This window comes from Passer montanus, unplaced genomic scaffold (assembly GCF_014805655.1).
Source record: "Passer montanus isolate IOZ18808 unplaced genomic scaffold, ASM1480565v1 scaffold32, whole genome shotgun sequence".
Lineage (NCBI taxonomy): Eukaryota > Metazoa > Chordata > Aves > Passeriformes > Passeridae > Passer > Passer montanus.
In genome coordinates this window covers 5,868,176-5,940,264 of record NW_024367930.1, presented here as the reverse complement: position 1 = coordinate 5,940,264, position 72,089 = coordinate 5,868,176, and the positions used below count along the sequence as shown (strand labels likewise).

The window sequence follows — 72,089 nt, the reverse complement described above, 5'->3', positions numbered from 1 at the left end:
CAACATATCCGAGATTCACTCTGCAAAGCAAAGATGGGGAAATCTCAGGATGTGCAGCAGCAAAATGTTGGGTCTGTCATCAAGGTAAAATGAGACATTTTCCAATTTATGGAAACTGGCTAGGTGTCCACAAGTTTCATTTACCAGTATTGCTGATCTTGTACCTGCCCCTTTTACCCTTGCAACTCTACTCCAGTCCAAATTCTGCTGCACCTCTCTGTTTGCCTGGGAAAGGCTTTGCACTCACTCAAAGCTTCAGCCTCGTGGTACTTTGGCTATATGGTAGCTGCCAGGCTGAAGCTCCTTTCACCACTTGCCAACAAGTGAGAAAAGTGACAGCCCCTTGGAAAGGAAAACTCATGCAGAAATTTCTGTGTGCACCATGCCCCAAAGGTGACTATAACTGAACTTCAGCCTGATATAAAAGTCACTTTTCATGAGTCTCAACAAACTTACTTCATGAGGCAGGACCATAGTCACAACACTCAGCATGGCAGTTTTCCTCATTGGGCCTTGCTTCTTCCCTTACTTGTTGTTCTGGTTTGGTATTTTATAACACTGTAAGTTCAATATGTCTCCTTTAAAGGGCAGTGATTTGAAACAACTTGTGTGATGTCCTGCTCATTGGTGCTCTTTAAGTAACACACTGTGCACAGTGAGCTTAATTATGAGGCAGTGCTGAGAAATTAAAATTTTCAAAGAAGCACTATATCTTAAAAATTAAAATGGTATGTTTAACTGGCAAATTGAATTTGAAAAATGTGAGTTATTAACTGAAGAAGTCATGCACCCTATAATGGTCTCAAGGATAATGGCTCTATTATTTTTTTAATCCATATGTTGTTAGCCTTGCATCAGCTAATAAATTAAAATAAACAGCAAGATTATCATAACCATTATTAGCTTTTCATAACAAGGAAAAGGCATCTGCAAAAATAAAATGCACAAACAAGGAAGATGAACATTAGCGTAACAGAGTACACACTTGGAGCAGACAGCTACTGCTACAAAGAAACTGACCTGTATGAGCATCGATGACATTCCAGCCTCAAAAAAGTTAGCCAGGCTTCAAGAGAAAAACAGACCATATAATAAGATGTGATGGGGACCCAAACAGCATACCAGGATGAGAGATCCTCATGGACAGAACAGAGGTGACTCTGTGGGCCACTCACAGAGGACAAAGATCTTCTGGTTCTGAAAAAGAATTTTGTCTGGTTTAGGCTTTTCTTCAGGAAAAATGACTGGGTAGTCTTTGTTTTCAGAGCTGAACATCTTGACTTCCCTGAGCTCCACAGGAAAAGAATCATTTATTACAGAATGTCCTTACAGGGAGAGTCACAAACTCATTACAGGAAGAAATGCCTTCATCACATCATTGTCTGTAGACTAATGGTACAAGGTGCTACTCATGTTATGGGGAGAAAAAAAATAAAGTCAAACCAAGAAAACACTGAAATACCTTTAAAAAAATACAACAAAAACCCCAAAATCCAGTCAGGCCTCCATGAAATAGAAATCCCTGAAGGTCCAATAAGACATTAAAAGTCTGTAATGAAAACAGTTGTGCTCAGAAGTGTGACAAAATCTCTGAATTGCCTTGCCCAAAGAGTTCATTGAGAGATGGACAAAACAACAGTTTGGCTCATATCAAGACAGCACACTATACAGAACAGAGATAAAAATTCAAGTACATAATCTATATTTGTCTACTGATATCAATCAGAATCCCAAAAAGGAAATGTACTTGGTTAAAGTACATTAACTTCAACTTTTATGAAAATAAAGAGAAGCAAAACTGTTCCTATAACACTATAGAATAGCATTATTTGTAAGCTCTTCAAATAGTAATAACACATTTCAAGGAAATAGGACTTTTACTGCATTCCCCTCTCATAAAACCAATACAGATCTTATTGCTTACTTTGTTCTTAATAAAGTAAAGCTGGTAAACATATCAGAATCGTTAAATACATTAGGGACATTAAATTCTGTCCAAGTTTACCTTAAATTTCTCAGAGAAAAACATGGAAAGTATCTACACCAATACTTCCAGTGCCAGATTTCAATAAACTGCTTCCCCTCTGTGTGTGCTCACATTTTATTAAAACACATATGGAAAATAGTGAAAATATTCAGAGTAACAAAATTTCCTTTGTTGATTAATCATTGCAAGCAAAACCAAATCTGTTATTAGCCATCAGACTCTCAATGGTGTGATGAATGCTTGGAATTTATATGGCACTTTGCATCTTCAGAACACTGTAATTAATTATTTGTATGCTGTGTGGCACAGTTTTCATACAAGGCTCTTTTAATGTCCAACTAGACATTAATTCTAATGGCTGCTTTCCCAAGCTGGCATAATATGGTGAAACTCCAAGCATATCAAACATCCATGAAGAAAAGATTGATATTGAATGCTGCAGCAACAGAAAAATGCCTTTATGTTTTCTGTTTGCTTGATGGTTTTGATTAAAACGTTTAAAAATGCTTTAATGTTTGGGGTTTTTTAATAAGATAAAGCTCCAGAGGGAGCCCATGCACCAAAGAATATATACATAAAGTATCTTCCAGACTAATAGTAAAACTGCATGAAGAAATTTCCTAAAACTGATGTTTCAAGCCTATCATTACTAGGGATTTGTAAATTTCAACTGTATGGAATAATCCTCCAAAGAATTTTTACACAGCAAGGCCTGTTTTAATTTCTTTAGTATACATATGCCAACAAATACAAAGCCTCTTCAATGGAAACAATCTCCATTTGATATCAGAAATAATATAATTTTGCCTAAAATTCAGAAGAGTTCAAGTTAGTCCATGGTTAATTATTCATAGAACACAAGAGACAGCTGAAGGAAACAGTATAATTACAGTAAGATCATGGAATAATTTAGGTTGGAGAAGACATTTTAGATCACCAAGTCAAACCATAAATCACACATTGCCAAAGCTGCCACTAAACCATGTCCCACAGTGCCACATCCACATGTCTTTTAAATACCTCCAGGGATCATGACTCAACCACTTCCCTGGGCAGCCTGTCCCAATACTTGGGAACACTTTCCATGAAGACATATTTTCCTCATATCCAATCTAAACTTCCCCTGGTGCAACATGAGGCTATTTCCTCTTGTCCTTGTTACATGGGAAGACAGGTCAACCCCTACCTGACAACCATCTCCTTTCAGGGAGTCGTACAGAACAATCAGACTTCCTGAGCCCCCTTTTCTCCAGGGTGAGACCCAGCCCCTTGTCATTGTGCTCCAGACCCTTCCCCAGCTCCATCACCCTTCTCTGGAGATGCTCCAGCTCCTCAATGTCTCTCTTGTAGAGAGGGGCCCAAAATTAAACCCAGGATTCGAGATGTGGCCTCACCAGTGCGAGTACAAGAGGACAATCACTGCCCTGGTCCTGCTGGCCACACTATTGCTGATACAGGCCAGGATGTCATTGGCCTTTTTGGCCACCTGGGCACACACTGGCTCATGTTCAGACAGTTGCTGACCAGCACCACCAGGTTCTTTTCCACATGGCAACTTTCCAGCCACTCTTCTCCCCAGCCTGTAGCACTGCATTGGATTGTTGTGACCCCTGTGCAGAACCTGGCACTTGGCCATGTTGATCCTCCTACAACGGGCCTTGTCCCATTGATCCAGCCTGTCCAGATTCCTCCGCAGGAAGGAATCTGCCTTCCAGCAGATCAGCACTCCTGCCTCATTTGATCTTGCCTGTGAACTTGCTGAGGGTACAGCAATCCTTGTCCAGATTGTGGATAAGGATATTAAACAGAACTGGCCCCAAAACTGAGCACTAGTAAACATCTCTTGTCACAGACTGTTAGCTGGATTTTTTGGTCAAGCAGGATTTAGCTTTTAAAAACCCATTTTCTGTCTGACCCAGAGCCCCCGGCCCTGGTCCTGAGCCTCCAGCACACACCTTGCAATGCCACTCAAGATGACTCGCTCCATAACCTTCCCCAGAACTGAGATTGGACCGTCAAGTCTGTAGATCCCTGAGTTCTCCTTCCAGCCCTTCTTCTGGTAGGCATCACATTTGCTAACTTCCATTCAATTGTGACCTCCCTGGTTAGCCAGGACTGCTGATAAATAAAGGAAAATGTCTCAGTAAGCACTTCTGACAATTCCCTCAGTACCTGTCATTGGAGGCATCCTGCCCCACAGATTTGTGTGTGCCTAGGGCCTGTAGCAGGTTACTGACCATTGCCCTTTGAATTATGGGGACTTCATTGTGTTCCCTGTCCCTGTCTGCCAACTCCAGGGACTGGATGTCCAAAAAACAATTGGTCCAGATATTAAAGACTGTGGCAAAGAAGGCATAAAGTACCTCAGCTTTTTCCTAAGCCTTGGCATCTATGTGTCCCTTACATCCAAAATAAGGAATGATGATTCTCCCTAGCCCTTTTGCTGCTAATCTAATTACAGATATTAAAGACTGTGGCAAAGAAGGCATTAAGTACCTCAGCTTTTTCCTAAGCCTTTGCTGCTATGTGTCCCTTACATCCAATAAGGAATGATTCTCCCTAGCCCTTTTGTTGCTAATCTAATTATAGAAACTTTTCTTATTGTCTTCTACATCAGCAGCTGGATTAAATTCTAGTTTGGCTTTGGTCCCTTTGATTTTCTCCCTATATAATTTCACAATATCCTTAGTTCTCCTGAGTGGCCTGCCCCTTCTTCCAGAGGTCATAAACTCTCTTATATTTTTTTTCCCCAAGCTCCAGACAAATCTCTCTGTTCAACCAGGGTGGCCTTGCTCCCCACTGGCTTGTCTTTTGGCACATAGGGGCTCCCTGCTCCTGCCATTTTAAAATTTCCTACCTGGACTCCTTTGCCCTTCAGTCCCAAGGGACTTTGTCAGCCAGTTTTCTAAGCAGGCCAAAGTCTGCCCTCTGGAAGTCAAAGGCTGCAGTTCTGCTTATCCCTCTTCTTACTTCTCCAAGAATTAAAAATTCTGTCATTTCTTGACCACTGTGCCCAATAGGGCCTTCTACTATCACCACATCACCCACAAGTCCTTCTCTGCTCACACACAGGTCCAGCGGGGCACCTTCTCTAGCTGCTCCCTCACCAGCTGTGCCAGGAACCTCCTAGACGGTTTCCTCTCTGTTGTTACATGTCCAGCAGACAGTTGGAAAGTTCAAGTACCCCATAAGAACAAGGACCAATGATTGTGAGATTTGTCCCAGCTGCTTATAGAATATTTCCTCTGTCCATCCTGGAAGGGCTGTCTGTAACAGTCTCTCATTGTTGCCTAACCCCAACCCAGGATATCCTGCAGCCTTCCTCCTGATTCTTACCCATGAACACTCAACCTGCTTTCTTTCTCTTTTTTCTCTTCTCCTGAGAGTGAGAATATTTGCAAAGACTAAGAGGATGATTATGGTAATGCAAATTGGTGGGGAGTTGTTCAAGGGGTTATTTTGGTAGAGTTTTTTTGGCTTGGTTTTGTGGGGGAAGAGAGGTTTGGTTTTTCATTTCTCCCAGATTCCGAATTAAGATAAAGCAGGTTTATCTCATTGCGTGTTTTCTGAAAAGTGAATTATGTAACAGTTTGTAGTAGGAAAAAAGAAAGAGAAAGAAGAGAGAAAAAAGCTGGAGACAGTGAAAACTTGCCCCAGACTAAAACATACATCAGGGAGATAATCAGGAAGAGAAATAGAGTTACTGCCTGCAGACCCCAACCTGAGCATTGCCAATTCTACTGAGATTTCTGGCTCCTCTGCTTAAAATTACCCACTATTATTTTGATTTGGCTATAAACTGCAAACCCTTTCTGCATCTGGACTTAAAATCTACAATCCTATACAATCAGATTCTCTTCCCACTATTAAATGTTCTTCCAGCCTTAAACACTCCTGTGGACTTCAGTTTTATAGGCATTGCAGGATATCAGCCAGCTGGGGTAATAATAATATTTCCCCAAAACAGCATGGATTTTTAAATGTTGTGCTTTTGGTGAGGAGCAGAAACACAAAAACATACTGACAAATGGAAATAATTCTATTGCTCTGGTTTGTTTCCCAGAGCCACTGAGAAAAAGAAAATGCTACCTGAGTGAAGAATGGAAATATTTGCTGTTTGACAGAGGAAGCGTGATTAAAATGCACTGAAGCTGAAATAACAGCTAAACTCTATCAAGAATAATTCTCATCAACCCATATCACAAGTGCTGCATTTATAATGCAGGTAAAGAGTTTATAAAATCCATTTCATTTCAAGGCACATCTTATAACGTGTGGCCATTACCATTAAAAAGATATCCCCCAGAACATCTCACAAGATGAGAGGAGGCAGAATAGCATATCAATGTATCTCCAGTAACCAGAAGGTATTTAGTCCTGCCAGCAGTGCTCCAACATAACCATCATTTCTCTGCTCACTTGCACAGAAACTCTCGCAACATCTGCTCAGAATTTTTTTCCAACAAAATAGTTTTTCATGGGAAGTTACTGGCTAAAAAAAAGTGAGCTGTTCATGGAACTGTGGCACTTGCAGATAATTCCAGGCAAATTTCTTCTTGGCCTCCAGCACAACAGCAGTGAGGGTTACTTAGGTTCCCTGAATTTTTTTGGCCGAACAGCAGAGGGGCTGCTCTAAAGTCAGAGTCAGATCTGTAGGTTTGTATGAAAACATGGTCTGTCAGGGGACTGTCTCAGAGGCAGTCCTGGGATTCCAGTTCCCCAGGTGCCCCAGAGATAGTGAGAAAACAACTCTATGTTCCAAAGGATAAAACATCATCACACATCTGAATTGAGGGACACGTCAACCAGGAAAGATTTTTCCATTACTGCAAAATATCAGTCATCAGGAAAAAGAAAAGTGGTTAGCAGGGAAAGATAGGTAACTAAGATGCAAAATGTTTTCCAAAATTAGATTAAATTCTTTAAAATAATGTCAAACTTTAAACATTTCTTTTTGAAGCATTTAGGGTTTTTTCCCCCCAGAACTTCTCATTTCAAAAGACTTTTTTACATCTCAATGGTTTACTTTGATTTATAATGGAATGCTACATTTTACTGGAGAACTTCCCACTGGATGACTATTCATCCAGTTAAATTTGTCAGAATCCTAAAATGCCAGCCTACCTCCGAACTCGCTGCATTGTTTTAAAAATTAACATGGCAATGGTAATTAGCACTGGTAATTGCAAAGTGGCAGTAGTAATTAAACCACCAAAAGAGTAGGCTGCATATCAGGAAATATTTTTCAAAAAGCAAGTCTATTATATTTTGAAACATGTCTCCCATGACAAGTAACAAAAGCCCCACCACTTGGATCAATTAAGTGAGACAAAACACTTGAAAATACACTGTGGGGAATAATCCCCTGCCAGCCAAGCTGATGTACAAAATGATCTTTTAAGTTCTTTAAATCTCCAAAATCTGGGGAACAAACCAGCACTGCCATGGGGAGCAGGGATGCCAACAGGCACACCTTGCCTTCCAGAACTCCTGTTAACCTCAAGAGGAATCTTGAGCAGGAGCTGGACTGGGGCTCTTGAAGATGTCCAGGGTACTTCTGAACCATCTTGCTTGCTTGGGAATGGATAACAAAGTCTGGGAAGGTACAACCCAAACCAAGCTGCAAAACTCTCCCCAAAACTGGGAAAGGCTCCTCCAACAACTCTGCTGTTCCTAAGGACCAAAGCAGCTCCTTCAGTAGTTGCCTGGCTCTGTCCATAGAGGCTGTAGAGGAACTATTTGGTGAAGAGCTTTGCAGCCAGAGGGTCAGCACGTGCTGGGTCTCCCCTCGTGCCTATCCAACAGGAGATGAGATCATCTCCCCAATATTTTAAGCTTGAAGGGGTACAAAAAAGCAGACTTCAAAGCTACAGCCTTCAAGGCTGTCATCCCTGCAGCAAGCAATACAGGAGGCAAGTTCAAACCTCTTGGGATGATTTCAGCTTTCTGTATTTCAGTGCAGCAACTACCACATCATCTGCACACCTCTACAGGTGCTGTGGGAACATCAAAAAACTTTTTATGAAACTTTCAGTCTAGAATCGCTTAATCTCACAGCAACAGATTGTATTCATGAGTTTGCATAAAGGAGAGGAAATGCTCTGCAATTTGATATTCCCCAAATCTATGTCATTTACATGTCTTTATTCACAGTCTACTTCTTCTCCTCATTTTATTTTTTTTATGGCCTACACTAGTACCAATAAAACCCCTGGCCTTCATTTATCTTTCTTCCATTCTTCCAAACGCCAGAGGAAATTTCTTAGTAAAAAAATAACCTGTTTCTTGCCTTTTTTTTTAATTTCTCATGATTTCTGAACACCTGCTCTTTATGTCATACTGCTAAACACTAGGCAATTAAAAACTTACAGAACCAGGGAAAAAACAAAGCTTGTCGGCGTACAGGGAATTATACATTAGACAGTAATAGCTCCACTTGCAGCCATGAGTAAATTGTTAATTTATGTGTATATTCAGTGCTAAACTACAAAAGCCAAAAATTTCTGGGATTTTTATGTTTAGACTTTAAACTCTAAAGTGAAAAAAAAATCAAAAGCTAAGTACCCATGGCAACCTTAATTTTATTCATCTTGCCCTGTGATGCAGCTCTTGTTTGGTGATTTCACATTCCTGAGAAAACCTACATCTCTCAGATGATGTAAAGCAAGGTTAAAGAATTCTAAAAATTAATAAAGTCCTTCAGCATACTTGTAAGTGTGCTGGAGGCATTTGAATGCACATTTTGAAGAAAAAAAATAATTGCATTAAATTTTTGAAAGGAAATAAATGCAAACTGCTATCAAAGTATTTTCAACTCATGTCTTATACTTTTACCCTCAGTATATCCTTTCTCACATTTTTCTCAGTCTCTCAGCATGAGAAATAAGCAACACATTATTCATTTTACCTTTACTGTTTAGTCTCTGCTTCTTTTCTTATGGTCCAATGAGAGATGAAAAATTACATTTACCATGATTGTTGGGGGGGGGGCTTTCCTTATTTTTCCTCACTGGAATATTTTTATAATTATTTTAATAAACAAGTGTAATTTCATATGATGATCTTTAAGTATAGTCATGATATATGTGATGATCTATAAGTAGAGTCATCCTGTAAAATTTCCAGGCAGTTTAGCACGTGTTTTTAGCATAAGACTCTAATAATAGGATGTTTATACCCTCATGCTCTCTGTCCAGTAAATGTGTAAATTAGCAGGTCCTCCCTCATCTTCAGAGCTCAATGTCTAATTTCATCCAAGTGTAAAAGACAAGGACATAAGCCTCCAATATAATTTAGTTCCTACAAGTTTAATGGAAAAATGAGCAGGCTAGAAGAAGACAGACATGAATTAATGTGGCCGGTGACATCCCAGAAGGGGGGCAAGCGGAGCTGAGCCATCCCCCATTCCATCACAGCAACCGGGAGGCATTAACACGCTGGATATGCAAAGCTGCAGGTTAGCGAGGGGGCTATTGCAGCAGTGGGAAAAGGAATTACAAATCATTGTCTATTTTCTCAATGGGATTGTACTTTAATGCTCCTGACAAGGTTTACCAGCTAGATCTCAGCATCATTTTCTCCCAAAAATGCGCTGCTTCTGAGAAATGAATGCTGTGGCCTGCAAACTTCCCACCTAAAGGGTGTTGTACAGATTAGAAGGATTCAAGTAGTCTTGCAATTAAGGGCAGAAGTAATTAGACTTTTAAAAGTAGCCAGTTAATGAACTTTGAAAGGGGGCTGCAGGGGGCCAGGTTGAGGAGCTGATGCAGAATTCAGCCTGGCTGACACTGCTGTCAGTGGGAGAACAACTGCTGAGAGCTGCACTTTTTGCACACACTGAACAAAGTGTTACCCAGAGGAACTGTAATACCTTTAGCAGAGACTCATTTCTCTATACTGTGAAGGTGATGGAGCTGCCTCTCATAAATACAGTGGAGTCCACAATGGATTTTGATGAGCCACACAGTGCACTGGAAAGTCTCTTGGCTCTGTGCACGTTGTTCCAAGCCAGAAGGTACCAGAGCTCCAAACCTCAGAGAGTCCCGGTCATCTCTTACAGGCAGCCCAGTTCCAGCACCCTTCAGATATTCCCTTGACACTTAATGCTGTCACAGCAAAAAACCTAGTAGTTTCTGAATCAAGAAAAAGCATCTATTTTGCTTCAAGCTCATGGGGAAAAAAAAATAAATTAGAAGACCCTGCTCAAAATCACTCCCAGAATTTCTAGAATCACAGCATACTTCCTCTGGCTGCTCTGCACAGGCAACACACAAACATTAATACAAGATCCTTACCTAAAGTCATGGAGAGCCCTAATCAAATGCCATTCACTCTCTTGCCCTTTCTCAAAAGCAAACAAAAAAAAACCTCCACAAAGACAACGACAAAGAGTACTACTTTATCCTTTGTATTGGAAGTTAACAGGATGTTATTTTCTTTCCTCTTACTGAAATGTAAAATAATACATTAACTTTGGCAACAGTAAAATATAATAATGTTAAATAAAGTACTACTCATCACAAGTTTGGCTACAATCCAGGAATTGCAGCTGAATAGGATTCCTTGGCTACCTGATGCTCCACAAAACTCAATCCCAGTTTGGGGTCTATAGCAGCATTGCTGCTCAAGGAGCAATTAGATGGGCTCTTTCCTTCAGACAAAAACATCTGATACTGAAATGTTTCTGGATGAGATCTTGTGCAAGTAAAGAAATTTCAGGTTTTCACAATGTATAGACAGATGTCAGCCGAGTTTATATTCTGCCACTTCTGCACTCTACAGTTTAAGCTGAAAGTTCTATTGGCGCTGCAGGACACTGTAATAATAAACCTAGAATAGAATAAACCTAATATATGAGACAGTGAATGAGACCATGGAGTACACAAAGAGAAACCCATTCCCCTTACCTCAGAGCCATTTAGTGATTTTGACTGTGTTTAGCCATGCTATCTTCTAAGACATTTACCAGTAGAAAGCTATACAAAGTAAACTCTGTGTACTCAGCCACATTTCTTTCTCTCTCTTGCTGACAACTACATGAGGCCAGGAATGCTTTCCCCATCCCTCACAGAGCTCTAGCTGATGTGTAAGGAATAGCTGTTTGCTCACTTCAAACATTACAGATTGACTCCAGTGGCTCGACATAAAGGTGAAAAAGAGGCTCAGAGCTGTAAGGCTTCCATGGAGGTCCCATGGGATGTGTCACTAGAGAAATCAGAGTGTGTGGGGACATGGTGCTGGATAGCAAAGCAAGAAGCACAGGAACCCTGCTAAATGTGTGAAGGGAAGCATCTGCCCAAATTCTTTCAGCTGAGTGGTTTGCTGAGAGAGTGTAAGGCAGAGTGTGAAGGGAAGCAGCAAGGAGAAATGCAAACAGTCAAAACCAGGATTGGAAGCAGAGTGTTAAGCTGAACAGCATTTCAGAGTGAAACCCTCACTTCCCCATGCTTTCCTCAGCCATGCTCAGAGATTTTCCATCAACTATGGATTGTCTCTGGAAGGGGAAAGTGAGACCTCTCTGGACATTCAATAAAACAAGATTATCCCACAAAAGACAGAGCCTGTGATTCTCCAGCAAACATCTTCTCGGTTCTGACTATTAGGAGGTTTATCAGATTCACCTCTTACAGGAACAGCACCATTCCCATAAGCAGCAGTCACAATTTTGAGCTGTTTTTCTTCCCATTTGGAGGAACGGGCCATGTCCTGTGCGCTCTCCCAAAGCCGCCTGAGAGAGGGAAGCTCACACATCTTCTCCAGCAGCCATCCACATGTCCCACAGCGCACAGCCTCAGCAGTGAGCGTGGCTGTGGCCCAGAGCTGTGACAAGAGAAGAACTGCGAGCACACAGCCATGTCCTGCAGACGAGGCAGCACTGAAGGGGGCCGCCGTGATTACACCGTGCTGCTCTGCTCACCAGCCCTCTGTGCACGCTCTTGGTTATGGCTGTTAGAGCTGCAGCAGGGTGACATGAATTGCCTTTTATCTAATTGGAAAACACCCACAGAGTTTAGAAGTACTCATTTAGACAGGCAAATCAATAAAGGAAATGGTAAGCATGAGAATACAGTGCAACTATAGAGCCTGTGTGGGTCCTGTATGCTTTTGCTTAATAAAGATTAACTCTTGCCAGTTTGCTGCAATACCCAGACCCTGATAATAACACAACTGGTGGATTCTACCCTATAATGGCAAGGAGTAGCTTGCCCTTATGCATACGCATCAAGGAAAGAGAATAAGCCTTTTACTAATGAGGCTAGAAAATCAGAAGATGTTGCAGAGAAGGCAGAAGAGAGGGAAAACCTCCCTTAATTGTAACAGTTATGAAGCTAGCAATCAGATTTCCATTAATAGGGGTAAAAAAGCAAAACCTGGTTTGCAGAACAACAAAAGCAGCAGCTATATTTCTATAGAGGTCTGCTGCTATAAGGCACATTGCAGTGAAGGAAACTAGTAGAAAAATGAGCCTAGCTTCTGAACTTTCAACTTTTCCTGTCCTTTTACTTCCACACTCATCAGTGACTGTGCAAATCCCCACACATAGAGTCACTAAAAAAACAAAAATCAGGACTATTAAGAACAATTATTTAGTTGCTAAAAAAAAACCCTACATGTTTCAAGAAAAAAAAAGAAAGAAAAAAAACAGCAAAAGCCCCACAATTCTTTCAGTTGCTTAGTTCAGGATTAGTTTTGTTTTTCTTATTTCTCTTTGACATTCCTTCCTCTAAATCTCCAATCACTTTCACAACAGGCTTACACTGAGTAGCTTCAGGCAGCTGAGAAAATAAAAATCCTGTTTAGCAATGTAAGTATCTCTCTTCTTACTGTTGCTAATAGGAGTTCTGTGCATAAATCACAGCATGCACCAAAGGCAGAACAGTTCTTGAAGCCCACGACTATCTTCACCCACTGCTTGATTCTCTTCTAATTTACACTAACATATTGGCCTCAGGGGGAGCTCTTCTGACATGTCTCAGTGTAAGTCTGAGGAAAAGCAGACCCCTGGGATAACAATAGAGAATTTGGCATCTTAGCCTCCTGGCAAAGGTCAGAAGGAACATTCAGAGTAATACAGGTTGACTCATAATGGCTCCACAGAAACCAAAGGCATGGGATAGGTTAGGACTCATGTTCCAAATCCAGCAAAATCCTTCCCTTACCAACCCCTGCTGTCCCTTCCACATGTATTTTGCAGAAGTAAAGATAACCCAGTATTTCTTTGGTGGAGAGACAACTGTTTAGGAAAAGGTATTGGAAGAAGTTGACAGGGGTGACAATCACCCCGTGTGAACCACTCACTGCATGACTGAAGGTGAGTCTGACAAGCAACTTCTAATGGCCATTGCTACTGGGATTAGAAAGTTCTCCTCTGTTTCAAGAAAAAAATATTGCCAGCAGGATTTTGGGTAAGTTCTTTTATATATAGCATCTGCAGTTCTTCAGTTCACGTTTCCTTTCAAGCTAACATTATATTGATCAACACAAATGAGTAAAAACCAAACAGATCCTTTTAAAAATTACTGTCATTTGCACTTATGTTCAGTTAGAAAAGGAAATGCATAATAAAATTAATGGATTTTTTATTAGTTCCTTTTCCTCTTATTGACAAAGTGTATTTTAATAAGGATTTTATCTCCTCTTGCTTGATCCCACACTAAAGTCATGATCCCATACTTTGGACATCAGTCTGTTGCCATGGAAATCATCATAATATCACAAAAATGCAGTATTATGGCTTCACTGCAGGATCAAGGACAGAGAAAAAGGCTGTATGGGATCAAGTCCTTAAGCTGCAATAGTCTTAGTTATTAACATAAAGAAAGAGAACAATTTTGAAAAATATAGTTTTCAAAGGCAAATTCACATATGTTTTGCAAAGTTCAAAGAATATTTTCCCTAGAAGACAAATGCCTTTTTGAAGGAGTAATTTCAAAGAGATCCTAAGTGCCTAGTTTCCGTCTTTCCAATCTGTAATCCCACTCACCATTTGAAACACGCCCTTTCTGGGAATAAATTCTGGTTGTTTTTCATTCCATCCCTTCCCAATGCCTATTCAGGACCTCCTTGCCAAGTTTGCAGTCCCATTTCTGTAGTGAAAGAGCTGATACTTAATTCAAATATACGTCTTCAATTGAACACAGTCATGCAGTTCAGGTGGTCTGGGTGGTGGGATGCAGTGCCAAATCCAACCCCAAAATGGAATTTACATGTGGTTAGCATAACATGCAGACCTGGTAAGCTCTCTCCAAGCCTATAAATACATACTTTCAGACACTCAGTACGCCCCAAGACTGTATTTTGCCTCTGAAGAGGTGAAATGAACTCTCCTGTTCATTTTCAACCTCTGCTTTAGCACTTCCCTGTGCTGGTTAAGAACAAGACAGGCTCTAATGACCCAGCAATTGAAGGCTTTCTTAAGAGATGGCCAGGCCAGTTTCAACAGTCACACACAAATTCAAAGGTGCAAATTTTGAGCCCTTCACCTGTACAAAACAGTTAAACCTGAAGGTTTATCCATGACTCTCCATATCCCAGTAGGGCTGTGTGAATGAATTAAAACTTGGAGGAAAGGAAACACCATAAATATTTGGAAAACTTAAATAGCTCAATGGGTCCCACATGATGGTGGATGCTACCACATCCTGTTGATGGAATTTCTGACAGCAGCAACAACCTTACAAGAATAATAGCAACAGACACGCTTTAAGACACTCCAGGAGACAAGTGTAACCTTAATAATTTCCTTTCAAAACATATTTGTTTCCATGAGCTTTGTTGCAGTGATCATTTTAGGAGGTTGTCTAAAGCTGAAGAAGAAGAGAACTGGTGCTGCTGCAGAATTCAACTTTAGACTTTGAGCTTTAACGAGCATGACCTTCTCCCAAAACCTGCCAGGCTTGGCAGCTCTCTGAGAGCTCCTTTCCACACACACCAACATCAAACAGTTTCTCCCTGCAACTCTGTCTCAGGAAGAAAATAGGATTTGCAATAGTCACAGACAGTACAAAAGGTGCTGGAAGAAATATTAGAGAGAGAGAGAAAAGAAAGCTGTAGTTGAGATAACACTGTTCCCTTCATGGGTTCTCTCATTTTCTGTTGGATGAAAAACTTATCTTCCTTCTGAACACCAACATGCACACACCATAAACTTGTGACTGCTTATGAATTTACATGTATACAACTTGGGTTTCTCAACATTGCTAAATCTTCACAGTGAGAAAGCCTAAAGCATCTGCACTACATACCAAAAGACTATTCATTCCCATTAAGAATTCACTGGTTTTTTGCCTCCAGATGTGTTTTAAGCTGCTGTGAAGCCTCAGAATTCAGCAGATTAATGTGCTCCAAATGTCATTTGATAAAGGGCACTGCTGCCAATGGTTCATTCACACTGCACATATTTAATTACCTAAATGAAGTACACTCCAAGAAAAGCACATTTCTTTTGGTTAGGAGTTTTTTCTGCAATTGCATTTTTAGGTCAATTTTTTTAAAAAAACAAAGCTCCATTTCAGTTTATATTTTTCCTTTCTAATTGAAATTAATCTCCCTAGCTGTTTTATTTTAGAAAACACCTGGAACAGGACTATTATTTCAAAGAGGCAATTATGAAATTGGAAATATAACTATGATAATTATTTCTTTAATTACAGATATAAATAGGAACTATAATGCAGAAATTGCTTACAGTCATCTTCCTGAATTGTGTTGGAAGAAAATTGCAGAATCTGCTGCTCATCTAATTCCAAGGAGACTCAAACGAAGATAAAATAAAGAGGCAGCTACATCTACTATTGAGATCTGCCTGAAACTTTGGCCTGACCTTTCCCTGTCATAGCCCTGCTAGTGCAACCAGAGCAAAAATGGTGAGGGTTTTAGCAAATTATTGAAATCAAACAACAATATTGCAGTTCTGACTGCAGAAAGCAGGACTTCTCTGATCCTGGAGTAAGCAAAGCAGGATTAAGTCACAATAACAGCCCGTATCCTTTGCCAGAAGTCTTAGTCATTTGCCTTTTTGAGCTGGGAATGTTAATCCTATGTTGAAATGTCTACAGATAAAGCAGAGGCAGCACCAGTTGACAGAGAGAAGTTAGTGAATTGAAGAAAATTGACAGTGGAGATTTTTAAGAGAAGGGAAGATGAGACCATCTCAGGAATAAAATGGTTACATGGGACTCTCGTGTCTCTCAGGGCTTCTCCTGACCCTGTGGCATTCATAAAGCCTGTTCTTTAGAGCACCCATGGCAACATTGCCCAGTGCAAGGCAGAGAGATGGCAGCAACAGCAACAACCAGAACAAAATGCAGTTATTCACCATCCCTGTTCAGAGCCCTTCATTATTTTAGCTGGCCATGGTGACAGCTATAATTAGACACTCAGCACAGCATGTTATCTTTCAGAAATCAAGGCACTCCCCCACACTCCCCACCCCCCCTGAGAGCCATGTCAAGGGGCAACTTCCACAACTGCTGCCTGCTGACCCCTCTCTGACATGGCTTGATCATTCTCTGTTATTGATCTCAGCTCTTTTTTCCATCCGTGACTCCCAAGCCACCTGCCAGGTAATAAAAATCTGCATCAAAATGCACAGCACACAGGGTGCTGCGAGACAGAAGCAGCATTTGTCTTACAGACCTGGAAACCTGACAGTGTCGATAGGGGCCAGTTATCACAGTGCTGTTTGATCTTTCTGCTGAGGTTGTAAATAACTTCCATGGGTAGCCAAATGGGGATAAAAATGGAGAATCTGCCATGGTAGCTATAAAAACAAGGTGCTGCTGTGTCAGAGGCAGCAGACATAGTTAAGCAAGATAAGCAGCCCCTGCTGCCTACAGACCTCTAAAGACTCCCTGAGTTTCAAAGGGAAAGTACAGGATGATAGGTTTTTCTTGCACCACCATTAATTATATCTTTTCCTTTTACTGCATTGCTGTCCATCAAGCACTGTGCTCTGAGGCAAGCCCAACACAAACATCTCTAAATGGCTCAATGAAGCCTTGTAAGGATTTGTGACATTTCAATACCAGTCTCACGCTGGAAAATTTTGTGTCCCTTTGCTCTCCAAAGCACCTCCAAACCCATCTGCCAGAGGAAACAAATGTACCCACTGAGTGAGGTTAGCAGTATTTTTGTTTTGAGATTTGCCTCTTTTCTTACTCCCTTCCTCCACCACAATGTTAAACTCCAAAATGTGCCTTGTGTGGCTATATAATATATATCTGAATTACACATTGCTTCCTAAAAGCCTATTGTGCCAGGTTTACACTGAGAAGTCAGTGTGGCAACCCAGCACACTATTAAAATAAAAGCAACAAATACTTACAGCTAATACCACATGCTATGCCAAAGAGATGAAGGTTACAGACCTGATTCCATCTCAAAGCTTTTCCATTCCTGTTCCAGCTCTCCAGCCCTGAATGAGCACTTAAAACAACTCACAAGAGCAATAAAACTGGAGACAAGTTAGGCAACTAAAGGAAGGGGGGCAAAAGGAATAAAGGCACACTGACAACAGGTGTTCTTCAGTGTTCTCAGATTTAAGCAGGTCTCAAGTATGGAAATTCAAATAAAAATCAACAGCAACAATGAAATGAACCATATTTCAAAAATAAACTTATTCTCTTAGGTCCAACAGGACCATTCAGTCTCTGAGCAAAATCAGAACTCCAAATACATTATGTTTATCCTCAATCCATTAAAAATCTTTCCTGTAATTGTGCCTGCCTCATCACTGGGTGTTCATTAAACATTGTTCAGTGTTCAGTGAGAGAACAATGCTTTTTGAATTTCCTGAAGTTTTCTAAATTACAAAAAGGACCAACACATTGCTGCTGTTATCACAGACTAGAAGATATCTCAGGATATCTTTGGTTCCATTTTCCTACCTTGGAAGGCTCTAGCACCTTTCAACGATGAGCTTTAACTTTTCAGATAGAACAATTTTCTTACAGTTTCCTTCTTTTCAACAAGACACATTGAAATTAAACCTAGAATATTATCATATTGTTATGGCAAATATATTGGCTGGCAAAGGGAAAATGCACATGCAAGGCTTTCATTTCACCTCAAAAGGACAGGTATTGACAGAGATAGAAGCCTATCTTAGTGAATGAGGCTTTTGAAGGCACACAGGAAATTAATCAGGGCTTTCAATCTATTTTTTTGCATAATGGCAGTCTCTTTCCAATAACACCAAACTGAGATATGGGTGCAAGATGGGGGTTGGGAACCAAACTCTTATTTCGTCTCCAAGGTGAACTATACCCCAACAATTACCTTTAAAGTGCCAACAATATTGCTGCAGCCAGGGAATCTATGGGTTTTTTCCTCATTAAATAATTCAAACCTACAGCAGATTTTTCCCCCTGCTGCCACAATCAAGCTCCTTTTATAAACATTAAACATATCTAACATATTTAAGAGTTAACATATAAATATTATACACTAAAAACCTCTTCTTAAAAAATGTTTCCATCCAGTTGTTCAAGACTTTATATCAGGAGATTTTTTTATTCATTTTCTTCTCTCAGATGTGTATATGGTGCATATGTAAATAGATGATAATATATTTTTAATAGACAGGACAAAACTTAGAGCTTTTGATTTAAAAAGAAACAGAAAAAGATGGAAGCAGACATACAGAAAAAATCTAACTTACTATTTTACTAGCTCACATAATAATCTGACACAGGCTGAATTTTTTAGAACTACTCATCTATGCCATTCTTGAATCTTAATGAGGTACAAAGATAACCTTCCAAATTTGTTCCCCCATTATTTAACCATTTCTAAGTTTTTCTCCTTCTCTCTAAATTATTACTGTGCAGATATAAATGGATTTGCAACAGTAGAGCTAAGGAGCCAGTTTTTTATACGAAGTAAAACGAGGAATAACTCCAATGAGAACACCTCTAAAATTGAGTAAATTGTACCAAACACATTCCTAGTCTCGAGGCAACACTTTTCTCTTGAAAAACAATAAACCCCCAAACTTATCTAACAATTTCAAATGGATAGTTTATGAGATCTGGCACTTTGGGGGCTGGAGGAAATATTATTTTAATGAATTGAATTTATGGAAGCACTTAGGTTGGATCATTACTCTCAGACCTATAATGCTTAACTTGAAACAGTGATTTAAAGCTAGATTTGCTCCTAAAAAGCAGAATTTTTCTCCCAAATGTAGGTGCCTCCTTTCGAAGTTATAACCCAAGAGATTTCAGTCAATTGCAGCCTTTCTCTGGAAGCAGTTAAACTCCTTTAGCACTTCCTTTTTTAAGTGAAAGCTGTCACATGCCTTAACTTGTATTTCCAAGCCTGCCCAGGACACCAGTGGCAAGCAGTTCTGGCCTGATGGAAACCCAGACTGGAGCAAGAGCAGCTACAAGAGTCTGCTCGCCTGTGGCTCTTCTTTCTTGGGTCCCTCTTTAGAGAAGGCATTCACAACCATTTTTCCAAAAGGAGCACTCCAGCCACCCTTTTTGAGGGAAGGCATGCACTGGTTTGTCTCATGAAGCTGCAATGCCATGCAGGAACGGGTTTGAGCAGGAGGAAGAAGAGCGGCAAGTGCAGCACAGTTCTGAAACTGGAGAGGACAATCTCTCAGTCAAGGGCGCCAGGATTCAAGTCTCTGCCCTGTCTTTCCACAGAAGCAACTACAAGATACATTTTTCTCAACATTCTGTGGTAGTTGCACCCAAATCTGCTTGTGCTCACGAGTGTCCCTCCACCTGATAATAGTTACAAGCATCGGTGGAAGGCTCTCCATGCAGTATCAAGGGTCAGCAGACATAAAGGACCACCTCTTCTCATCCAGATTTGTTGTTTATGTGCAGCAGAGGAGCTTTTTCCAGTTCACACTCTTGTGCAGCACTCCATGTTACAAGAAGCTTTTAAATCAATAAAACCCCAGGGATTAGGGAGGATTCCAGAACACAGACTAAAATGCCATGGAAATGAACTAAAGCAATTTGTGATTTTAATTCCTTTTTTTTCCCCCTCTCACAATCTGCCCCCTACAGATTATCATGATCTTCTTACATAAGTTAAACAAAGTAGCATAGGCCGCTGCAGTATCATCCAAGACCTCTAGCTTGTCTATTGTCTACAAATTCTTCAAATGTAGATGATTTCAGTAACTGTACCTTCAAGCAAATACCAGACACATACTACACCCCATCACATTACTGTTTTACCAGAAGTCCTTTGATAAGATAACCTCTACTATTCATTTTGTTAGAAACTGTTCCCTGGCATTATTAGTGCCAAAGAGAAGAGACTTTCCAGTTTTCCTTACCTTTTCCTTCTGAGCTGTTTTATGGCTCATACTACCAATGTTGATTACCAACACAGAAACAGTATGCTGACACCTGCATTCAAAGTGGACCCCTAAAGAATACAAAGGTATTACTTCACATACAACTACAGTCTAGGACAGCTCCCATACTGCAGTCACTCCAGTAATAAATAGTGTATTATACCCAGCTGAGATTCACAGCCAAGCCAATATTAGCAGAAGGTTTACTCAGTCACCTACTTGTGCAAGGACACACACACACAAAGTTCTTTCAACTTTTTTAATAGCGACTTCTCCATTTCAGGCATTTTGCAAAACCATTAAGCTTTTTTTCTTTAAAGTGATATTTCTGACACCAGCTGACAAGATGGAAGAAAAAGTTAAAGCTGCTGTTCTATCCTTCATCTGATGCATTGTGGTTAGGATGAGGCACCAGATAACTGCATCTGTAGGTTTGCCATGTGTCTTGCAGCTTTAGGCAGAAAGCAGTGAACCCTAGGTACAAGGGCTTATCATGAAACCGATGTGTGGGAATGTATAAGTTATTATCCTTCTGTCATCTATTTCATAGAATTCATTTCTGTTATGTGTATAGTTGGAAGGAGGTCCAAAAGGTAAAGCTGTGTATTGCCAGCAGTGCTGTGCATCATTACTAGACTCCCAGACTGATGGCATTAGTGCAGCCTCTGAAACTTCTTCATTTGTGACAAACCTTCAAGTCAATTACACAAACATCTTTTTTTTAATCTTTGTTAATTTTTCAAAGCCTATCCTAATAGTGTTTCATAATGAAAACCAAGGGGACTAAGTTTTCTGTCTTTTGTATAATTTGGTCCCCTTAAATTTGCTAATTCTGCTGAATTCTTCCAGTAACTGCCTCACTATTTACCACGCAGCGGAGGTCTGATACCTTCCCTACAGAGACAAGTAGCTTTGCCTTCTCCTTCGGGCTCTTCTTGCTCCTCCAAATTATTCTGATTGATATAGACCTCAATCCATGCTAATTATGCAGGGCTTCTCTTATAAAGTACAGTTGCCATGGCAACAGCATCGGGCAAACAGGTGCGTGGAAAGCTGTGATATATTAAAAGACAGCTACCCTCTGCCTCTGCGATGAAGATTGCCATTCGCAGGGTTTATTTATAGCAGGTAGTAATTAATCCATGTGAATCTCATTTCATTGAGAAGGGAAAAAATGAAAAGTGCACAGAATTATTAGCAAGAGTCCTAATTATCCTCATACCATGGATTCTGAAAGTTTTGTTGCCATCAGATAACGCAAATGTGGACTTGTTGAATTATCATTTGTGTGGAGATGTCAATATTAGAAACGCTACATCATCGCCTGACAAACACCTTCTCATTCTCCCCCAGCAGAGCTGGAACTTGTGTTAATGTTGGCATAGTAGAGCTGGAGCAACAAAATATAGACATTGCTCTGACAAAAAAAAACAAGGAGATGTTGGCCTTTCTTGGGAGGCCATAACACTGAAGTAACTGGGAATCAAATGTATGGTACAAGTCTTCAAACCCATTGCCAGGAATTACCAAGCAGGTTTTAGATCTGATACTGGCTCTCTCTGTGGCCTGCAGCAAGTCTCTCAACCTCTCCTTCTCTGCTCTAGTCAACTCCCTTATTGCCTGTCTTCTTGGGACTAAAAGAAAATGGTCTGAAAACACTTCAAAGATGAAAAATTGGATATTATGCTACAAAGTAGGATAGGCTTTGGATTTAAAAAAAACCTGCACGTAGTAGATTCATCTCTGTCTCATTCTGCCTTGTGTTTCAGAGCTACTTGAGTAGCACAGGTAAGCTTAAGAAAGCAAAACTAGACTGGTCAGTTGTGATTCACACTGCAATGCAACATGCAAACTTTATGGATTTCTTGGATCTTGGCTATGTCTCAGTTCTTACTCCTTATTTTTCTTTTTCATGCCTGTGTGAATGATCACGGTTGGCAGACAACATTCCAGATTTTTTTAAAAAGACAATGATAGAAAATGAACACTTGATCATCAAAATAGCCTTCCCAAAAAAAAACAATAAATGCCTTAGATGAAAGCATATGGTTTGGAGCTTAAGGCTGAGAAAGTGAAGAAAAGATCCCCAGATGCTGTTATGGAAACCACTAGGAATATATTTATAGAAAAATCTTTCAGCCATTATTACTACAAAACCTACATATTTTTCCACTGTTCTGTTTTTTGGCTTTTCCTAAAATAAAAAGCAACTGGGAAAGTTAAATGACCAGCAGATATGGGTCAGATCATGCACAGACAGTACAGCCTGAGCTACTCCTTAAGTCTCAGGGCATTCTCGAACCATCAGAATAACAGGACTACAGATGACAACAGTTAGCAGTTGGAAGGCACTGAGAATGCTTTCCTCAGCTTTGCACTCCTAAGTGAGAACTTAAGGAGTACAAGTTCCTGCTCACCAGGTCCAGCCTGGAAATGTCTGGACCTAGTGAGCATTCCCCTTGTAAATACAAAGTCCAGAAAGCCAGTAGCCCAGGGGCAATGACTCAACATCCCTTGCAGCAAGAATTGACAGTTTGCTAAGAATGGTTTGCCACAACAGCACAACAGTATTGGGGCCATGGATCCTGAATTTGGCATAGTTTAGAGGACTTCCTGACTTGGATGGAGTCACTGTCTACTATCCTTTGAAGTTTATCACTTCTGGTGTTGGAGACATTGCATATCATTTTAGGATTCATGCAAAGCGACCTAAGACTCGATGTGACCTATAGACCAAGGCAGCACATTGGTTTTGCTTTATCAGATTCAGGTTAGAGTGTCACAGCCAGCAGCTAAACTTGCAATTCTAAGAGAAAGCAAAAATCACAAAGGAGTAGCAATTACTCATTTCCTGAACAGACCCAGTTACATCAGAATATGAAAAATGAAAGCTGCATAGGTATGCACCTAACCTGCTGGGAAATCCTCCCATGATAAAATTCTTCTCAGGAATATAAATATTTCACAGAAATGGGTTACACATGTTTTGAAACCCAATATAAATCAGTCTGCTCTGATGCAGGCCTAGCTTTAGGGACAAGCACTACATGCTGCACCCTTGGAGAAGGCCCTACAAGGCTTCATGAGGTGGTGATGTTGACAAGTATGGGGCAGTAGAGAGGGTATAAATTTGGCTTTTGAGAGGCTTAATTGCTTTTTCCTGACTCTTGTGCTAATTACTACATATTAGACCACCATTTTATCAGGTCTGATGTATATATTTATTGAAATTCATTAGCCATGTATCCATTTTAACTTAAAAACACAAACTCAGAACAACACAGGCAAATTAATTATTCTTGCAAACCAAAGTAAATTCTGCAACAAGGTCTGCTTGTTATGGTTTTCCAGCTGCTCAGGGATCTCTGCATTATTCTCTAACAGATACAGCACCACAAGACCAGGGACAGCTGGAGAATGGGACACAGCAGCCACAGCTGCTGTTTACACCCAGGGTGCATCAGGGACTCAGAGCAGGCTGCAGATACCTCTTATACATGACTTGCATCAGTAAAATTTCTGCTAAAGTGGAAAACTGCAGCTGGAAACTCCAAACACACTTCAGCCCTATTTTACTGTGTGAGCAGGAGAGAGAAGGTTGAGCATCTCACCAGCCTCTCAGACCTTCTGGTTTTTGAAAGCCTCAACTCAGGCCAATTTTTTGGTGTTCTCTGCCTCAAGAGCCTAACCAAGGTCCAAGGTCTGAACCCTCCCTGCTTTCACAAACCTTTTATTTTCTGTCTGTGGCAGAACATGGAGGCTAGCTTAGCATTGAAAACCCTCACCTACTGCATGTTAACATGTAACATCTTAATTTTTATCAGTTCCAGCCATATTTCTTGACTCATCCTTCAAAAATGCCTCTTGTACCATCAAGCCCATCAATAGCTTCCAGCAAGGAGGAAAAGAGGGTACTGGCAGTACCAAGGAGTGCTCCAGCACATGCTTTGCACCTTGAAACAAGCTGTATGGAGATCTGAGCTAAAAAGCACTCTTTGATAATCTTTCCATGGTGCTCCCCACTCTTATGCCTCTTAGACTTCACGATATAGTAGGGTTTGCAGTGAGGCTGCAGCCTCTCCCAGCAGGACCCATCTCTTACAGTCTGTATAGATCAACCTCAGTACAAGCTATGGTTAATAATAATAGATACTTCAGCCCTGATGGAGTTATGGTGATCTAAGGACATAAAATGCAAAATTTCAAGAGAAAGAGGAAATGCTTTTTTTATTATGCTCTTCTTTTTTTTTTTTTTTTTAAGATTGAGAGACTGAGAGAAATGGAAAAAGCAGACAGCTCCTTGCATGCCCAGGAGCCTGCCTATTTTCTCCATCCCATTCTACTAGTTAGTTTAATAAAGGATTGTACTTGCTTTGCCTAATAATTGTGTCTAATGTCAAGAGAGTTAAGGTCTCAGTTAAACTCTATTTGAGCAGGATTTTAAATTAAAGCATGCAAACTTAGCACTCTTTACTGTGAGAGATCCCTTGTGTCCTTAAAGGAGTGTGGACTGCATGGGTCATAGAAATCATTTAGAAATAGCTACTAGATTTTTTTTGCCTCTCCTGGCAAAGCTGGAAATATTAAAAAGCCATGAATGGCTTCTGCTAAGTCATCTTCTTTTCACATCAAACAAATGAAATTGTCCATTTTGAATGTTTTCCAAGGTCCCCATTCAAAGAAAACAACAAATTGTTCTAACCTAAGGAGACTCTAATGACCCCTTACAGCAAATTCACATTCTGCTCATGATTTATGTGTTGCCTTTTTATAGGTCCTGTCATGTTACTGTATCCAGAGGACAACAGGAAAAATCTCTTTTCCACTTATGTTGATTCCAAAGGTCTAACTGCTCATAGAAACACTCACGCATATAATGCTGAATCAAAAATTGTCACAGACTGATTGACACAGTGACAGAAAAATAGGTAGTAAAGAAAAATCTGAACCACTTCAATAGTCCACCATCAAGGTGCCAGTGTATGGCTGTAAAATAATGAGCTAGAATAGAGTTCAAACTAAACACTTAGATCTGCCAGTCTGTGGAAAATTTGTTATAACCATCCAGCAAACCTCCGGAGAGGTAAGGGAGCAGTAGGAGCCTTGTGCATGGCATTAACTTTATACAAGAAACTGTGTTTATGAAAATACTCAGTGTCTACCTGTGTGATTGTCTATACAATTAATTCTCTAGCTTATTTCATACTTACTTAATCATTCAGCCAGACCTGTGTGATTGTCTATACAATTAATTCTCTAGCTTATTTCATACTTAATCATTCAGCCAAGCCTGCAAAGAGTTTCTCTCGACCTCTCCCAGTAGAAGAAAGGTTCATTTTATTTCTGTCCTTCCCCAAATCTCAGAAGGAAACTTCTCCTTTCAGAGAACACACATTTTGATTTGGTAACTCCAGCTTCATGGCCTTTGTCAAAACTGTCATCTTTTTATCTGGGAAAAAACATACCAGGATGTATCTGGGGCCAGGCATTAGTGATGCCTAGGTGACCTTAGAGTTTGTTGTCAAATGAGACCAGTCTGTTGACCTCTAGATGAGATCTGGTACCACAGCAGTGCTCTTAAAGAGCTTCAAAGCAAACAGCAAAACCTTTGGTGAGGAGGACAGAGGTGTTGTCAAACACAGACTCTGAATATATGCAGGGACAGCAGGAAAATTGCCTATCTAAAATGCTTTATAGGCTTATTTTTTGATAAGCCTCATCCTCCACCTGCCTTCAAGATCACTGCAAAGCATAGCCAGCTGTTGTTGCAGCATTCCTGGGGTCTGGAGCAGCTCTTGTTGAAAAGGATAGATGCTCCTCAGGACGATCTTTGCCCCGCTTGGAAATTCTTACTCAAATAGTATCTATGTGCCATGCACCCTGAACGACTTAAGCTATGCTAGTTCAGACAAAGAAAGAGGAGAGAAAATATGACTGATTTCAATACAGTATTTGTAATCACGGAGGCCTGCTGGTCCTAAAAGAAACAACTAACAAAAAATAAATGCACAAATATCTCAGCAGCTATAATTATCAAAAGGTGAAAGATTAAATATCCTGAAAATTTATGAAGTGAGAGACTGTATTTACCTTTTTTTTTTGTTGACACACCATATACTTCAAGAGAAGAGCTGAGAATTCTTGTGCGATTTAGGCCCATCATGTTAATTATAATTGGTCTGTCAAAGATTTAAAAATGCCTAAGTGATAGGTTTTGAAAAGCTATCAACAGCAGGGCACTAAGCATAGTTCTGCAAAGCTGAGAAAACAAGCTCTAATAAAGGGGAACCTGTTTACTCCATAAAATCAGTTCCTGTTGCCAGAGCTCCAACCTGAGCTCAGCACTGTGTGTGAGAAGGAAAGGCAATAACCTCCAATCAAAAAATATTTCCAGTTTTTCCAGCACATTCTGTATGAATTTCCAGAAAAAATAGGGGTACCTTCTCTCCACTATTCAAACAAATTTATCAAAGAGGCGGTTTCCATAAATATGCACATAATTCCAAGTGCATTCAAACTCCAGCACTAGCTCTCTTTTATTCTGTATTTCAGATAATACCTCTATTAGTGTGGAATTACAGCAGTATAGTGATGGCAAAAACACTATAGCAATATTATAAAAATCACTCAAACAAGAATTGTAAAGCTAAGGAAATTCCAATCTAAGTTTAAATTGAAAAGAAATTCAAGAAAAATATGATGCATGGAAATTTTTTATGAAGTCACACAATACAATTTCTTCCTCTTTGAATGGTGTAATGATACCATTCAGAGTGTTGTATAATTAAAGTCCCAGTAATTTTCAAAACACCTGACACCTGAAGCGTTTGTTTGTTTTGGAGGCCTTTTTTTTTTTTTTTGATTCCTTATGCAACTAGTCAAAACTAAAGCTTCAGATATTGCTGGGATTTTTGACAATTTGGGTCTGTTTCACATTTGACTGCATCTGGATTTTCTGCATTTTGAGTGCTTTGTTCTGGATGTTACAGTCTCCTAAAGGCATTTATTGGCATTCAGGAACAACATTAACTGCTAGTTTACTGCTTTTATAAAATAAACCTTTGTTGTACATACTTTCTTTCCCTCAACAGAAAAGCACAAGATGACACCTTTCCATGCAAGGGCCGTGCTCCCCACAGCCCAGTGCGGCAGCCTACAGTTTGCCAAATTCCAGCCACAACTGCACAGAGAACAGAGAGCAGCAGCCCCAGCAGCCCCCAAACCAACCCACCCAAGCCCAGCAGAAGCAGAAGGGGGGCTCCTCCTCCCCCTGCCACAGCAATGACTTGTGAGCTCCGTGTTTAGGCACCAGGAGCAAAGCACAACATCAAGATCTCATTAATACTCAAGAGAATGAGGATCCCTTGCTTGTTGTGCATTACATCTGTTTTGCCAGTGTCACCCAGCCACGCAGGTCAGAACCTGCAGAGAGTGCACAGCATTGCTGGGATCACTTGAGGTAAAGCCCTTGGCTGCCATAGGACACTCACTATCCATAGTAACCCATATTCACTCATTTTAGCTCATGAGCCACTTGATTTATTCCTGCACTCCATGGAAACCCAGTTCTACATTCAGCCAGAATTTTGGGGAGATCTCTTGCATCTTTCATATGCAACAAGCACTAGTTCAAAACTCAGCCTTAACAGCTAGTTAACTTAACTAGCTGCTGCCTCACTTCACTGCAGAGAAAATCACCCAAGTGCCTTTCAAACCCAAACTTCTCTAGCTTGCATTCTTGACCTGTTCCCCCTCAGTTTTGACCTCATTCAAAATAGTTCCCCTTAGCCACAGGATATTCATTTCTCACTTTATCTCACTGTTCAGTTGGGTATATTTTACATGCTGTTACTGCTGCTTAGTCTCATCTTCTGTCACCACTCATCTCCCCCTCCCTATATATTTTTTTAGGTCATTGTCATGTTGCCAGAATTAAAGAAATATTTTAGATATGGAATAAATTCATGCACTGGCCTGTGCTAACATGTACCTTGTCAAGACAAAACTACCTGAACAGCTCTTCTGGGTGTAAATTTTTTTCCTTAATCCCCTTTCTTTCATGATTTTCCTCAGTATACACTCCTGCAGGGAGCAGATCCAAGCAAGGACAGAAGAATAACTGACTCAAATAATGCCTTCAATTCCTTGGAATTTTGCTTGTTGAGAAATAAATAAAACCTGAAATAACCAACGGGAGAAACCTGTTCTTACTTGCCCTACTCTATTTTTGGGACTTCTGTTTGAAAACACAGAAATGTACATACAAGTTCTTTGCAGAAGTGTGTAAATTTCTATTAAATCTACTTAGAAGCTTTTCCAGATAAATCTTCCACAGAGAATGAACTTGAAGAACAAGCATTTCCATTTCCTTCCTCACCTCATTAATTAATGTGGGACTATTGGCTCACTCCCACATACAGATCTGCTGCTGAGCCAGTTTCTCCAGGCTGTTCTGCATATCGAGGCTACTGCCACACATTACCAAACGCTTTCCACTTGTCTAGATTTTTTTTCTAATCACTCACAGAGGGAGAAGAGTATCCTAAATTGACCTTTTCCCTGATTTGAGAGCCGCTCACTTCAGTGGCCAACCCCTACACAGCCCAAGAAGACTTTTTACATAGAGTAGTAAAAAACAAAAGTTCACGTCCTCATTCCTCTGTGTACAAAGTGTTCAAGAATTGAGACCTTGAATTAACTTTTTTTACAACCTATCTACAATCTTAAAGCATCTCTAGTACCCTCTAATAGGAATACTTTCTGGAGGAAAGTAGATTTCTTAAAAGTTTTCCTCTACCTCACTTGTCTCAGGTACCTTGTTTATCTAACAGTTGGATACTTGAAAAAATAGTTTCTTTTATCCTCCAAAACATTCTGCATTCTCTTCCTTGTCCTATGTTTCCTTCTTTTCAGAGGTGCAGCAGACAAAAAAAAATTAGAGTTGGTAATAAACTTTCCTAAGAAGGCAGCTTTGGCTATCCCAGAATTGTTTCTAAAAAACTCCTAGAGGTGAGGGACTCAGGTTGGAATCTCTGTTCTGACTTTACAGGGTTTAATCCATGTCTGTCTCTGCCCCCAGCCATACCCTGCCACAGTGCCTGATCATTCTTGACCAGTCAAGCCCAGTGAGTGTGTGCACCAGTCACCCTGCAGAGGCAGCTATCTCCTGATTTCCACGTATTCTGTCTGAACTGTGATGGTACCACCAGGAGGAAAAATACCCTGCCCACTCAAATTGTGTTTCGCACAGAAATGTGCTCTTTTGTTTGGGACAACAACGTCAAACCAGTTTGGGTTTTTTCCTTTTTTTACAGGATACTGTGTGTTCTTAAAATTAAGGAGTAAAATAATTTAGTTCATGTTACAATGTAATTGGAACATTTTAGATGCTTTAGATTCCCCTAATAAGGGAAATTAAATTTTAGGCAATTGTTATCTCTCACACTATAGTGGAGAGCTTTGCAGCAGCAATGGACTGTCAGGAACAATACACAGCTAGAGCCTCACAGGACATCTGTTTGCAGACTTTGCATAGTTTTGGGGGACTGAGATTTTACTAAAAGTGAGCAAGCCTCTATGTTTGTAGATACTGGATTTGAACTATGACTTTGAAATTGATACTTACTGTTTCACTAGAATCAAGTGGGCCTAAAAAATGCCTACTCAGTTAATACTAAAAAGAAATAAACACATTAACAAGCCTATTTTCCATAAAGTTCAGAACTGAAAAAAGATTCAAGTTTATGTTGCGTAAATCTCCAGCTAGAAATTAAAATATCTGGACTTGGTTTAATTACATCTTAATGTGATCCCCAATAGGACTCAGTAACCTATAGGGTTTAATAACCTCAGCTCATTTAATGTCCTCTCATTACATTAGTGTGACAAACCAAGAGCTAGGTTTAAGAACCTAAAACTGTATGCTTCCTCCTGGGTTTTCCCATATGTTCACCATCTTTAGCTCAGGCTCCCAGGATGCTCCTGCCAAGTCTTGTAATATGTTCCTAGCAGAAGAGGAAAAATATCATCTTCCACTCAAATTTATATATCTAGTCTTTGTAGAGGAGGGGGGAAATTAATTTAATACTACAAAGCAATATTCTGGGTATCTATAAAGTTTCAGCCTTATCTCTGTAAGAAAAACTAAGCACAACTCCTCTGGACCCAGCAATAGGTCAGAAAATGTGATAGAGCCGACACCCAAGGCTGAGTTATTTTGTGATATGAATAGCAGTCTAAATAGAGACCACTTCAAATCTGACACTAAATAATCAGGCAGTAGAAAGAGCCTTCAGAGATCATACAACCTGAAGCCTGCTCCAAGCAGCACTAATCTGCTCCAAGTTTACAGCAAAAGGCCCATTTCATCAAACCCTGGAACAGCCACCCTCTTCCTACAGGTTATGTAAACTCAGAAGTTTTAGTTTTCACATGTCACTTTTAGTACAAGTACAGCATTTTAAAACACATGGGGACTTGACACTCAAAACCATGAACTGTGATGTCTGGGCTTGCAGAAGAGCCCAGCCCTTTGGAAGGGCAGAGCTGGAGCCTGGTAAAAGGAGTCACCCTGCTGTAGGAACCACTCTCCACTGACACAGCAGGTGGGATGCACCCTGTCAAACTTCAGTGTCTGATGACTACAACAGCCACCTATTATCCCTCTAAAATCAGTGAAAGAAATAAGCCTCTCAGGCATGGTTTATCTGACCTATTTTGGTGCTGCTTTAGGAAAGCAGGAATTACACTCCAGGATCTGTTGACTGTCCTGATTTGATCTCCACTAACTGTAAGGGAAACTTGTTTGTAGGCAGATGACTCTTAGCCTGTAACTGCCTTTACTCACTGCAGAATTTTGAGCTAGAAATAATGGGCATATGTGAACAAAGCAAGGCCAGATTGTACACTTCAAAGCAAGTACTACCAAAGGGAGGCTGGAAAGGGATAGGAACAGCTAAAGCATTATTCTGCAGAGAAAAAAAAAATATATATATATATATATATCCCTGTCCAAAAGACTATCTAAAGAAGCAAATATTTCTCAGAGATTTTTCCAAGTGCAATTTCTGCATCATCAAGCATCTGCCCCCTTCAGCAACAAGCACAAATACAGATTGGGATTCCACGAGCTCTGCCATTCATGGGAATTAACCAAGTTCCCTCTGCTTTTGCCCTGCTCAATATTTTCAGGAAAAATGCAGCAACACGTGCCCCTTAATTGTTTTGCTATAACATGTTAAAAGTAATTGGGCCAGAAATAGTGTAGCTAGGAGGACCTTTTCTCCATTAATTAATATCACTCAGTACAGAGCTCTAAGTCCCAGTGTGGCCATGCTCACCCAAAAGTGTAGCTGCCATCATGTACCACTATGGAAGAATCCTAATAAAATTTCCAAACTGTACTAAATCCCAAACTGTTTGAAACAAAGACCATTATTATTTTGATTCCCAGCTACAAAACACTGAAAACTAGTGCAAAATTAGCAAAACAACTCAGAAGTTAATGAACTGACTGCTAACTTACAGCAATTCTCAGGTGATGGTGTTTTTCCCCCTGATCTTTTTAACTGTACCTGTAAAAATAACAATAAGGAAAAAGACCTTCTCAAAGTTCAAGGCCTGAAAAAACATTAGAATTGACCAACTTCTCCACTGGGAAATCAGAAAGGCATGCAGAATATTTTTTTTCTTGTTGGAAACCTCAATGGTAAGAGAAGGTTGACTAAGAACAGCACAAAGGGTATTCCCTAAGCAGCAGCTTCTGACTTGCAGGAGGTGTTGTTATGCCTGGTCAGGCTGTGAACAAAGGAAACTGTTAATCCCAGGTATTACCAACGTACAGAATACTTATACCTAACTACATAACACAGCTACTAATGCTATACTCCGTTTAGGACCACAAAGGCAAGGTCACTAAAAAAGCCTAGAGCTGAACAGTCCCCAAACTTTAAGGCTAAAAACTGGGATTTGAAGACTCATTCCTTATTCTAATAAAATGAAATTGAAAAACTAGAAGTCCAGATAGCTCAGATTTGATATAGGTTTAATGAAGACTGGATTTTAATGTCTCAGACATATGCTTAATTTAACAAAATCAGAGGTGAAACTTATATATCTGTGAATCTACCCAAAGTTACAACTTGAAATTATTCTGCCCTATGTCATGAGCCAAAAAAGACAAATCTCTGATCGCAGAAAGGCACAGATGAGAAACAAATGTTTCTTGGGTGATACTGGAGTCATTTATGTGTATAAACCTGGTCAAATACACTGCTGAATTATAACTATATCTTATTTTTAAAAAAATAATTCCTCAGCTGTGCAAAAATGAACTACTGCTTGGGCTAACAAATGAACATTTATATGTACAGCAATAACATCTGATTTATGTTGTTGTCAAGTTCTCTTTAATTCAAGAGAATCTGATAACCTCATCAGATCTTGCTGCTGTGACAACAATCCTTATACTAATCTATACAACATCTGCTAGTGGGGGAAAAATAGTGGTCACAGCATCCCTAAAAGATGCAGTTTATATATTCCCTACCGGATCTGATTTCAAGAAGCCTAAACTTTAAAGAGGAGCTGTTTTGTGTTTCAATTAAGAAACAATTTGAGTCTATCAATACGCTTGCTCCTGAGGAATTACATTCTCGGCACATACTTTTTAATGTATCCACAAATTGCATTTTGTGCTCCATGGTATGTTGTTTTGCGGATAAAGAAGGCAGCTATGTGCCCATGCCCTTGTGGGAAATCACAAGCACATCTCTACCATGCTTAGGAGCACTGCACACTGCACACACTGCACACAATATCCCTACAAAACATCCTGATGCTTACATGCCAACAAGCACATCTCTACCATGCTTAGGAGCACTGCACACAGGGAAATGCCCCTACAAAACATCTTGATGCTTACATGTCTGTATGACAACCCATTACACCTCCAAGTTTTTCATCCTGGTCTCTTTTCCTCTCCTATTTACCCATACTGAGGGCATAATAGTCCTTACATTATTGCTTTAAAGTAGATAATAAATGAATCAATTTGGGATTCCCTACAGGTTCTCTTTTTGCACCTAAGCCCTTAGGAGCAGCAAATACCCTTTTGAACCTCCATAAAAGAGTAGAATGCTACAAGAGTGAGAGCAGGGGTAATTTTTGAGGATGACAAGGCACATCTTTTACTTAGGCATCAAGCACATTACAACATAATTTACATTTAGGCCTCTCTCTTTAATGGCTCTGTGAGTAAACAAACTGCAGCCAAATACAATTTAAAAGTTGCATCAGCCTCTGGAAAGCCTGTCTAAAAAAGTTTTGTTAATTTATATAGCCTACATAAGAGTATTTAAAATGCAAGAAGCATATGACTCTAGACAGAAGTATACAATGGCTTAATTCAACACACAGCAAAGCAGGTAGTTGTCATTCTTGAAGTTGTAAGAGCAATTAACCTTATAGAACAATGACATTAAACTGATAATAAAGCTGTTTCAACATCAAGCTCCCATATTAGACTTCAGTAAAGTTTTATTTTCTGAAAGTACTTTATGTTTAACCATGCTGCATTTCTGGAGATAGGAGCAAAAGTTAAACTAGGCAACTGAATCTGTTTTTAAAATTACCAAGTAAAATCAAAGATTTCACTAAAAATAATTACTGCTCTGAAATTATGATCTTTGATATCTGTTGTTCATCTTGCCCCTGCTAAGATAAACTCTCTTACAATCTTTTTGTGGGTATTCCTAATACAATGTTAATAATAGAGATTAGAAGTCTTCTATTTTAGTGTCACATGCAAGCATACAATACTTCCTTTATTAAATTTTCAACATTTGTGATGTTTTTAATAAAAAGACAGAGTTACTTTTGTCTGTAACTGTAGCTAATAACCACACATGACTGCAGCTGATGTGCTGAGAAGTCACCAGCCCCAGGTTACTTTCCCACACAGTCGTGTTTAGGTCAGGACCCAAGCATGGGTGTCTTGCCTGTAAGGATCCTTACAAATATTTCACTTTTTAATTCCCAAATGAATTCCTCTTAATCAAATTTTGGCGGTTCCAGGCAAAGTTTATGTGGCTCCCATCTCCAACGCCAAAGTATCTTGCTTCTCCCTATTCAGAATAAACAGGCTGCTGCAAGCAAAAGGCCACAGCACCGATACAGAGCAGACTCCTTCTCAGTTGTCCATCACCCAGACACCCCAAGTCTGTTGCCCTTCCACCAGCCAGGTGCTGTGTGGGACTTGGCAGAATGCACAGACTTCACTGAAACATTCAAAGTCTGCTTACAAATTACAAAATTCAAATTTCAAATCTTTAAGCCCTTCAAATTTCCCAACCATTCAGAATAGTTTTGCATCTCCTAAGCATTAAGGACTTCTGTTTTTCATTTCCTGGTGACTTTCTTATCTTGTACATTTACTAGGACACTTTGAGCTGTTATCAACAAAATGAGATAAGAGGCTTATGGCATTACTGGTACCTAGAGCATCTCTCTTAGGTGATAGGGCATTTTGCTGAAGTTAGTTAAATTAGGCCATGAAAAGGCACTTAGGAGGACATATTTTGCCCTGTTAAATCTATGCAGATTCATAAACATTTTTTACCTGAGAGGACCCTGAGGCTAAATGGGAGTTTATGCAATTTTCCTTTTGATTCTGCCCACACCTCATTATAGAGAAATGAGCAGGGCATTGATAAAGAGCCATGCTGCTTTTGAATGATGACTTCAGGGATCCTTGTCTCTCCCCACTCCCTCTGTTCATTGCAACATTGTCAAGCTTAATTTAATCCACTTTAAAACTATAGGAACAAATCTCTTTATTGTAAAGCATAACAAGGGTGTCCCTTTCAAGGACCACACTAGGCTCATAGCTCAACCTTCAATGGGAGATCAAAAAATATGTGCTGAAAATTAACCAGAACAAACCTTTTTATTATGAGTGGCCACATACAATTACAAGTGGTTTTGGAAACAAATTATTGACTTGCCTGGAAATACATTTACAACAGTTACAAATTATTACTACTGTTTGCTCAAATAATAGAACCTATTAAGCATATTTATCCTGACTGCTCATGAATTTCGTCTTCCATAAAGAATCCATATGCACTACACTACCACTAATCAGGGCTACTCTGTGGTCAACAATATTAAGTTGTTTGACGATAATAAGATGTTAAGCACAAATAGCATTTTCCCTGCATCAGTTATATTTGAAGAACTGTATTTTTCTAGCTGTGAAGGCTGAATCTCTTTGGATAGTTCAGAAAGATAATACAGTGCATTCTACAGTCATAATATTTGGTAAACAGAGGATAGAAGAAAATGGCATTAGGAGAAAGAACCCATCACTCTTTTGCAGTATAGCTGTGGAAGTCACTCATAGCAGCTAATCCAGCGCAGAAAATGGAAACTCTAATTTCATGTTACCTAATCCATGTGATACTTTCAGAAAGGCAGACCTGCTGTGGACATTGTACAGCCTAACAAACTTGTGCTTTGATGCAACTTTACTTCGTGACAGCCTTTACCTTGCACCAGGGCTTCACAAATAAATGCATTTGTTACCAGCTGAGCAAACACCTACACACACACACAAAGAGAAGAAAGGTAGTCCTGATCTAGACAGAAAGTTTCTAGAATTTGACCACTAAATTTGCAACTCACAGTCAGAGTCCAGCACTGAAATATCCTGTGCAAACAGCTTCCCTGAGGGAAGCATACCAAGAGCAGGTGGGATATTTACCATCAGTCAATAGCACACTCTTAAAAGGGGGATAGAAATGAAATCACTCAAAATTTAAGTTACCAAGTAAAAACTGTCCTAATTCTTCCCCATCATCCATATCCTCAAGGTTTCATAGCAATCTGAAGCACTAAACAAACATCTGCATGCAATTCTCCTGTATTGCCTCTTCCACGGTCCTTTGCTTCTTACTAGCTCCTGAGTTAGCCACAGGGCACTTCATCTACTTTGCCCTAGTGCTAGTGATTATGTGGAAGTTAAGGACTCATCTTTTTAATAACTTGGGATTTAAAGGCCATTTGGGGTTTATGTTTTATTTACAACAACTGCCTGTCCTTTACTAAACTGGTCACCTAATACAAGTGTCATGTAAGGTACTATGCAGAGCTATGACTGTATTTTGAAGAGATTACCTAACAAGTGGGCTTTGCTTAGGACATTTATTGCTCTACCTGCTACTTTGTTTAGAAGATAATGCAGTAGGAAAAGCTTTAAACGCAAAAAGAAAGTATACGAACATATAATTTTGTTTTCACAATGGATATACCTATCTCAGAACCTGTATCTCATCACCATCTGGAAGCAAACAAGTGCAAGCACCAAGGGAGATCAGATTTTGTCAATTGTAAACTAGACAAAGATGAACAGAGAACTCTTTTGTACAAAAGCAAACAAATAAGCAAAGGGCAAAGACCACAGATTGCAATAACAAAGCTTATGTGATTTTATGTGTCCTCTCTGTGAACTCTATGCAGTGGTGGGCGTGCTTGTGTGTGTCTTCCAGAGCACAGGATGCATCAGTCAGAAGAAGGTCACAGGCCCAAATGCTGACAGCCACACAGCATGAAAGCACACAGCCAAGACTGACACTCTTCCTCAGGCATAAAAGACCCAGAAATCTCAGTGCTAGCAACTACTGGGGTCCTACAAAAATGAAATTATCCAGCATAGGCACAGCCTAGAAAACAAACCAAGTATTTACATCTCTGTTCAGAACAGCAGTCAGAAATGTCTTTCTTTATAAAAAGAGAGCATTACATGACTTTCAAATGTCATAGTTCTCTTTTTCAGAGGAAAACCTGAAGTAATCAAATCTCCATTCTTGTTTGTTCTTCAACACAGATTTCATTTCATTAGTTGACCAAGGCTTCTTGATGTTAAATATTAATTAAATCTTCCACTTTTTATCTACCTGCTGCGCCAGAGTTTTCAACAGATCTTCCTCAGGGCCTCACAAAGGTCAGAATCCACCTCTGAACAGAAGCTATGCATCTTATGAAAAGGGAAGGGTTATTCTTTGTACATGCCATATCTGACCTGCATCCTCTGGGAATGGTCACAAGGCTCACCTGCTCCATTTAAGTCACAATCTCATTAAAAACACAAAACAGGAAATGGCTGAAATGTGCTGTAATATTCTGTCATCTTCTGTTCCATGGGAAGAAAATGGCTGCATTCAATTAATATGAATTCCTATTGAATAGTTAAATGAACTAAGAGCTGCCCTCAGGGAGTCAGGAGGTCTCTGCTCATGCAAAAGCTGTGCCTTCCTCTTCCTCAGTAGCAAGTATCAGTGAGCTCTTTTCTCTCAGGTCTCTAAATCACTATTTTGCCATTACCCACACCAGCTTGGATCCTCTTTTTGCACCTGGTAAAGCAGCAGATCCTTACAGGTCATCTTTAGCACTTCTTCATAGCCTTGATTAAAGAAACTGGGTGCTGCCTGCCTGTAAAACACTTTCAGACTCAAGGCTTCTACTTCTTTTTGTATTTAAGAGATGCTGATGCACACACTTTTGTGCTCCTAAATTGCCTACAGTCACCAGCACCCCAGCTGTCCTGTGTAACTCTGCACAGAGGACAGCAGGTAGTGCTCCAGCATTCAGTTATGTGGGGTGGCTGTGAGCTGCTTCTCAACACACAATCTGCTTCTTAGCTAACTTTAAGTGCTGTTGTTCTTAGTAGGTTCCATACCTACCCCGCATGCTCTGGGAAAAGGCATAAAGCTGTAGGCATCATTTTACTGTGAAACAGGAAAATAGAGCCTTGCTTGTGGGCTTGCACAGAGTTTTCACCCCCAGGAGAAACAAGGATGTAACTAATCTAAGGCTTTGCAAACTTGCTGAAAGGCAGAAAGCTGCTTGGTTCAAAACGTGAACCTCAATTGTCCCTGTGCATAGAGAGGGAGGTCTGGTAATACCACTTTTTTATCAGCAAATGCAAATGGAGACACTTTAGGGGTACTACTCCTAGACTTCTTCATGCCCACAGCATGCAGCTAAGCACATGAAACTGCATGTTTACTTGAATGTAGATTCCAGGCTTCTGCTTTCAGTATTCCTAGACTGGGTATAAGCTACTGCTGATCAATTTTTTTCAGTGCTTGTCTCCTGATCTGCTCCATACAAGACTTTCACGTGGCAGCTGAGCTCTTCCAGCTCCAGATACAGGCTTCAATATGTTTAGTTGGGGGAGGCTCTAAATCATTGCCAGATGCCAGCTAAGGTGCTCAAAACAAAGGTTTGTCTTTGTGTCCACATGGTTGACTGTTTTCTGGCCAGAGACCACTAGATTGCTTTGGTACCATAAGTACTTTATAGCAGGAGTGGCATAATACTAACTTTGCTTTCCTCTACACAGGCTTCAATAATGACACAGAGCAGAAATGCAAATCAATTTATTCTGTATTCATCAGAGATCAGTGCCTCAGGATAGGTGCTAGAAGTACTGTTAGGGGAAGGGCAGACATGAAATAGCAGGACAGAAGACGATTGCTTGACAATGCATCAAGATAAATCTAGTCTTTACACCAGGCTTGTGTGCTGTCTGCCTCTGAGGCATAACATTTCCAGTTGAGATTTATTTGGAAATCATACTCTATGGTTACAGATCTCACATTTCTACATAAGAAATGTGAGATCTGGTCTTAAATATTGCTTTAACGGGTGCGTAATATTGCTTTTTCTGGTCTTAAATATTGCTTTAACTAGTGGTAGTAGTCCTGTTTTGATCTTAATTCATAGCTAAGAGTTAAAAAGTGAGTGAAAGGCCACTTCTGAGGAACAGAACTCAGTGTTCATATGAAAAGTAGTTTTGTCTTACTAATGCACCCTCCTGCCTTAGAAAATTAAGCTGATAGGCTCTCTCTCTTCTTCAGAAAAGTTAGGCAGAAATATCATCCAGAGTCTGCAAAAAGCAGCTTCAAAGAAACCTGTTCTGCCAAATAATAGGAAAAAGAAGTGATGCTGACTGATGGATGAGAATCAGTTAAACTGATTTCTGGGACACATTATGCATTAATAAATCTGAGACTTTGTTCATTGAAAGAAGTGTAGGAGGCAACATTAAAAACTTTTCAGGGAATATGGGAAAAAATTAAACATTATATTTCAAAAGAACCTACAGGACTATTAGTACTAAGATATTTTTATGAACACTAATTCTCAGCACTTACAAGAAAGCAGACATCTCCACAGGAACTCCTGCAAGTTATTTTTTGTTTTAGAAGACACTGCTGCTTTTCATTGCATTTAACAACCCTGTGGTATTGCTGAAGTTCCCCATGCAGCCCCACAGCAAAGGTATTAGTGCCAACACTGATCATCAATTATAACACTACCAAAAAAATTAGTGCTCCTGTTTAGAAAGAACAAAGTTCCAAAAACTGAGAGAACTTCAGCACTGCAAGTGAAAACACAAGCCTCAATCCAGGGGTCCAGAGAGGTGCACGCCTCAAGGTGAGCAAAAAGAGAGGTCTGGAGATCTGAGGACTCAGCCTTGCAGATCACATCAACGCTATCTCTGCCCTCTCAAGTGGCTGGATGGACAAATAAAGTTTAAAAAGTCAGGGAGGAAAAAAAGCCTCTCCACGTGAGAAAACTGAGCCCTTGCCTGTCTCAGGAGCAGAGGACTCCCACAGGGAGACGAGCTCAACCAGGTTGTTCTTCCTCATATCTTTACAGAGGTAGCAATCTAGGGAAATACTCACATATGTAAAAACACAACTCTTTGGGCTTTTCTGCACTCAGGCAAAACCTATTAATGCTGCAGTAGTGTCTTTTATGCTTCCCCTTCAAACGCAACAAAATAAGATATGTTTCTTCAGACTCATTTACAGAGTGACCCTGCTGCTACTGGCACAACGGAGGCACTGTTAGAGGTTAGAATGCAAAATGATTAAGACAGCCAGAGAGCAGATATATGCTGGGGAAGCAATGTTTCACTTGATAATACAAGCCTGAGCTGAAGCCTGTGAACACAGAACATGCTGTTCTGTCAATAAACCCTTACCCTCCTTTCTTTCTCTGTTCTAGCTCAATTACAGACTGACAGAATGGATGTTTCAAGGTAAAGCAGGCCTATATATCAGTAAGTTCACGCAGCCAAGCTTAGGTTCAGCCACAAAAACCTCCATGTTTTCAGTAAATTGGAACAAGCTGAAGTGAAGACAGAAGATGTCCTGCATTTTCTGTCATTGCAATGTAGCTGAGTTACAAAGAAATCCTCATTTAGGCAGCTCCAGATGCCGGGCTACTTGCAGCAGTAGACAGGTTACTCCACAAAGAGACACAAACTCATTAAAGTTACCTCTGTTGCAAAAAAAACATCACTATGTTCTCTGCATTTTAACAGAGCTGTTTTGTTGTACATTCATCCTATGGCCCACAGAAGATGCATTTCCTAGGAATCTAGACATTAGGCAGCATTTTTAAGATGAAGGGCATGCTCTTATACAGCTACAAACTCTCATAAAAACACAATCTGGGACAACTAAACAGGAAATTAAGAAATAACTTGTAGGCTTTATAAATAATTTAAAAGAGAATGTTCCAAAGTTTAGATGTGTCATAAAAGCTAACTTTAATAGGTGAAGAAATTATTTCAATTAAACAGAACAAATGTCAGCAATGAATTCCTAAGCATTTTAATGAATTCATCTGTAATACTATGGTGTATGCTGAGGCACAGAGCCAGTGGGGGCATATACATGCAGACAAGTTATTTGTGAATATAATTGGAAGTCTATAAGAAACACCCACTCAGACTGGAGAAAAGTTTCTTGAAACAAAATCTGCAAGAGCTCCAGAAATTTCTCAGATAGCAAAGCTGGATTGTAGGACTATGATACGTAAAGCAAAGTAGAAAAGGGGTCTAAACCCAGGGAATTGGTTTGATCCAAGCAAGTGAAAAAGTTTCCTTTAACTTCATTCCTAATATATATAAAGGATTTTAGCATCAGAGCAGTTCTACTGGCTTAAATGTCAGCATTCCCCACTGTGCATACGAGAAAAAAAATTAAGCTTCTTTCCTAAAATGTCATATTAGAAAAGTTCTCCGTCAGCTGAAAGATGCTTCCCTCTACCAAAAAAATTAAGAGGGGAAAGAAGTATACACTTCTTTGAGTAAGTATACACTTCTATGAGTAAATAGAGCTGGTGCTTAAATAATAATTTTCCCTTAAGAAAATGTGGCTGTAAAATATTAAAAAGCAATAAGTTTTAAATTAAAAAAAAAATCTGTTAACAGAATACAACTGATCACCCACTGATTTTGTTACCTCTCTTAAAGACATTTCTTATCCCAGCTCTTTCAAAGAATCTTATTCTGTCAACTTTAGCTGATCAAGTTGTAATATTGAGCTTATATCGTTAACATTTGGCAAATAGTAAACATGTTACATCATTGGTAAAGGGACAGCTAGAAATTGTACCCAGGGCACCGCAACTCTTTCAATCCAAAGAACCCAAACTGGGCTACATCCAGTGTATGTTATCAGTATGATGGTTTTATTAATTGTCATCTACAATACATTGTATATTTGGCTCGTTATTTTTTCCACAGCAAAAACATGCTCACAAACTCCAGTGGTTGGCAGTGCTAGAGATGCAGCTCAAATAATGGGCTGTCATCTAGAGACGTTACACTGAATTTTCCCAGACACTTGGTCTCCTTGTACAGAGCCATACAAGTCTTCAACAGCTTATGCTCAGTCCTTTGATGGATTACTGATGTCCTGCTCCTTAGTTCTCTGCTTCACTGACAGGTTCTCTCTAAAGATCTCCATTACCTCAGGTGCACATCTGTAACAATATGATTACATATTTTTGAAAACTTCAATTATAATCTACAAATAAAGCCTTAATAAACTCATGGTTGAGCTGTGAAAAGCCTCACCTTGGAGGGTTTAGGTCAAGATTAACAGAAAAGGTGATGTAAGCACACATGGTAACCGTTTAAAAGTGTTAAGGATGTAATACCATCTGATGATGTGAACTGAACCAGCAGCAGTTCACTATTGGTTTACACGTAACTTTGTATTTTTCCCTGAACTCCTGGAAAAACTGTGAGATGGACCATGCATCTGGAATTTTACAGCCATTCCTGAACTCCCAGGAGCATTGAAATGGATTTCGAGTTAGGACAATCAAAATGACAAAAATATTTCTAAGCTCAAAGCACCTAGGAAGAACATTTAGCTTGGCATTTAGAATGGTTATTAAACATTTCCCAATATTTCATCAAACCAAAATTAGAGTTTTCAGAACATGAAGTCTGACACTTTTATTCCACTAAGAATGAGAATTAGACTGGACCATGAAGACATTTCTATAGACCTGCCTTCTGTCCCCAGAGAGGATTTTGCGTGACTGCACACTTTTAAACTGCCCTCCCAGGCTCCTGAAAAAGCTCAATTGCCATCCTCTGTCCTTCAAACACAGCAGGAGAAATGTCTGCAAATAACAGCTTTCTATTAAATCCTTTTGGCAAGTGAGCAATCTAGGCAGGTGCCCTTCCCCATCACCACCCCCTGTCATGAAGATAGAGGGAAAGTTCCTCCTAGGAGACTGTGAGGTGAAAGATAACTCATTAAGTCCTGGAAACATATTCCCTAGGCAAGATCAGGCTTGTGGGAGACTTCACATGGGATAACTGGAATACCAAAGACTTCAAAGTCAGAAAACTGAACTTGGAACAGAGAGTAGATATGGCAAAAAAGGAATGGTGGAAGCTTTTAGGAAAAAAGCACAAACAAAGTGAGCAGAACACTGTATGCAGTTATTCAGCAATTTGTAAGAAATTGCAACTTCTGACAAAGAATGCAAGCTACACAAACAAGGAATTATTATGGATCTGGCAGGCTACAAACAAAACTATCCATGAATCGAGTAGTGAAAAAGTCAGTCAAATCCTTGAAAAAACTAGAAGATGATTTTATCATTACATGCATAGAAGAAGAGAGTCTGATGCTTAAAGAAGCCTTTCAAGAATAACAGACAAGTCCAAAGAATAAGGAAACCAAAGCGCATCAAATACTAAGAAAATAGATATGCTGCTAACTCAGAGCTGTCTTAAATACTTTTATATCTTCTATAAACAAAAATGGCAAAATAGCTATTAAAATTTACTGAACAGCATGGTTACACAAGGCATGAGAGAATGTCACATTTAGTAACACACATTCTAATTCAATAAAGCCTTTTAAATGTATTAACTCAAATTAATAAAATTTGAAGTGATCAGAAAGAAAAAGGGAACAGTGTCCCATGACATCTCAGTCAGCCTTCCACCAAACTAAGGTATTTGCAGAAGGAAGACAGAAGCTGTATCTGGGCAATAAAATTTTCCACAACAAGAAGAAGTACTGAAGCAGAGAAAAGCCAGTTTATCATCCCAGGCACTGGAAATAAGAGCAACCTATTTCACAGAGCCTGGAAAGACACAGCTCAAGTTGAAGTTCAGAGATCAAAAAGCCACATTCAACTTCTCCTGTGGGAGGAGCAGGATTCCCAGCAGGTAAACCTGCAAAGACAACACATTACCTGAAAATAACACTGCAGCTAGCCTATTTAAAAGAAAAAAAAAATCATTATTTTGATAATCGTAGAAAAACATGGGTTGAAAGAGACATCTGCAGATCATCTAGGCCCATCCCCTGCTCAAAATTACACCAAGTTTCTCAGAGCCTCCACCCATGAAGAATTGAAAGTTATGGGGGTTAGAAAGTCCACAGCTGCCCTGGGCCTGGTTCCTGTGCTTGGGCACCCTTTTTTGTGAAGAATTTGCTCTTAACACCATACGAACTACCAATGCAGTTATTTCTGCCCACTGCCTCTTATTCTTTAACTGTGTAACTGAGAAAACCCCATTTTCCCTACAGCCCCCCATTCGGAGATGGAAAGGCTGCAAACAAATCCCTGGCTCCCCACCTTGGCCACCTCATGGCTAAACCATCCCATGTCCTTCAGTCTTCCCAGGATGTCTCATGGTCCATCACCACACCATATTAATATCTCACTCCAATATGTCTCCTTCACTGTAGGAATGGGGAACACCAACACTAGACACCCTAGCAAAACCCCCTTATACAAGTAACTGTGCTCAATATCACAGTCACAAAACCAAAAAGTGCTAAATAGTTTCAGGAATAGAGTGTGTGGGGAAAGAGGATAAATGAACAATAAATCACACCTTTTCCTATCTACCATGGATTTAAATTTTAACAAGACCGGAAAAAACATGCATAAAGGACTTTGCTAAGTTGAGTGACACTGTTCTAATTGTACTGGATTATCTTGGAGCAAAGAAGTTTTTCCATATCATGCCTTTAACGGATTTAAAGAAAAGAAGAAAGCCACAAATTACCTTAAGAACTGAATCACTCTGAAGATTAATGGTATTTAGCCAGAAAAGACTTCAAAGACACAAAGCATCCTTCCAAAATCCAATTCACCCAGCTGCTCAGGAACAAGCACGTTGGTTCTGCTGAAAAACTGGCAAGGAGGATATGCATTTCCTTGTTTATGGCAGTCAAACAGGAAGCTGAAGCCAGTAGATTTCCACAGAAATTCTGCAGGGCACTCTTAACTGGAGGAAAGAAATAAACTAGCACCTTAGCTCCATAAGGAAAGGCAAAGGGGTGCCTTAAAGGTAAATTTAAGACCACTCTTGAATTCAAACCCCTTCCCCAACATCCTGCTGCAGGCCAAGGACATTTGTTTTTTCTTTGCCAAGCACCAGAAAACTCATCTTCCTCTCAGGTCCCAGGAACCACCTGCTGAGCCAGCCCTTGCAGCTGGTTGCTCTGGATCTTCTGGAGGATCAGCTCAGGATGCTGGGTCTCACAAAAGCAGTTCAGTTCCCTTTTTTAAGGATGAGCAAACTGATGGGAGCAGCACCAATCTTTGGTAGTTGTTGGTTACCTTGACACCACCCATAATACAAGCCAAATAAAAAGCAAAGAAATAATTGACTTACTGAAATCTAAAAAACAACCGCCCCGTTTCTAATGTCGTGAAGGACAAGTGAACAGAAATAGAACTGTGATTTTTCTCTTTATTCTCTCATCCTAGAGCCAGAACTAAGGGGTTTCTTGCTGCTTGTTACACAGTTTTAGACGAGCAACTGTATGGTGAAGGCCCTGCTCTTTGAAAAAGCCTTCAATAGTCACATTTTCCTCACAGCAGGAAATATAGGCTAAGAAAAATGTTTGCCATAACACCCCACCCCTCCTGGGTTGCCTTCAGCTAGACCCAAATCTTGGTTCCTTTCTCACCCTTTAGGACTATGGTGTTCAGCTTTACTAAGGATGCAATTTCAGTAGGTTTGTACCACCCTTCTCCACTCTTCCAATAAATGTTCTTATTTCTTTAGAAATGTTTAAAGTACAGATTTTTTTTAATAGCTTTGTTGCAAGGATATAATCAAAGAGAGAAATATGATATTATTTTCACAGGCAGATTATGGAGTGAAGAAGTTAGGACTGAATTAAAAGTACCTCTGGCTTCTTAAATCTGTTTCACAGCCCACACCAAATATCCTGCTGGTCTGAGCCAGCCAAAAGATAAATTGAGGGAGGAGAAAAAAATAAAGATACAGTATAATCACTAAACAGAAGAAAACTGTAAATACAGCCACATAATGCCCCTCCAACATTGTAGTTTCATGCAGATAAATCCATTTCCTTTGCACAGTAGAGCTCAATAACAGTACCTTGAAATAAATACTGCAAACATATGCCACCGCAGGAATTAAACCAGTAGATTAAAAACAGAAAGGATTATTTATGTCAAAGAGCTACATTGTTTATTATTATTTAGTTTGTACAGCAGGTTCTTGAAGGCCTCTAAGAAATTATAAACTCTGCACATCTAAGTGCTGCTCATTTCTTATACCACAGAAAGGCAGCCACCCTATGACTGCTTTGCTGTCTCCCCTGCTGATTTTTTCAGTTATTTTTGCACTGTGTGGCATTTTCCCAAAAGTTGTGGATGAAATTTTCAAATTAGATTAAGAAAAGTTCCTGTTCTTCACAGAGTAATAAAACTCTTTTATGTTTTTGCCTTCCTTCACAGACTCCTGTCTTTTCAAACCAAGACAAGGGCTAATTCAGAAGGGTCTCTAAAGGAGTTTTATAGGGATGGAAAATAAAACCACAAAAAAAAGACAAAAAAACACAGACACACACCCCCACACAACCAAAAAAAAAGCACACACAAGACACTAATGTGAAATATGAATGCATTTAGAATAAAAACAAAGAACAAAAGCAGGAGACCCAGCACACCACACGCTCTATCTGCAGGAGTGTGGTGCATAATGACATTGACACATCTGGCCACTTCCTCTACAGCTGTTTCTACAAAGACCATGCAGTTATCAAAAACTGGTTTATGGTCTTTAGACAGGCAGGTAAAACCAGAACTAGTTCAGATAATACCAAGTATTTTCTCACAGAATGTAAGATATGTTCAAAATTAGTTGCATGGGATGCCTCTGATAAAAAGGCTAATTCAGAAGGGTCTCTAAAGGAGTTTTATAGGGATGGAAAATAAAACCAAAAAAAAAAAGACAAAAAACCACACACACACAACACCAAAAAAAAGCACACACACAAGACACTAATGTTCCTCATTAGGAGGCTAAGGATTTTCAATGCTGTAAAAATGCTGTCTTATATGATCCTGGTTATAATTCAGTCATCCCATACTTGGGCATTACAGAAATGCTGTCTTCACAAAAAAGCTCTAACTTCATGCAGGGCACAAGATTAGAGATGGCAATATTAGGCCTTTAGAGAGCTTCTTCTAAAGTTGCAAAATTCAGTGAAAAATAGTACAGACCTTCTTTTTTGATAGGCACAAGGATTATCTCCCATCCTAAGAAAAATCTATAAAGTGATAGTCTGTGAGACTGCCTTGCATTGGTATTTCAAAGGGTTTCTTTGAAAAGAATGATTTATAGATCACAAAGACCAATGGGTCTTTTATCAAAGAAAATGGATTCCTTTTCTGAACCACAAAGAAAAGATTGATGATATCCTAGACCACAACCCCATTTGTGAGAGAATATCCTAGACCACAACCCACTTGCATAGTGCCAAGAGACAACAGTTACAAGTCAGTTAATGCTTTACACTACCACAAATAACTCACATACTAATTACAGGCAAAGTGCTCATGGTGTTTTATGGAGCTTAGAAAGCAAAATTATAGCAGAGGGAAATTCACAAGGTAACTTATGTTATGCCCCACAGTACATATTAGGAATGACAAGGATGGATTTTTTAAGTAATAAGTGCACACAACAAAATAGCAAAATTGATATAAACATGTCAGTGTGTTGTCTTGTTTTCTTCCCAGGACTAAGAAGATTCGTATATGCAAAAGTCTGCTCCATGTATGAATGTTAAGATACTTCCAACATGATCATACCCCTTGCTCAGCTCAGTGAAATTCCTACCAACACTCTAAAGCACAGCCTGTATGGACAGGCTTTGCAAAATTATTATCCAGCCAGGAGAAAAAATATGAAAATTTTATTACCTCCAGAGTTTTGAGAGTTTTTGGGGGGGTCAGAACAACCCTTTTTTTTTGAAACTGACTTCATTATTACTGATTTATAACTGAAGGTTAAGCTTAACAAGAAAAAAACAGTAACGCATTATACTAAAATAATGCAACCCAACATTACAAGGTTTTCTGTTAGCTAAATCCACTAGACTTTGCAATAAAGATGATAAAATTAAGAGCAAATATTTTTCCAGGGTGCCGTAGATTCCCAGAAGATTCAAGGACAATGTAACCTATCATTAATTTTGCCACTGCTGCTCCTTTAGTGCTGTGCTATTCTCATTGTGCAGGACATAGAGCTACAAGTGATTCTGCTTCTCTACTGTTTCCTTTTCTCTTTTTACTCTTGTTGTCATCTCTATGCTTTGTTCTTTGGGTTAATGCAGCATGTCTCCAACACAGTCTTGGAAAATAACTATAAAGTGATTTGGTTTTAGTGTCATTAAACCTGATTAGCAAGGACTGCTCATGAAAATCCATAATTACTTCACAAAAAAACATTTTTTTTTCCAAGGGAACTACAAAGAACTCTTGCTTAACTATTTGGGCTACTTGGGAAAAGATATTGTCACTTTTTTTTTCTACACCTTGTAAATATCATAAAATACCAAGATCTGCTAAAAACATCCATCTTCTCTCAAAGCTGATTTCTAATATGAAACCAAATATACAGTCTTTATTTCAAGAAAATAAAATAAAAAGCCATAGAGAGCAAAATCCATCTTGATGGATGTGCTGGTGCTTTGGGTACAAGGCCAGACTTTGTGATTAAATCTATAATGATAAAAGAATTCCCAGCTGGATAATAACACAGTGTGGCTAGCACACACATCACTAAACTGCTTGATCTCCCAAAACAGGGGTGTAGGAGATGGCAGAGCCCAGTAGTTTGGTCCAGGGACTCCCCTCACTATACAACCGTGCTTCAGTGTATCCTTTTCTTCACACTTTGGGGGACAGGGGTGGTTGCCTTTTTCCTTTTTTTTAGGTGTTGGAGAGGGAAGGGAAGAATACTGCTCTGTATTTTGTGAGCAAAAGCATAAGAAACTTTTGTCTAAGACATACACCAGCCTATGTTCTTCCAAACCCTCATTTTCATTTAACATTTAATAGAGGACAATCTCTGCCTGTAGGTTTTTTGGTCTGTTTTCTGTTGCAAATTAAGCTGAGATCAGCCTTTGCATCAATTGCTGCCTGAAAACCTCAGCAAGAAGTAGTGAGAAAAAGAGCCTTTCTCCCCTGCAGCATCAGGAAATGGATCTAGGGCAGCTCTGCTGTTGCAGTCAATGGACAAGTATTCCCACAAACCTGTCCCTTGAGCTTTGCCAAGTCCAACGGCACTCTCGCTTAATTTTTCCAGTAATGCCATCCTCAGAAAATGACCTTGCCTGTAGCTGGCATTAGCAAAACCCAGCTTTTGTTTGCACTATTATTTTAAGAGGTCCCCAACCTCTGCAATTGCATTAAATTAGAGGGTTGCAGGGTAACAACCCTGGTTTTAAGCTAGTGCATGTTCTTGAGCTACAAATAATACAGACTTCTTCCCACAAAGATCTCCTCTCTTGGCCACAGGGTAAATATTTCCCCACCTTCCACACAGGGACAAAGCAGCAGTGCCTGTGCAATGGTTGCATGTTGGGCACACACTGAACCCCACTCAGAAGCTTGATTAAGTGTCCTCTGCACCTGAATGACAACTGAGTCTCCAGCCTGGAAAACTGCCCTTGAAGTGCTCTAACAAGAAAAATGTGGGTGGAAGCACATGTGATAAAAGCAATATTTGAGGAACTCTCCAGCTCTAGGCAGTGAAAGTAAAAAACATTGTCAATCTCAGTAGTGAAATGAGAAATGTAAGAAGTGGACCAAAGTCACCTTCACAAAAGAAACAAGAAGTAAACTCTGGATTGTTCATATTAGAAGCAGGTAAAATTCCACCTGCATGCTGCCCCGCTACATGCAGTTTGATCATGATATCTAAATTACAAGAAAAAATAACAAGCTTACTTCAAAAGGTCTCAGGCTTACCTCACCTGCATATATTTATGGGTACACTCAAGCATAACAAAAAAAGACCTCATTAAAACCCTGAGCTCTTTTCCTTCACTCCAGTTTTGATTAACCCAGTAAAGACCAAAATCTGCATATTACCATTTCAGCCATTTTCTTCTTCAGCCCACCATATCAGAGATTTAAAAAACTTGGAGTCGGGCTACAGTTCTGAATGATAGAAAGAACCCATAGGCATCATTGAGTACAGCTCCATGCAGGGCAACATACAAGTTAAGCTCTAAATCCAAGAGCATTCTCCCAATGCTTCTTGAACAGCAGGAGGTTTAGAGCCATGATCACTTCCCTAAGGAGCCTATTCCAGTACTTGACCATCCTCTCAGTGAAAAAACTTTATCCTAATATCCAACCTGAACTTCTTCTGACACAGCTTTAAGCCATTTGCTGTTACTGGACACCAGAAAGAAGAGATCAGCACCTTCCTCCCTCTCTGCTCCCTATCATGACTAAATTCTGGATAGCAGTGGGGTCACCTCCCAGCCTCCTCTTTTCTAAGCTGAACAAATTTAGATCAGCTTAGTTAACCCCAGAACCTAAATCACACCCTCTAGTTCTTTCCCCATCTTTGTCGCCTGTCTTTGGACATATTCTGATATTTTATACTCTTTCTTATACAATGAAGCCTAAAGCTGGACATAGCACTTCTAGGTGAGGTTGCACCAACGTTGAGATATATCACTTATTTCTATCTGTTAGCTATATTGTGCTTAGCAAATCCCAGGATAGAGTTGAAGTGGTCCTTTGGGCCACCAAGACACATTATTGGTTTATATGGAGCTTGTCATCAACCAAACCCCCAAGATCCTTGTCTGAAGGGCTTAATTGAAGCCTCTTCTTTCCTCATCTATAGGCACATCTAGAATTTCTCGCTCCCAGGTGCAGAAATGGCCATTTGTTCTTGTTAAATTTCATATAGTTGGTGATTGCCCAGCTCTCCAATCTATCAAGATCTCTCTGTAAGGAATCTCTACCCTCAAGGGAATCAACAGCTTCTCCTAATTTAGTATTATCAGCATACTTACAGTGCACTGAAGCGTGAGAAAAATGGCCCTAAAATGAAGCCCTGGGGAACACCATTAGTGACTGGCTGCCAGCCAGATGCTATCCAATTTTCTAAATTCCTCAAGCCCAACTATTCAGCCAGTTGTTCACCCAACATATGCATATGTATCTGGTTGTATGCTAGACATTTTGTCCAGCAAGATAATATGAGAGATATAATCAAAGACTTGTTAAAAATAGAAAAAAAAAAAAAAACAATAAAAAAAACCACATCCACTTCTTTCTGTCCACTAGAAGGATAACATAGATATAAAAAGGATATTAAATTAGCAAAGCATGGCTTTCCCCTTGTGAACATGTTGGGTTTGACCAATGACGGCATTGTCTTTCAAGTGGTGTTTTCAGTAACTCCCAGAATAAACTTTTCCATAATTTTCTCAGGCACCAAAGGGAGGTTGACAGGCCTGTAATTGTCAGGGTCCTCTTTCTCACCCTTCTTGAAAACAGGGACAACATTTTCTGTTTGCAGTCAACTAGGACATCTCCAGATTGCTAAGACTGTTGCCAAATATCAGAGAGGTCTCACAGTATCATTGAACTGCACTTCCAGTAATCTGGGATGAATCCCATTGGGTTCCATAGATTTATGGGCATTCAGTTACAGCAGCAAATCCTATACCATTTTAAAGTCAGCTGGGAGTTTATCATTCCCCCAGCTGGAATCCTCTTACCCAGGCCTCTCAGTGTACCATCACAGGTGTTAAGGGCCAAGACAAAGAAGGCATTAAACATCCCTTGCTTTATTTTCATCCATATTTGTGAGGTGACCAACTTCATCAAGTAACAGGCCAATATTTAGTTTAGGGGTCCTTTTATTGTTAACATAATTTGAAAAGTTTTTCATTATCCACCACACTACTGGTAAGCTTCAACTCTAGTTGAGCTCTGGCCATACAAATGTACTGCCTGCACTAGTGAACAGCATCTCTGGTAGTCCTCCCACATAGTCTGAACTTGCTTCCAAAACATGTACACTTTCATATTCTGCCAAAGATCCAGGAGATCTCTGTTCAGCCAAGCCAGGCTTCTGACCTTCTTTAACATGTGACACATTGCAGTTGCCTGTTCCTGCACTCTTAAAGATGGTTCTTAAAATGCAACCAGCACCCCACTACCCTTGAAACCAGGTTCTATGGGGACCTTACTGACTAGTTTTTCAAGCAGCCTAAGCCTAATCAGCTTTTGGAAGCCTGCCCTTCCAAAACCCATGGTGGCAACCCTGCGGAGAGTTTTTCTCATGTCAAAGCTTTTAAAATCAAGTATTTCATTATGACTATAGCCAAGAGAGCCACCAGTTATCATTTCACCCATGAGACCCTCTCCATTGACAAACGATAGGTTTAGGAAGCTACCTTTTCTAGTCCGCTCCCTCAGAACTCATATCAAAAGCATATGCAACTCAACATGCTTTGGGAGTTTCCTGGACTTGTGCACATTTGTTTTATCACAGTCCCAGTTAAAATCTGAGAAACTGAAGTCTCCCATAAGGATAAGGGTACCTGATCTACAGATATCCTTTAATTCCTTATAGAACAATACATTGGTGTCATCATCCTGGCTGAGTAACCTACAGACTTCCATTACAACATGCAAGTCAGATGTTTCCCATGATCAAAAACCTACAAATTCTGCCAGCAACACCAGTTTCAGAGGCTGATATGGATAAGCTGAATATACCTGGTGTCATTCCCAACAGCTGGGAGAGATAAAGGAAAATACCAGCTATGCTTCTGATCACTTCACCAATCTCCCCACAGCCCTGAAATCTCTTTTGGTCTCTCTTGGACTTCTCGGTGTAACTTCATTGGTAGGCACGCAAAAAAGCAGTAACAGATAAAAATAATCTGAGGAACATACCAGTCTAGGAAATTTCCTGGCAAAGTCTTTAACTAGAATCCCAAAGAATACTTCCCTGAAAGGTGAGTCTGGTTGGCAGATTGGATCTTGTCTTCCCTTCAGAAAGGAGCCACCTATGACAACATTTTTTTCTTTGGGACATGGCCATGAAGTGGGCGTTAAGCTGACCTGATCTCACCAACTCCTCTAGGATAGAATCACAGAATTGAGTAGGCTGGAAAAGACATTTAACATCAAGTCCAGCTGTTAACCCAGTACTGCCAAGTAGTTCACTAATCATGTCTTTAAGTGCCACATCTACACATCTTTTGAATACCTCCAGGGATGGTGATTCAACCACTTCCCTGGGCAGCCTGTTCCAATGTTTGATAATCCTTTCTGTGAAAAAAATTTTCCTAACATATAATCTAAATCACATCTGAGGTACAGGCTGAGGCCATTTCCCCTTGTCCTATTGCTGGCTGTTACTTATGAGAAGAGGCCAATCCCAACCTTGCAACCTCCTTCCAGGCAGCTGTAGAGAGCAATGTGGTCTCCCCTGAGCCTCCTTTCCTCCAGGCAAAGAATTCCCAGCCACTCTTCATCAGACTTGTGCTCCAGACACCAGCATCACTCACCTCTTCAAGTCCCTGTCCTGATTCCAGAGCCTGTTATATTTTGTATAAGGGCACCCAGGAAGGCAAGGTAGTCAAAGAGAAACTTCTCCCATACCCCAAGCAGAGACTTGTATCCAGTCACTTGTGTCCCACCTTCTGTCATGTGTTCTACCTATATCAACAGTTTTGTTCCCAAGAGGTCAGAGTAGGCTTCCACCAGCAAATACTGATGAGCCTCCATCTACTTTTCAGTGAAACCCACAGAAAGATTGCAGAAGGTGAATCAGGATCTAGTTCATAATATTAAACTGAGTTGATAGAAACATCCTTTATTATTACCACTTACCTGTCATCTAATAGTATTAAAAACAAATGAAACTCACCTACTGGGTTTAATGATGAGCACAGACAAGGGACAGTCTCTCAATTTGGTAGCAATTGAAAGTTTAAAATAACCTTCAAGTGTCATTAGTAAAGGTAATTCAGAAATTCTCCCTGTTTCATGACACAATTCTGTCAATTAGCTGAAAACAGCAATTATCAGTCCTTTCCTCTATTGTTTGTGAAGAATCAAAACTTTCCAAGGATGATTAATGGCTCCTTGGAAAACACAATGCTCAGTTCTGCTAAATTTGCACTTTTCTGTTGGTTTTTTGGGTTGTGAAGGGTTTTTTTCATTTTTTTAACCATTCTTTCACACAGCCCATGAAAAGAAAGTAGTAGGGGGTCCTGGGGGAAAGTGGAGGGACAGGATACATGTCATGGAAAGAAAACAGCAAGGAATAGTTTAAAGAGGTTTTTTCTCATTTAACTCACTGACCAGGGCAGAGATGTTCCCACACTTTCATTAATTAAACAGGAAAGTTAACATTGTTAGCAACATTAGGTACAAAACCTCATTTAAATTGTTCTGAAACAAAACAAGAAAAAAAGAAAATGCATTCAGAGGATGACCTTTGAGAATTCTGGCTTCATTAACATTTCAAACAGCACAGCACAAAATTAAGACAGGAAATAGACTTGCAATGCTATTTGACTGCAGAAATATATATCATTAACATGCCTATAATTAACAGGATAGCAATGTTTGTCCCATTGTGTCTGCTAATAATGGTGTAACATGCAAATGGAATTTATCCTAACAAAATTGAAGGGGATATTTAAGTTTATTCCACCTATCAAGCTTACTGAGAAATGTCAAACGACCCCCTTTTGCCCTTTGAAAGGAATTTCTCCATGCCTGCCTTTCCAGGCTCATGTAAAACAATTGCAGAAGGCATACACAGGCTGCTGTTAAAATCCAGAGTCCAGTCGTCCTTTCTGGTGTCACAGCAGCATTAGTGCTGGTGTCACTAGTGACCCAGTATTACAGAAAGTAGTTCAGATGCCCACACCACCCCTTGCATGCAACACCACAGTGTTAGCACCCTCTTTCCTCTGACTGGGATCATTTTCCCTATGCTCTATGGCTCTGATGGCACTGCCATGGTTCCTATAAAGGCACTGCCCTTTATAGGGCCGTATGCTGGGTTTTGGTTTTGAACACTCACACAGAGGCCATATGTATCAGCATTCTGGTACTGTTCACTCAGTGGTATTCTGCAATCTGTTAGACCTCACTGCTGGGAAATATTGACCTGATGTCCAGTCTAGACTAGATTTCATTCTCTGTTCCCATGTTAGATCTTCTCAGATAATATACACCCTTGTACTCTCAAGCTGTGGCATGTGTAGGCTGGCTGCTTGGTCATCAAGTGGCTGGCTGTAGGACTTTTAATTTCTCTTATGTCAGATCAGCTTGAAAATCTGATGAAAGCCTGCCCTGCGTCCTAGAGAAGTAAGACACAGTAAGAAGTTCTTGACAAGGACCTGTCTCTTCCCAAGGCAAAATGAAGGGCTGAGTGTAATAAACATTTCAAGTGTCACTGCCAGTCCTACACTTTTGTGATTAAGTCAAGTTGCATATTTTCAATTTGTTCCCCTATTATTCCCTTTCTATTCAGTCAAAGAGGCTGAAGCAAGAAGAAACACAGCTAACTCCCTTGTAAAGGACTAAGGGGATTATCGAACCTCCCTGTCTTTGTATTAAGACATTATTTACATTACGAGTTTGCCTAAAGTCACAGAAGGGGCAGACAGATACTTTGCCTGCTGGTTGCTTTGGTCATATAATAAACATGGACAAAAAAGTCCCATCATGAAGCTGTTGTACGATCATTGCTGAACCACAGAAGATGTCACCAATCTACTAAGGGACAAGGAAACAGTTATTGTGGCGTGGAGAGACTTAGTAAACAGCAAACTTCAAGGATGAACCAGATTTGTGCATCTCAGCAGAGAAATGCTATTAAGATGTAATATCAATTAAGATGTAACATTTTCTTAAGTTCCCCTCCCTCAGTGTTACTATTTTTCAGTATTAAAAAGGCAATTTATCCTTCTCAGTTCTCTAGAGTAGAGAACATATCTTAGCAGGAGGAAAGATTAAAGTGTCCATCACAACAACCTGTCCATCCCCTGTTCTTATATTATCAAAACCTGTTGAGATTAAAACCATAAGAAACTGGATAAAACACATTCATTTGCTTCAAATTCATGGACTTAAAAAGTTAGATTCCTATACACCTCTTGTTACCTTTACTAGAAAAAAGAAAAACCAAACCCACAACAATTTCCTCATCTGTAGTGAGAGAGCTTGAGAAACATTATATATTTTTGTTGAAAGAACTGGTAACAAAAGGGTCTGGAGGTTAGGGATATTTCAAAATGCTTCTCTGCTCCACACACCATCACTCAAAAAAAACCAAAACAAACATTATGAGTAAGACTCAACACTGCAGCTTTACTATATCAATTCCACACGTTCAGTCACACTGATCTCAATTACACATGAGCAAGGTGCTTCTAGATTCATTGCTGGTAAGCCCCTTCCGAGGTCTGAAAACCTGAAAAAGTCACTGCATTGTGCAGCCACCTCATGATTGTTCTCCAGTCCAACACTCCTGGTTTTCATTCGCTTCTAACTGCATCCATCAGGCCAGCTGCAAATCCCCTAGGACCAGAACTATTTCTGATGTGACAGAGTCCTCCTTGCCAATTAGTAGAACTGATTTATTTGGAGAAAGGTCTTTTTGCTTTCCTTGGGATTGGACCAATATTATAAAGCCAAAAAAAAATTTTTTTAAGTAAATTCGTCAGTATTTCCAGCTAGCTCAACACAACTATGGCCTTTTCACAGGCAAGACTGAGCACTCTGAAGGGATTTGGATTTGTCCACCAGCAAAATTTTGTGACTTTGTTCCAAGTGGTGTCCAATAAATCACAACCACCTGTGCCCCAGGTGGGCTAGCTGTTAATTTAGCCAGCACAAACTCGCCAAAGTTGTAAAATTCCCTGGAGTATCCCAACACCATGACAGTGGAAGCAGCCTAAAGGAGAAAGGAAAGAAAAAATGGCTGCACAGGATAAAATGTTGTGGGGAGCTCTCTGTGTCACTCTGTGCCAGAGCCCAGGTACCCCCCACTGATTTTGTCTGTACTATCAATAAGATTATCTGAGTCTTTCTGGGATTATGCTCAAAAGTAGAGAAGTGGCCCTTCCAAACTCAGAACTATACAGGGAAGAAGGCCCTCTAGGATGTCCTCATCTTTTTGTGCAGCTTCCACAGACCACACTCTGACACAAAACCCTATTAACATACAATGGAAGGAATTTAGGGGAGCATTTTTCTTAGAAGCCTTGACTAGATAACCTTTATCATTCCTAGTCAAAAACACCTTTCTTCTACTCACTAAAATCCCCTGCTACTTAAAAAGCAGAACTGCCTCAGGACAGATGTGTCCCTACAAAGAAACTGCAGAACACAAATTTGGTGTCCATCCCTTCACTGATGAGTCACGTCCTCAGGGGTGACAGCCAAACACAGAGAAATTAAAAGCTTTCACAGCTCAGAGAACAGTGTGAAAAAGCAGAAAAGTGAAAGAATGGAGGGCTGAAAATATTCACTCCACAAAAAGGTGATTTTTAAACTCTCTGCTTTGCCCATGTTAACCAGCAGCATGAAAAGTTGTATACTCAGATCTATGTTTCAGCAAAGAGAAATAGGTTCAATAAATGCAACAACCACAAAACTACTGAGGACAGGTGGCCATAATTCTTTTTACAGCCTTAATCTGCTAACTGATAAAGTGTATGACTATTTGTGGTTCATTTTCCTGCCCATTTTAATAGGAAGAACAGTAGTTAAACATCCTTCTGAAACTCTTCAGCAGCTTTAGACAGGAGGAGCTGGGGACTGAGAGAAGTTTCGTAAATTGGAGCTGGGTGAGGATCTACTCCTGTGCTGCTGTGACTTTTTTTTTTTTACAGGGTAAGGATCTAGACAGCATCTAAACCTTTAGTGTTTCTGTACCAGATAAGACAAAAATGCATTTTGCTTTGCCCATCTCCCCTCAGCAACTTCCCCACCAGCCTTAGGCCTGGTAGTCCATACTGGAGGCTCTGTTAGAAATCAACTTTGGTGGAAGCAAGCAGATCTTGCAGCAATCATATTGAAGTTGATTGCTGCTGTTGTGCTTCAGCACAGCATTGACACAAGTTGCCACTCCTCCAGCTTGATAGGTGGAATAAACTTTAAAAAAAGAGTTTTTTCCTGCCTTTTGCAGGACATTGAGCTCTAAATTTCACTGTAGGTGTAACAGCAGTTCTCCTTTGAAGCGGTTTCCACTTCTAACTCAGTTAAGACCGCATCCCATTGATGGTTCACTGATAGCAATCAGCAGACCAGAAGTACCAACATGGATTCCTCAACCTTGGTCACACTTTCTAAAGGGACCACTGCTAAAACATGTGCACCCTTGTCATTATGAGATTGTCTTTCAGTACTGGGGTAGATAGATGTATTGCTGAAAACCATTTTTCAGTGAAGAATTCATTTCACCAAGCAGATGCTACAGAATCCAGCTTATTACAAAAAACAAAACAAAACAAAAAAAAAAGCCAGTGAACAATAGGAGACTGGTTTTATCCTGGCAGGATTCAGCAAATGATATGTTACTCACTGCAACACAGATAATTGCTCAAGCCAAGCACAAACAGAAACAAGGTGACAAGGCCAAGAAAAGATCCTAGTATAAGTTCAAGGGGAGCTTTTAGGCAGCAGGGGAGCACATATGACCTTAATAAAGAAACAGAGATGCTGATTAACACAAAAACACCTCTCTAAATTCACAACAACGTCAAATCTAATGACCAGAGGCAATGCCATAGCATCAATCCACAACAAATTGCAAATAGCCAGAACACAGGAAAAAAGTCAGACCTCAAAGGACACATGCTAAGGGTACACCAAAATTTATCACTTATCCTATCTGCTCATCCTAAATTTTTCAGCAGCAACCACCACAGTAGTCATTCTTCCTGTTAAAGTATACAGGAAATTACAGGAGAGGTAAAACAAACAAACAAAAAAAAAAGTTTCCAGGAAAATATATTCCTAAAAGAAATCCAGCAGGGAATAGGAAAAAAGAAAGTTCCATCCATCCCTCTTCACAGAGTTAGGCTTGATGATCCTTGTGGATTGCTTCCAACTTAGAATATTCTGCAATCCTTATTAAAACCAGTTTTCCTGCACAGATGTTAATGGACAACAATCAAGTAATTTAATTCTCACAGACTTCAGCTGTTCAACACTAATCAAATATATTTACAGCAAGGTAAGGAAAAACAAACACTGTGTTGTGACAGACATCCATCCATAGCACTTTCCTGGTCAGGTTAACAGCCGGACAACCAGCAAAGCAACCAGCTGGAAGGTAGCCAGGCTTGTTATCCTGCAGCAAAGCTCCTGTAATTTAGCTGGCACCTAGAGAAATCCACAAGATTTGAGACACCTGAGAGACCACAGATATTTTGTGACAAAAGAGGAGAAAATTCCCAGTTTCTCCAGTGATGAATGGCATGGGTAAGAAAGTGGTGCAAACACCTGCAGATATCAGCAGTTCTGCAGTCACCAGCCCCCTTCTGTGGGAGTCACAAATTAATCCACAAGGAACCCATGTGCAGGAGCAGTGAATCCAACCTAAGCTCTCCAGTTCTGAAGTGAACTCTAAATGACTAATTAAAGGCCAAATAATATTCTCATTACTCACATTGCCCAGTATCTTGCACCATGATTGGTCCCTTTGGCTTCAATTAGTTGCTATCCTGATGGGTGCCAACTAAATAGCAGATAAATGCCCAATCTTAGAAAATTCTGAAAAACTGCCTTACTGAGTTAGTTTTCCTTCTAGGTGCATGGCTGCCCTCAGACAGTAACCTCATTCAAGGTGAGCAACCCAGAGATTTCAAAGGTCTCAATGATACCATTCTTGTTTAAGAAATCTGCTTTTTCCTGGAGACAAACTTTATGATTCATCCCTGTATCTGCCTTGGCATAACCTGGGGAACAGCTGGCTCAAGTGCAGCCTCACCAGAGGGGCTGCAAAGTTCATGGAGCACCTTTTCTCACCTCCTGAGAAGGTACCTTTTTTAAAAGCTCACACTGCTAACAAACAGCCGTATTCAGACTGTGACCTGGGGGAGTACACTGGAGAAATCAGTTTCTTATGTTTCACTTTTAAATTTTAAGAAAGGGATAGAAGCCATAATGTCAATTATACTGCAGAGCCTGCTCAAAAGCCTATAAAAATTTTCAAAGAGGCATTTTAGAGCTACTTATCTTATATATACACCTTCCACACAGGGTTATGTGAATGTCAAGCACAGTCCAAAACAAAAATACCTAAGGTATTTATAAACTCCCAGGAATGAAAATTCTTAAGAATCATTTGTTATTTTTAATTTTTAACTTTCTGAGTAACTTCAGAAAAAGAGCAAAGAAGTTTCATTTTTTAAAGTTTCTTGTTGCTTCTGTCAAACACAAACCAGATGCTTTGTGTTTCTTGCTCAGCCATTCCAGCTTGCATTGGAATGAGACACTGGTTTGCATTCATTTTGTACCCAAATAGCCTCATTTTTGTGTAGCACTGGTCTTATTCCACAGCAAGAACAAATTGACATGCTATTCCAGAAAACTTAATGTCTTTCAATTTCATGGGGGAAAAGAAGACCAAATTCTTTTTAGACTTTTCTCCTCCTCCACCCTCTCCTCAATAGAAAGAGAAGCTTTCCTATGAGCCCTGTGAGCACAGACCACCAGAGGATTACTTGGAGAGCAAGCAGGGGTCAGCAGCACCATAGAAAAAAAATAATTTTTTAATGAAAAGTTCGCCTTTTCATCTGTAACTTCAAACTGTATCAATCACTCAATTTAATTTTGTCACCTTATATGACTTTGCTAAACAGGGTGGATCCTTTCAGTGCCAGGGTACCCAGGATGACCCTGCAGGTCCCAGTAAAGTTCCAGAAAACACCTGTAAAGCAGAGGGCCAGGCACAATCCCCAGAGCTCCCACAGTGACCAGGGGGTCACAGAGAGCTCATTTCCTCATTTCCAGCTTTGCTGCTGGAACAGCTGGGTAAGAGGATTTGTCTCCCCTGTGGTAAGTAGGGAAGGTACACTGGAGCTCAAATTGCAGAAATTTTGAATATCTCATGAGCTCTTTTCCAGCTTCAGCCTTAGCCAGCTGTCAGACAAGCAGCAGGTGTATTTGCTAGCAAGATGTAGGGGAATGAGGGAAAGTGACGAAGTGAAATAAAAGAAAAAACTGATTTGGCTTACCCTCTCGTGTTCCTTCCTCACGTTTTCCCCAGTTGGAGGCTCAGGGTTAGGGGTTCAATTGGCTACAAACCAGGAACAGCAGCCCTGCTCACCTGCCCCACCTTTAAGCCAGCAGCTTTTCTGCTTTTTTTATGTGACTGAGCCAGCAGACAAGAAATCTGCCAGTGAAGGTGAAGAAATCAAATTAGTGGTCCCACCTGGGCTAAAGGAGCACAGGTGATGGAAATGTGATGTAAGTGGAGGTGCATCTGCAAAAGACCATCAGAAGGGTGGGAAAACACAAGTTATTCAAAGCATGAACCAGGCACTTGCTAAGCAGCCAGCTGTGGAAATAAATGGACCCATCTTGACTCCCAGCCATTTATAATCGTAGACAAGAATGAAAGTCCTATTACTTTTGAAGCCTGTAGCCATTTTATCATGCCAAACCTCATAATTTTTCAACAAAAAGCTGCCAACTGGCCCCTTTCCTCGGCTGTTCTCACCCAAACCCCTGAACCCTGGACTGTGCATGCACAGCTCGGTTCAGAGCGGTAAGACCTGAACAGCCCTGGCAAAGACAGAGCGTCCTCCTAATCCACAGAGGACTCTGGATGACCCAGGAAAGCTCATAAAACACAACAAATGTAGCAAAGATTTTCCTAATTAAATGGAGACCATCAAAACTCCTTTAAGTTTTTAAAGAAATGTTAGTGTTTATAAAGGGAAGCTGGTGCTGTTCAAATGGCTCCTGAGAGGACCATACCAACAGCAAGTTTGCAGCATCTAGAGTATGTTTGTCTACCAGATATTTGGCGATATATCTATGTACACTTATTAAAAGTGAAAACGTATACAAACCTTGGCAGTCTAGACACCCACCATGGATTTAACACATGCTGTTCCTAAGTCTATTTATTTTCTCACATGCCTAGAGCAAGCCCAGAAGGCCTCAAGCAAAACCTTCTAGGGTGCAATACCACTGCCACAGGCAGAGGTAGAAAATAAATGACTTCAGGTGCTTTGGGAACGTCTGCAGTACTGCAGGCAGAGAGGCAGGCAGTGGAAAATAAATACAGCTAAACAGTGGGAAATAGATTCCTCTTGCTGCTTCTGGCTTCCCACTGGGGAAGTGGGTGGCAAATACAAGCCTGGAAAGGCTCCCACAGTCATCAGTGGCCATAAATGAAGAAACTAGCCCTTTTCCTCCTAAATTCTTCAGCTCACAAAGTTAGCATTGTGAAAAAGAGATTCCCTGAGCTGGGGACAAATCCTGCACTGCTTCCATGGCCAGGACATGGACTGCCTGAGAACAGCCAGCTCCAGCGCCAAAACTATTTGGTCACCAGGGAAAAGTAAGTTATCAATAAGATAAGAAGATATGTGTGCAACTCCATAAGAATTCTGTGAGCTGCAAAGCAAATGCAAAGGAGACTGGTGGCTTCCAGACTCTTTACAAGCAGCCTGAGTTAGAGGCACTGACATTCTGTAGGTAGGAGAAAGGCAGCACCTATTCCCACCTCCTTTTCCTGGATCTCTTCTCAGAGGGGGATTTCATTTACCCTGTTAGACTTCATCCACAAAGAATTCCTGAGGGGAGCTTGTGATCTCAACTAGTCTGGGCTGCAACACTTGCTATTTCAGCAAGTGGGCAGCAGATGGCTTTCAGAGGGGCTGGCAGCTCCTGAGTATCCATCACTGCACACGCAGGCTGGGTCTAACAGGGCAAGCAGGCTGGCACCAGCCCTGCAGCCAGAGCTGTGCAAAGCCCAGCAAGACTCAAATTATCATGTGCCTGCCACACACACAGGCTCCTGGAGCATGGTCAGGGGTAGGAGACCCAGGGTGAGAGCAGGTGCTGAGGGGCTGGTGTGGTCCTGGTGGGGGCATTGCCTCCACCTGGTGCTTCTTATTTGCTGATGGTGGTCTCCAGTAAGAAAGATCCCAAACAAAATGGAGCTCAATTCTTCTTAGAGCTGGGCTCGAGGGAAAAGGCCACCTTCCTGATCTGTCCACGGGACTCCCATTACAGAGGTGGCTGCAGCAGTTTGTGCTGTTTGTTTGCCATAGGCACTGATTGGGAACAACCAAGGTGGGTTGTTTGCAGCTGCACCCCTCAACCTGCTTTCTTTGGGATTAAAATTCAAGTTCCCAGAACTGACCCGGTACTTCTACCTGTTCTGGTGTTTAGAAGGTGCAAATTCTCTTTTCCAAGGCTTTTCAAACTCTTTTTAATCACATGTAACTTAAAGATATTAAGAATGCTTTCCTGTCTTCCATGTACACTTTTCCAGCAAAGTATTTCCGGCTCAGTGAACATACTGCACCTAAGAACAGCTAAACTGCTCTAAGTCCATGTTAATCTGCCAAAATGCCCCATATCAAAGGCTCTATGAGTACATTAAGTATCACAAAATAAAGAACAGCTTTTTAGCAGTGCTAGCAGTATGAAAACACATTAAGAGAAACTTGTGTGTGATTATAGTACTATCCACCCACCCGAGCATCCAACACCATGCCAGGGCTTACCATTTCCAAATATTCAAAGACTTTTGTCTCTTCAGGCTTTTTACTTCAGGTAGTCCCCATGGGAAATTTAACCACATTTTAGAAAGAAAGAGAGAAAACATCCAGCTCTTCAGGCCTTAGAAAATAGTCCCACATAGACCAGAAATCTCAGAGCAAAGGTTAAAAAGAACCCTTTTTGTTGTCCCCTTCAAACCTCATACCAGAGCATCATTTGGAGCTGCCAGCCCTCTCACAAGCCATCAGCAGAGAACCACCAGCAAGAGTTGCAATGTGTTGTAGAGCTGGCAGAAACAACAGAAAGACAAAAGCAAATACATGAACATCCTTCAATTTCATCCCCCTCCTAAGGTCTTGGGGAGAATCACTGAAGGAAAGGACACCAGCCTCCATTAAGACCATAAGTGAATTTAAAAGTTATGAGTTGTATTTGATTTTTAGCCTTCTTTAAGGAGAGATTTTTGAAGTAGCACTGTAAAAACATAGCAAGGAATTTTAAAAAGTAGCAGTTTGCATTATTAACATGAATGAATTTTAAAACACCAGATTTACTTTTAACTTCTATGCTCTTCCATTATTAACTTTGCTGTATGCTGCACTTGGCATAGCCTCATGTAGAAATATGCTGAAGTAATCTAATATGAAGATGAAAAAGGCTTGGATGGTTAGGGCAAGTCACATCCATCTGTAGAAAAAATGTTCTTGCAATCTTTTTGACAAGTAGGAATGAAAGAACATCCTGGTGTCTGTTCTTACCTGAAGATCTCAGAGCAAGTGAGGATCTAGCAAGGTTCAGGGAGGACTGACCCTAAGTCATAGGAGCTCAGAACAGTATAATCCATCCACTTAGGAGCAGCCAGACACAACTTTACTGAGAGCAAGGTACAGCAGCCAGGCTTGAAAAATGGGTGTCTGCATGGGAAAAGTGTTAGATAGGAAAAACACCATGTCTGGAGTCATCTGGGAGCACTCAATAGCTGCCCGCCCTTGCTTCCAAACTGGCTCTGACTCCAGGTGCTCTCTGCCAGTGGGAGGTGGCAGGCTGGCACCCTCCAGAACCTGGCAGATCACATCACAAGCCCTGCAGCAAATCAGCCATCAGGCATCATGCTGTCAGAGCCTACTTCTTCCAGCTCAGAAGCTGCCCTCAGCTTTGGAGCAGGGTCAGCTGCTGGAAGACTGGAGCTTCCCACATGCAGCGGCACAGAGGGAGAGCGGGAGGACATCCTGCAGGGTGCGGGTGAGGGAGACCTTCTGTAACTGAGAAAAACAAAGCTCCACTGCACCACGCTGCTGAGGCCCAGCAGTGCTGAGGCTGCAACAATCTGTGTATGTCCAGGGATGAAAGGGGTTTTATTTTGTTGTGAGAAAGGGAGGAAATGCTCAATTTGCCAAAATTTTACTTTTTTTTTTAAACTGCTTCTCATTTGCAAGCAGAATATTTAGTGAGATATGATGTGGCTGTATTGAAACAGCAGGGCCAAGAGCAGGCTGAATTTCTCTGCAGCAGCCAGACATTGTTTTCTAGGTAAGAAAAGGTTAGAAAAGTCTTCATGTGGATGCAGGAAGACTTTGTGGCATTTAGAGAATTAGCATGGAGGAGAGGTCGACCGTTCAGGATATTTCTAGGATATATTGAAGCAGAACTGCAAGAAAAAAGAAAAAGGAAAAAACAAAAGTATTAAAAATATATATAGTTAAGCTACCTAAATGGTGAAAAACAAAACTACTCAAAAGGTATCAAACTCTTCACAATGCAATGGTTTAAAAAGAAAACAACACTTAAAAAGAGATTTTTTACTGGGTTCTATGCCAAAATAGAGGCAACATTAATTAGTGGCTATTCAAGAAGGGTACTCTGAAAATGTTAATTAAAAGGGCTTTCAATTAATAGAATGTAATTTGTAGGGAGATGCCTGGGAAAAAGATTAAGCTTCTGCCTTGGGGTTTAACAAAACAGTCATGAGGTCTAGTCTGGAAGCCCTAATCAGACATTATTGCTAACTCCTGATCTGCTGGAATTCTTTGGGGGAAAAAGGTGAGCCAAGCCTTTCAACACTGCAGAGCTTCCGAAGATTTTGCTACCAAGAATAAGACTCTGTTAAGCTGACCTTGCAGCCCCGGGTGAGTCACAGAAGAGAGAGATCAGTATTTTCTAGTCGGAGCATTTGATCCAAGGCAGAAATGTCATTTGCTTCATGTTTGCTTTCCAATCTGAAATACAACCCTCCCATTCTGAAAAACATATTCCTCCTGTTGGTCCTGACACAAGTTAGGCATGGTGGTAAGGAAAAACTTTAAAAAAATACTTTAAATAGTTTTTTTCAAAAAATTTTAAAAGAAGATATATTTGCAGGTGAGATGTCATTTGAGAAGCTGCATTCTGCTGTGTAAACTGCATTGGAGAAAAACACACAGTGTAGCTAAAGTTCAGGCACCATGATCAAGGTGTAGCTCTAATAGCAGGGGAAACAGGGGAGAGAAAGAGAGCATCTCCTCCCAGGGGAAAAGCAGTCTCACTGATGAATGAGACAAGATGTCTAATAGCTCAAGGAGAGCAGATCAAAGGCTGAAAACTAAAATCAAAATACTAATACTGGCTGCCCAGGCAGATGCTACAAGCACAGAGCATGGTACACAGACCAGTGCAGGCACGGGGGAAAGCAGCAAGCTGGCTTGCTTGACCTCCAGCAGGTAGGAGAAGAAGGAAACCTGAAGGTCAGGCTGCAGCGCAAAGGTGGGCAGGAGGAATCACAAGCCACAAAGTGCAACCTGAAAAAGTTGCACACAGGTAGGTAGGAGCAAGGGTCCTCTCTTTGCCATCTCACAGCCAAGCCTAATGAGGCCCCAGCTTCACCAGCTAAAGACATTTCACAACCTTTCCTCAGGGCAAAGAACATTTGAGCCAAAGGATACTGGCACACCCAATTTTGCATGATCTTGTGTCAGAGAGCTGATCATCTCCCAGGGCAGGCTTTAGGAAACTTGGTGAAAGGCAGAATGTTTGATTTAAAAGCTAGCAACAGAACTTGCACCAGAGGATGTGAAGCACATTATCCTTTACACAATCATGCTGACTTGCACTGGACTGTTAATAAAAAATATACATAGAGAGAGAAAATACGTGCCTCCCCAACACTGCTGGGGCCAAATGCTCTATTCATGTCATCATACAAAACAATGCAGGTTACAAAAATATGTGCACCAAAGTACAGCAGTACCTTCAACAGTGGAAAAACTCACATTGGAAATATAAAACTCACATAGGTCTTAGTACTAAAGTTTAACAGTTCTGTTTGAGCCAGATGCAGCTGCTCACTGGCCTTGAGTTTTGTACAGGAGAGGCACAAAAGTTGTCCTGCCAGGTAAGCATCCCTGCTAAGTAACCCTGATTAATCCATCAAATTATGACAGCTTTCTGAAAGGATGAGAAATGCTGCAAACTTCACGCTTCAAGGCTTCACAGTTGTAAGAAATCATCTCTTGTCAGCTTTCTGCAGGTTCAGTCAACCCCACAGTTACTGTATCAGACAGGTTGAAATCCCTTTTCAGTTAACAAATGCCCTTGTTGGCTGGGTCTAGAAGAATACCTGTGAAAATTTATGAATCAAGTACTCTGTGCAAAACAATGCCCTCATGTGCTGTAGTGGCTTTGAGAGATGCATAGACAGTATGAGGATATTCTAACTGTTGGAGGTGAATATAAATGTGGTCCAAGTTAGAAGTGTATGGAGTGGGAGTCAAAACATTTCCTCAAGGGGATTAGAAAGCAGAGCAACATGGCATGTGGGATGTCATTGCAGGGAAACCACAGAGTGTCACCACAGTCTTTCCTGGTTGCTGGATTTCCCCAAAACTGCCAGTACAGCCCAAGCAGCAGAACTGCCACCTCAGTTGGTGATCTGGGACTGGATACTCAATGCTGGATAGCCAGAGCAGATTCAGAAAAGGAAGAAAGCTAATGGGTATAAGCAGAGGGAATGTAGCTGGACTATACAAACTACAGAGCTGTGAACATGCTGATACAGTCAGAAAAATAATCCCTCTTGCTTCTCACCTCCCCTGGAGCCTACACACAGATGTTTTCATTAAGGTATTAGGTACAGCTCATTATAATGGTGTCAGGGTATTTGATCGAGCATCACTGTTTATAGCACAGGAAGGACACTAACAAACTGGAAAATTGGAAGTTCTTTTTCAGAAACACAGTGAGTAACAAACTGTTGAAACATACTCTGAAAAAAAAAACATTTTTTTAATAGAGGGAACAACATGACCCCATTGTGACAAATATGGATGTTCCCCCATTTTGCTTGGACTACAGGCACCAGACGCTTCTCAGGGTAACAGCATTTATTTGGGTACCTTATAGTTCACTGATGCAAAAGCATCCCAGATTTGTCAGATTCACTGAAATTCATGCTGAACAGCCAACAAACCTTGGGAAAAAGCAAAAGTTCTTTTCTTTCTTTTTTTTCTTTCTTTCCCACTCCCTGGCAAAGCAATGAGGCAAGTTCTTAAGCAACATCTTGGAAGTAAAGTCACAAAAGAAAAGCATGGCATGAGTAAAGACAGACTTGAGCTGTGCTTGGAATCTAATTTTCTGCCAAGGAATTACTTAAAGTTTCTCAAAAACTCCTTTTAGCAAAGGTACTTCACATGCTTGAGATGTAAAATGCATCAAGATAGAGAAAGTTACTCCAGTTAGCTGCACCTTTCAGGTCTCAAAAACTCCTTTTAGCAAAGGTACTTCACATGCTTGAGATGTAAAATCAAGATAGAGAAAGTTACTCCAATTAGCTGCACCTTTCAGACATCCTTTAACTGCAAGGGATAAGGACTGGCCAGCCTGAAGAGACAGTTAGCTGCACCTTTCAGGCATCCTTTAACTGCAAGGGATAAGGACTGGCCAACCTGAAGAGAGCAGTCTGCCAAAGGACACCCTGCTTTAGCTCTCCCTCGAACTGTGATACCTTCAGTTTCTCAATGTGAGATGTTAAAGCTTCAAAGCAGCTCCTGGGTCCTCAGTTTTTCTCCTTTTTTGCTATATTGAGATGTTAAAGCTTCAAAGCAGCTCCTGGGTCCCCAGTTTTCCTCCTTTTTTGCTACATTACAGCTCTGGTGGTGTCTGTGCATTTGTGAGGGCTCAAATTAAATACCACTTCAACCCATGAGGGGATATAAGAAAGCATTTTGTGTTTTGCACCTATTCCAGGTGGAAGACCACCTCTCAGATATCTTCTTTCCTAGCTCATGCATATTGCATTAGGAACTCACTCCTGGATATGTAGCAATGTGTAACTTGTGTGTAATAAGAGATATCTGCTCTGGGAGCTCTCTCAGATGAAACCTGCTTAGGCTTCCCTACAGTGGTCCCTCCACAGTCATCATGGCACAAACTGGTACCAGTCCTTTGCCAGCCCATGTGTGTCCCTTTGATGGAACAAAAAAAAAGGAGGTTTCTTGCTCTCCCATCCTATTCTGCTTCCATATCCCCATACCCCTCTCCTCTAGAGCCTCACCCACCCAGCCCCTGCTTCCTTATCCACTCTCAGACACCTGCCTGCACCAAAGGTCCACAGGCCTGAGCCTTGGGAGAAACATTTCCACCCCAACTAGTCCATGGCAATCATGTTCCCATGTGAAGAGCCTTCTCCTGCAGCCTGGCAGCTACAGATGGTTGGGAACAGCCTCTCCTCTTGTTTTGTGAAGCCCTTTCTGAGAAAGATGAGGTGTAATTGTTGCTCTGGTGCTGAAGCAGAAAAATCCCCAATAGGGTGACAAACAGACCCTGAACCACTGGAGAGGATATCCATAGCCCTTCAGAGGTATGTTATGCCAGATTCCTGAGGTATTGTCTGGAAAGAGTCATATCAGCTGAGGAGGATGTCTTATTTAAAGAAAAAAATTTTTAAAAAGGAGATAAGGAAACTGTAGAGTACAGAAAAGGAGGTATTATTTGAGGTGTGTGACAGCTCACTGGAGGTCAGTTTTGTGATCATACATGAGCTCTGCATGTATGTTTTGTCAGTAGAACCTATATCATCATCCAAGCACAAAGCAAACTTCCCCAGCTCATCTGTAGATCCACCAGGTAAATTTAGCTTGGTTTAGAAGACGTTTCATATCAAGAAAATAAAACAAAAGATAAATACCTTTTTTGGCACAGCACACCAATGCACTTACATGTCTTGCCTGAAGCCAAAATGTCAAGCAAGGCTACAGTAGGCAACCTACCTCTCAGACTACTTTGTTTTGAAATTTGGTTTCCTGAAGAGGGTCTGTGGTGCTCTGAAGGGGGCAGAATTTACAAGCAGCTCCTCTGGAAAGTTGCTAAAAACCATCTCACACAACCATCAACTGCCCACAAATCAAAAGGATGAGCAGTCAGCTCAGCTGGTTAAGGATTTTACTGACTTTTACATGACTTTGTCCGGCAGGAAGTAGGACGATCCTTATGTTTGGAAGAGGTGAAGGGATTGCTATGTTTCTTTGTTTCATGTAGAACAGCCTGAAGCATATCCAATGACACTGCATTTTGCTTGCATTTGTACTCTGAATAGACCCCTTGAGACCATGAAGTTCATGCTGAGAAAGGAAAAACAGCAGAAGAAAGAAGCTTCTGAACCCACGTCAAAATATTTGAAAAATCTGATGGGGAGGGAAAGAGCACAAGAAGTCGCAGTGCAGCTTTCTTGTCAGGAGACTTTCAGAAAAAGATCTGGCAAATTAATGTTACTGGGATGATAAAACTCATATCACACTGGGAAGGAAAGGGAAATAACCCAGTAGCAAAATCTGGGAATAGAAAAAGATGTTAAGAGCTCTTCACTGCAGCACTTTACCTTCTTGTAATGTTTTGCCCACATCTCTGTGTACTGCTGTCTTTTGATCTGTGTCCTCCCTATGTCAGTTCACAGTGGGCTGTAAGGTAACCTGCAGAGCAGAGCAAACCATCCAGCCCACATACAGACTGGAAGAAGACGAGGATTCAGGCTCCAGGGGCTGACACAGCAAGTGTAAAAGGTGCCTTGGCTTTTACCCACCGGCACCCTGAGGCTGTTTGTAGCTCAAAAACTTTGAACCTAAAAGCATTTTCATCTGCATTTCAGGAATGCCTGTGCTATTGATCTTCCCAACTTGAAAGCACCAACTAGACTGCTTAGCTATTCATGCCAGCTACTGAAAGGCATGTTTGCCAAAAGAGTAAGGTAGAATCTAAAACTGGTCATGTTTCAGAGGAGAAAACAGCAACAACCCACCAACACTAAAAGGCAATCTGGAGAAAGACAGCGGTGCTCCAAACCCGAACACTTAGCCATCACAGGGTACTTAGACCATATTTAGCATCCAATGACTGCATCAGACTCAGAAATCTTTTTTTTTCTTATGAGTTTTTTCCTTTCTAATTTTATTTTTCTTTTTTTTTTCCCTTACTTTTTTCCTCTTTCCCCTGATTTTTTTTTTTTTTAATCCAAAAGCAATTCCAGCTGCACAGCATCTCTGGACCTGTTTAACCTGTGCCAACCTGTCAGCCCCAGCAGGCTGCATAGGCAATGATAAGCAAACCATCCTAATCTCTCCACCAGCAACCAGTTATCCAGACTTATGTGCACCAGGAAGGTCTGCAGGGAGATGTGTTACTTATGAGCTATAAGCAACAAACCACACCACCACCTTCATATTGAACCCAAGCTCCTGCCTGACACACTGCTGGCCTAAATATTTAGTACTTGTTAGCACAGATGGCAACTCTTATCGTGCATTTGGGAAGGAGGAAGAAAATCCAAAATAAAGGTTCTTATGTGGGAGAGCCATTTCACATCTGACACAGGGTGGCAAAGAGTCACAGTTAGCAGAACTTATAGACCTTAGAAATTATGCAGGTGGCTTGAAAAATCCCATCATCTCCTTGTGCAAGCAGGCTGATGTACCGGTGATCTGAGAGGTAATTCAGCAGCAGAACAGAGCACTGCCTAAACCTGCTCTGCTGAGCAGCACGCTTCAGATGCTTCTCTGCATATTACCTCTCTCTGCAGGTTGCCACAGAATGGTGCCCTAAATTCTGGCAAAGCTGCTATATCTAAGTGAAGAAAAAACTTGAGATTTTTGTTCAAGCCCTAATCCCTCAAACAGGCCACCAGAAGGAATGCTGCAGCTTGGCTCTTCAAGGAGTAAGGCAGGCTGTGACATTCACCAGGCACCCCCCTGCAGCCCAAGCCCTACAGCATCCCTGCAAGCTCAACAATCTGTTTGTTAGGTCTCTTACAATGGTGCTGCAGAGGGATGAAAACCTTGTCAAAAATTAACTTTTTTTTTTTCAGGAACGAGCCAGCTCTGTCCATCGAGAAATATTGAACAGTTTTGA

General features: G+C 40.5%; 1 long non-coding RNA gene across 1 annotated transcript; it reads right to left on the bottom strand.

The window, feature by feature from the left end:
* Positions 1–41,678: 41,678 nt before the first annotated feature.
* On the bottom strand, positions 41,679–61,328 carry LOC120505032. The gene is made up of 3 exons (XR_005628162.1): positions 61,217–61,328; positions 44,710–44,931; positions 41,679–42,146 (listed from the first exon to the last, which is right to left on the bottom strand). It is a non-coding gene; the product is annotated as an uncharacterized LOC120505032 (long non-coding RNA).
* Positions 61,329–72,089: the final 10,761 nt, after the last annotated feature.